This window comes from Alexandromys fortis, unplaced genomic scaffold, assembly GCF_014885135.2.
Source record: "Alexandromys fortis isolate MF-2015 unplaced genomic scaffold, M_Fortis_MF-2015_v1.1 scaffold_99, whole genome shotgun sequence".
In the NCBI taxonomy this organism is placed as follows: domain Eukaryota; kingdom Metazoa; phylum Chordata; class Mammalia; order Rodentia; family Cricetidae; genus Alexandromys; species Alexandromys fortis.
This window is the reverse complement of record NW_026067982.1, coordinates 5,226,145-5,290,387: the sequence shown is the minus strand read 5'-3', so window position 1 is coordinate 5,290,387 and position 64,243 is coordinate 5,226,145. Positions and strand designations below refer to the sequence as shown.

Genomic DNA, 64,243 nt, shown 5'->3' with positions numbered 1-64,243 from the left:
AACTGTGCAGCAAATGAGGACAATGACCTCAAGATGTAAATAATATATAAGTATCTTCATCAGAGGCAAAAATGTATAGTGCAATATGATAAATATATCTTAAAATTGTATCAATATACAAAATGTTTTAAACAGAGGTAGAAGTATGCATGCATACAATATGACAAAATAACTTTGCATAGGTGTACAAATATTGTAAACAGAAATAGGAGCATATTCAATATAACAAATATAATTGTAATTTGTATCAATATACAAGAATCTATACCAATGTAAGTTGCCTATAAACAATAGCTCACAAGTATTCACTCTATTACTCACTATTATTATTAGTGTGAGTAAGCTCACACCAATCTACCTATTATCCTATTCGATTCTCCCCTCTTTTTTTTTAAAGTGAGATCCCTGAGCCTACAAAACTTCTACCTCAACCCCAACACTATACCTGTTATAATCAACCTTTAATTGATATCCCTAACCCTGAGGACAAACTTTGTTGGTAGAGGGGATGTTGTCTTCTAGAATTACTTCCAGCTGTCATGTGGGCAATGTTTTTTTATGGGATCCTATAAAACTAAAATGATGGTTAATTTTTAAGATTACTGTCTGGTACAATTGCAAATGGTCTCTGAGTAGTCAATAGGATTTTTTTATTAATTATTATTTAGAGTTTTGCTCAGAACATTTTAAGAAGATTCACCATTTCAGCTAACCAAGTTGATCAGCTGGTACCCAAAACCAGTCTTAAAGTAGTGCTATCAACATCTTGACGTCATATCAACCACGTGGAGTTGTTGTTGTGGGGCCATGGTCAGAGCATCCAATTCTCTTGTTTCCCCATGCAAGCCTCTATATCCTCTAGCTGTGGCCTCTTCCACACCCTGGAACATCTTATTCCCCCTTCTGCCTCTGCAGACTGCCCTAATGGAACTATCACTGGGCAGCCTACATCGGAATCTTGCAACCTCCTGGCTACTCCATCCCTAATGGAAGTCAAACCCTCTGGTAAAATACCCCTCAGAAGCCTTCTCCAGAAGGTCTGTGGGGCCTTTCTTGTCGGACAGTTACCGTTTGCTCTCCCCACCACTCACGAGGATCAAGGTGATGAACTGTCAATCAAGAACATTTGGGCAACTGGCACTGAGCCCTGCCTGAGCACGTACTCATTGCACATACTCATATGCTTGCAAGTTTAGAGACATTATTGGTCAATCTTCCCACCAACCCATCAGGGAATCCTTCCATCGATGGATGATGAAGACGAGATTCGGACAGTCTGACTTGTCCAAGGCAGTATTCATAACTCAAATCCGTCAACCCTGAAAACTCGCTTCATTTTCCATGTGCCACACTGGCTGCCTGGGCACACCGAAAGCACCGCGGAGACCCACCCCTGACCAGGAAACAAGTGAGGTAACAGGACAGCTCTTCCATCTCCACCACCTTCCTCCCAGTCTGCCTCCAGTAAGGCTAATACTTCCCTGTCTGATTCAGCCAGAGAATCGGCCAGCACTGAGCCTGGGAAAGCTGACAAGAGTCGCAGGGTTATCTATCTTGTCAGCTATCTAGGTAAGGAAAGGATCTAGAGGGTGGAAAAGTACCAGACAGTAAGCAGGTGCAGAGGAGAATGGTCATCTAATCCTGAGATGTTAATCGAGGGTGCCCTACTCAAACCCTATCCCGGGGCCAGCAAAAGGTCGACATGGATGTTAGATAATAAAAAAGCCCACAGTCCATCCACTTCATAGCACATTTCAGCGACCACTGAACCAGCATCCAAGGTCACTTAGGAAATGTGGAAGGAAATCAGGTCGTGCAGCGCTGACCTGTCTGCTCACACCCTCTCACACTCTGCCACCTGATGCCACCAGCACAGAGGCAGAACATGCGGTCCCTTACAGCCAATATGGCAGGCACAACGCTCAGCCTACCAGCGAGAACGAAAGGCCTCACCGAGAGTATTTATAGACTTGCTAGACACAGAAACTCAGCCAGAACACATTCTAAGAAGTGAAATTATTACAAAGGAGTCCAACCAGTGTGTTCCTGAGAACGGGAGGCGGGGGCCGGGAGGAGGGCAACATGGATTTCTAGGGAGAGGGTTTCCTCAGTCAGGGTTATTCTAAAATATATAAAAAGCTGAAATTGCCTGTGAGAAAGTTTCCTATTTTCTCTTTATGTAAGCTTTCCATCCTGTTGAAATAGGAGTGGCGGGGCTGTGTCCCCAACACCCCGGCCGCTTGGCTAGCTCATGCCCGAAATAACAACACACAAACTGTATTCATTTAAGAACTGCTTGGCCCATGAACTCTAGCCCTTACAGGCTAATTCTCGCACCTGGACTAGCCCATTTCTAATGATGTGTGTAAGCACCCCAAGGTGCGCTTACCGGGAAGATTCTAGCCTAAGTCCATCGTGGGTTGGAGCTGCCTGGGAGAGCAGAGCATGGCGGCTGTTCAGTCCCTCTGGAAGCAGCGCAGAGTCTGACCTCACTTCCTCTTCTGCCCAGAATTCTATTCTGTTTCCTCCTCCCATCTATCTTTTAACCTATCAGGGCCAAGGAGTTCCTTTATTGCTTAACCAATGAAATCAACAGATTGATATATGACACTCCCACATCACCATCCTCAGATTTTTGTTGAAGCTGATGATAAATCGTGTATATAGGTCAGGGTGCTGCTCAGTGAGAGAGAACTCGCCAGCACGTGAGAGGTCTGCATTCCATCCCAGAATCAATCAGTAAATAAATAAACCATAAGAGAGACATACATAAATCTAATCAACTTGGGAAATAGAAAAAGACAAGATCTCCTGAGTAAATTGGGAGCATGGGGATCTTGGGAGAGGGTTGAAAGGGAGGGGAAAGGCAGAGAAGGGAGCAGAGAAATATGTAGAACTCAATAAAAATCAATAAAAAGAAAAAATAAATAAACTCTTGCATGTGCAAAATACGCTAAACAGTTAAGATGAAAACCAATTCTAGGACCTAGCATTTGCCACAGGTCTTCCTAAAAGGCAAGGGGTGATTAATAATTAAATATAGTAGTGGGTGGTAAATTTTCATCTTATTTTGAAACACCAGAAATTAAACAGGCAATTAATTAAACACATTATTTCTTGAAAAGTAAAACATACTTTGTTTTATGTATAGCAATACAACTAACACGTTAAATAAACTATAATAGAAAGATTTGCTATAGTTTTTTGGTTTGGTTGGTTTGTTTTGGGTGTTTTGTTTTGATTTGATTTGGTTTGGTTTTTTTGAGACATGGTTTCTCTGTAGAGCCCTGGCTGTTCTTGAACTCGCCCCATAGAGCAGGCTGGCCTCTAACAATTTGCTATAGTTTACAGCAGAAGAAAAGAGGGGAAATTTTCAGGTTACAAACTCCTCCTCCCAGAACAAAATAAAATTGATTCACATTGTTTTAAAACTCACTTGTGGGTGCTGGGATCAAATCCGGGTCTCTGCAACAGCCAGTTCTTAACCACTAAGCCATCTCTCCAGCCTCCTTATTTCCAGTTCTGTATGATGTTGTCAAATACTAAAAAGTCTTGATTTTTTTACATGGTACCACACAAAGCGGTTTAGAGTGTTAAAGAAAAAAAAAGTTCCTCTTCACGGAAGAACCGAAGCCTTAAACGAGGAGGAGATATCCAAGGATATGGTTAAACGCTGGCCCAGGCTTACAGGGAATGCAGGAATTAATTCCTCCAGGGAGAGGCTGGCACGAGCATTTTGGGGATGAGCTGAATTCTAAGGAGAATATCTTGCGGGGAGTCTCAAGAGAAGGCCTCGTCGGAGAAAGTCGACCGTCATCGGCACAGAGTGGTCCATTTCTCCTTTCCCAGAATCCCCTGTTGAATATTACGGGGTAGTTGCGGGGGTGGGGTGGAAATGGGACGGGACAAGGCAGTTGAAGAACAGTAAATTAAACACGTGTCAATCGTGGGCAGTGTGGGGTCCCTAGGGAACAGCAGAGAGGCTGGCGGCAGCTCCAGTGAGGGAAAATCCAGGGACACATAAAGCTCACAGTCAGCTGCCCAGCCTTGCCAACTTGCTTGGAACTAGCACATGTGACTGACCCAGTGTCAAAACATGGCTTTCCTCCATCTCAAGGCTCGACATGGCTCTGCTTCCACAAGTGAGAAGCTTGCTACGCATTCAATGAACAGTCTGAATGTGCTTCGAGCCACGGGCGCCCTTGTTCATTACGTATAAATTCCTTGAGCCACTGTTTTGCGGAGGGGGTGTTTTGGAGACAGATTTTTACCCCGGCTGGCCTAGACCTTGCTAAGGAGATCACGCTGGCTTCAAATTCACAGGCATCTCCCTCCTGCCTCCTCCTGCCTCCCGCCCAGTGTTGGGATTGAAGGCAGGCACCTCCATGTTCCAGCTCTGCTCTGTGTTTTCCTGTTCTTAGTATGTGAGCCTATGTCCCTAAGAATTCCACACTTACTCACCAGCACCGATCAGCCTCCTTGAATCCACGCCTACGTGAGGCTCCTCTCGCAAACCCACAGTGAATAGAAGATTTGGGGAGAATGAACTTTTCTTTTGTCTCATTTGTTCCTTGTGGTAAAAGGTGCTGGGGTGGCATATTTGTGTAGATATATTCTTTTAACATCACAAGTGGCTTCTCCCCATTTTCCTTTTGTATGAGGTTCTGACTTACGCTTGGAAAAAATGATTTAGCGTTCACTGCTGCTTCTGAACAGCTCTGATCTTGTTCTGTGGCTGTTGTCCTGGCTGAGCTTCACGGCTCCTCCGTGTAGTGTGTCTTTGTTCCTGGATAATGAATGTGTCGCCCATAAAGCACTTTTCTCATAAGAAAAAAAAGTATCATTAACTATGCAATAATGATAACTGTATTCATTTAAGAGTTTTGATTATGTGCATGTCTGTGTGTGGGTATGTGCATGTAGCTAACTGCAGGTACCCATGGAGTCCAGAAGAGGGCATCAGATCCTCTGGAGTTGGAGTTGCAGGTGGCTGTGAGCCACCCAGCGTGGTGATGGGAAGAGACTTGGTCCTCTGCAAGATCAGTACATTCTCTTAACCACTGAGCCATCTCTCTAGCCCCTATGTTAGCTGCCCGTAAATGTTTGCAGAGCACTAGTGAAAGACAGAAGTGTTAACAGTGATTAGAGTGCCGGGAATATGGGTGATCTTTTAAAAGTCTTTTCCAAAGTGTTTCCAATGTGCATACACCTCATTATTAGGAACAAATGGGGGAGAGGGTGGCTCCTGCTTAGACTTTGAAGGTACTACAATCTCCTGTTATCATTACACACACACACACACACACACATTTCTAGGATTCAGCATAAACCTTCTAGTAGAGTAAAGCTTCCAGGGACTCATGGGTCTGGGGTTAAAAGTCAGTGTTATCCTGTCTCGAATCGTCTTTCTGTCTTGCCCTCCTAAGGAGCCACATACCACCTGAATGACAGGATTCCATCAATATGGTTTTCAGCCTCCACTTTGACCAGTTGGTACACTATGTGGTGATGAAGGATAGAAGGTAGAAACTGTTTCCAGACAAATTCAGCAGGCTCACTGACCCCCTGGCCCACAGTGGGGCAGCCTGGGCTTCCAGCAACAGAGACTTGCTGTCCTTCCCTGGGAAGGCCTGTTCCTGAGTTGGCAGCAGGATTTGGGGAAGAGTGAATAGAGAGGACAGGACACACCCTTGAAGGGAATTGGGCAGATATCGGAATATTGGAATTCTCCAGTGCAAACTGAGATTGGATGCACAGCTGGCTCTCTTAAAGGCAGCATCAGATCCCAGCCGTTCCCACTGGAGACCAAGCTACCTTCAGACACTGACAGCTAGACAACCCGTGAATGCAAAGACTGGCTCACCACAAAGGATCCGTAAGCTCAGAGGCCTGGACATCTCGAACCCTGTTTAACAGATGTGGGTTTTGCTTTTGGAACCCTTCAGTTGCTGTCTACCTGCCAAGCTATAAGGAAACAGCCAGGATGTGTGTGGCTATGGGGTGCTGAGGAGGCCAGAAAGGCAAACCAGGTGTGAGGTCTAGGGCTGGGTCAGCATGGAGGCAGGACAAGGTATGGTCAAACTGGTAGGACTACAGGGAGTCCTCAGGAAAAGTCCCAAGTTGTCCTTTAAGCCTCGCCACCAGGGGGCCAGCCTTGCCATCTGGCTCTCCCAGCCTACCCTTCTGCAGGCACCCTGACATAGTGTTGTCCTGCTTCCTGCGAGAAGCTTTGCCCACTGAACTTCTAAGTGGCCACCCACAACCAGCGCCGAGAAGGCCACGGGGAATCTGGGTGAGGGGCACCACAGTCCAAAGTACAGGCAAGGCTTAATATTATCCAAAATGCTTGGAACCACAGACACTTCCGAATGGCCCCCCATACTCTTGATGGGACCCACCCCCCCCACACTCTCGATGGGACCCAAGCCTACTATTTCATATATGTCCTGCACATAGATACACTGAAGGCAGATGTGTATGTATGTATAGATGAACATATGTGTATATGTTTAATGTACCTATGTTTTGACTGTGATCCTTCATATGAGGTCAGTTGCAGAATTCCTCATTTGTGGTATCACGTTGATAGAACGTTTTTGAGTTAGTAGCATAGATCTGTCTGTAAGCCTAGCATCTGGGAGGCAGAGGCAGGAGGACCCTGAATTCCCGGCCAGCCTGTGTCATATAGTGAGTTCCAGCCCAGTCTAGGTTATAGAGAAACAGATTTAGATTTCGGAGTGCTTGGACTTTGAATTTTCAGATTAGAGACGCCCAACATCTATATTTCTAACAATTGTCATTACTATAATCATCCCAATAGGACTTTAATGCATAATGTTTTTCAAATAGCTGTTTCCGGTCTCCCTTATTCTCATTGGGAGTGTTAGCTTCACTTGCCACACTAAACAAAGCAGCGGGGAGTTTTACATGCACTGGCTAAGAAAATGTCCCTACCTGCTAGCGACTATGCTTGCTATTGTTTTAAATTCCAGCCCCTTCTTTCTGTAAAAGATATTTGTACTTCATGTGTTGTGGCCATTTTAACCTCAACTGTTTCTTTTACTGAGAATCTCTGGAAACAACGTCCCTTAGATATTATTCATGTGACAATGATTTATGCATTTATCTTTTCTAACACATACAGTTTTGGCCAAATATAAAATCTAGGAAAGCAGATTAATTTTCTGAACTTTTTGAAGATGCTAGTCCACTGTCTCCTGGACATGAGGAGCAAGTCCCAGGTGCCATTATCATGTGTGTTTGTTCTGGATTTTTTTTTAAAGATTTATTTATTATGTATACAACTTTCTGCCTCCACACGCCAGAGGAGGGCACCAGATCTCTTTACAGATGGTTGTGAGCCACCATGTGGTTGCTGGGAATTGAACTCAGGACCTCTGGAAGAGCAGTCAGTGCTCTAACCTCTGAGTCATCTCTCCAGCCCTGGATACTTTTCTTTTATTATACTTCACCAAAGACATGTCTGTCTTCTTTCTTTCTTTCTTTCTTTCTTTCTTTCTTTCTTTCTTTCTTTCTTCTCCTCCTCCTCCTCCTCCTCCTCCTCCTCTTCTTCCTCTCTTCTTCTTCTTCTTCTTCTTCTTCTTCTTCTTCTTCTTCTTCTTCTTCTTCTTCTTCTTCTTCTTCTTCTTCTTCTTCTTCTTCTTTTGGTTTTTCAAAACAGGGTTTCTTCTTTCTTATTTATACGTTGTTGCTATGTGTTCAGAGAAAACAGGTTTTCAAAGCATTAAGCCATTCACCATAGAGATGTGAGAAAAATTATAAATATGGCAGATAAGAATCTACCTCCATCTCTCATATAAAACTTCTAACATCCTCCATCGAACACATCACTGCATTTTTATTCAACACCATACTCCATCTCATCCTGGTCCTGGAAAATTCCGCTGGCTGCCACTGTAGGATTTGAGCTAGAGGTCATCTTATTTCACAAGCCAGTCACATCACAGTTCTCGGATGTGCCGGGTGAGAAAGGGGCTTGAAGACATTTCCCCTTTCCCGGCGCGAGGCTCTTGAGAAGCAGCTGTCTACGGCACAGTGCTAAGATCACTGACCCCAGACCCTGAGATCCACCCAGTTCTGTCTTACAGCTGCACTCCGGGCCGCCCTGGATCGACACCTCCCCTTTTCTAAATGTCCAAATGCTGGCCCTCTTCTTCAGTCTGGCTCACCACATGCTCGCCACAGAGACAAATGTCCCCACTTACTTCTTCCTGACGGGTTTGTCACAACTACAATAACTTTATTCATCCCAAGAGAAGGAAATGTTCTTACTTGGGCGCATCAATGGAGCGAGGCTCCGTCGACTCAGCGTGTGTGCCACGTGGTTGCTGTCTGAACTGCCTGGGGGGGGGGGTATGGAAATACTGCCTATAGAAGTGTGTAGCTTCCTGCCTGTGTCTTCACAAACAAAAGTTTCAAGTGCTATGTGTAGGGTCTTTTATTGTTTTTAATTTTAAAAAATCTTCTATTTTTAAAGTATGATAGAGACTTCGTTATATAAATGCAGATGCTCGAGTGTGCTAATTTGCAATGAAGCCAAAGTTGGTAGGTTAAAAAAAATATCAAGAGTAAACTGTATCAGAAGTCCTAGAAGGCAGGACATGTATATAAGACAAGATGTAACTGGAGGAAGGGACAAGAAGGACAAACTGAAGGAAGACGGAAAGAACCTAGGAAAATCCGAGACATCCGCTCAGCTGGGGAGGAAAGGTGTTGACTTCAGTGTGTGGATCATCTGACTGAAGTACAGAGCTACTGAACCAGGAGCAGAGACAGCAGCCGTTATAATGGGTGGAAGCCCTGGATGTGGTCAGCGGGATCTTCATTAGTTTTAGAAACTCTAATCAATCAGGACAACCATGAGACCTTGCAAAGAAAAATTCCCGTCTAGTGCAATTTTACCAATTACCACTAGAGGGCACGCCCGCCTAATGAAGATCAAATGGAGCACACAGTATACCTAGATGAAAAATTAATCTAGGGGAAAAAAAGTAATCTAGGAAGTGAAATTATTAATGAGTTTTATTTCTTTCTAATTTCCTACATTTTACGATGGCAGCGCAATTAACACATTACTTATATGATTACTAAAAACATCTATAAATAATGGATGAAAATGAACAGCCCACCATCATCCAATCCATAAATGGGGTGATGATCTTAATAGATACTACTCTAAAGAAGACTCAAATGACCAGCAAATACTTCAAAGTGTTTGAAACCTCAACATCCTTAGCCAGTGGGAAATACAACATCAAACTTCTTTGATATCCATCTTACCACCAGGAAAAGAGATCCGGGGGGTGGGGGGAGGCAGGACCTTATACAGAGCTTGTGGGAGTTAGCTGGAGTCATTCTAGCAGTTAATATAGATGCTACTGAAACTATTGAAAATAGAATAAAAATATGGCCCAGCGGTGTCACTCCTGGATATGTGCCTGAAAGATTCTGCGTCGTCACACCGCAGGGATATTTGGACACCCATGTTTGTTGTTGCAGCACCTACAATAGCTGAGAAATGAAACAGCCCTAGACGCCCATCCATCAGATGAGCACAGGGAGAAAAGGTGGGGTGCAGAAACAAAGGAATTTTATCAGCTGTAGGGAAAAAGTTAAACCGTGACACAGAGTGGAGCCAACAGCTGGAGATTGTTACGCAATGGAAAAAGAGCCAGACTCAGAGAGAGAAATACCATGTTTCCTCTCATACAGGGAACCTGGATTTGTGTGTGCAGAAAGCAGAAAGGGGACTGTGATCTAAGAAAAGAGGAAGTGACCTCCTGGGGAGGGAAGTGAGAGTAACAAGTCCCTGGTTCTCCACCTTCCCAGTGCTGTGACCCTTTAATACAGTTCCCCGTGTTGTGATGACACCCCACCACAAAATCAGTTTACTGCTACTTCATGATTGCAATTTTGCTGCTGTTATGAATTGTCATGCAAAGATCTGATATGCAGGATATCTGATATGAGTCCCCTGTGAAAGGGCCATTTGACACCCCCCGCCCCCCAAGGGAGTTGTGACTTAGAGGGTGAGGAGCACTGGAACAGGGGGCCATGAAAGCGGAAGAAAGAACTGCTTGGAAGCGGAGGGCAGAGCGGATGTGGGGGTGAGGCAGAGAAGGCAGATGACTAAGAATGAAGTATAACGGCATAAATGTGTGAAAATACCAGAGAAGCCCGTGACCCCAGATGTAACTTAAGCAATTAGTTTTAAAAGACTTGCCCAATAACCTCCTATCTGATGGGAAGATAAAAGGGTGTGTGTAATGCCCACATAGATGCTTGTGACAAAGTATTAATTCTTACATATCTCTGGAGAAGATGTGTACATCTCCTTGGCACTAATCCCCCAATTTCCCTGTGGATTTCAATTTTCATGATAAAAACCTGAAAAATACTTTGAATATAAAATTGAAAAAAGTTGGGGGGGGTGAATAAAATAATATTCATATCCTTTAATCCAAAGATAATTTCTACCTAGTAATAGAACAAACACCGTACTCACCCTTGGGTAGTACTGAGTAAGCATTTGGAAATTCTTATCCTCAAAATATTTGCTTAAGCATTCCATTCTGCTTGCGAAGACTTCTCCATTTCAAGGGCAGAACACAGCAGCCAAGAGTTCCGACCAGGGACTATTTTCACTTATTAACGACTTTCAATAACTTAGTAACTAAAAATAACCCCTGATTTTGCTACTCGTGGGTTAGAAATTTGAGGAAGGGCTTGGCCGGGTAATTGCTGCTTCCCACCAAGCTGCAGCTCGATGCCAGCCCAAGCTTGGGGTTTCGGAAGGCTCCACGGGACGGGAGATCGAGGACAGTTCCCTCATAGGAGCTGCAGCTGCTGCCCCCCCACCACCACCACCATCTCATCTGGCCTCACCAGTACGAGATGCTCTCAGGGAAGTGAGATTTCTTACAGCACAGCTTACAGTCCAAGACTCTAAGCAAACCAAGCAGCTTTGCTATTGTTGTAGCTGAATGTCGAATCCCCTGCGGAAGCCCTAGGGGGACAGGCTTGGTTCCCAGAGTGGTGTCTGGACAGTGATGGAGTCCGTGGGAGATCTACGGTCACTTGGAGCTGTAGGACCCAGGCTCATCTCATCTATCTGCTTCCGAGCTGGAGATGTGGCCACTCACATGGACATGCATCCTGCCAACCAGCCAACAGAATGGCCCGTATTAGACATGAACCTTCCAGACCATGAGCCAAAATAAGCCTCTACTTCATAGACCATCTGTGTCTACTATTTTCACATGATGACACAGAGGGACTAATAATGTACCTTTAATAACCTAACTGCATACACGGAGCTGGACTTCAGTTGCAGCTTCCTGCAGGATGGAGGCAGCTGTTCCCACAGTGTCTGCTAATCGGTGGTTTCCTCTGGGAAGGTATGGAGGGTCTTGGTGAGTTTTCAGGGCCTGAGTTCTTTTTTCTTAAATAGAAACCTTGAAATATAATAAAGGTATCATATCTCCATACTCACGAATACTGCCTGGCCATTAACCATCCCACCCCACCTATGCCTGCCCTAAGTAAGAGCGTTAGCTGAACACACTGTAATCAAGCGGAGACTCCATTTCCTACTCTACCTGTGACTAAGAGACCCGGGCTGGGCTAAGTTCTAACGGATGGAACATGTGTGCATGTGTGCACTGGAGGGTGATGTGGGCACTGATGTCAGCCTGTGAAGAACTGTTCGTCCTCCCTTTGCCTTGACTCCTTCCTGATGCCTAGGTCCATCTTGGATGGTGAGCCTACAGCCGTGTTGAAGATGGTTCCTTCCTCTATCTGCCTGTGCCTGTCAATCAGCACTGTAGATGGGTGTGGTCTTGAAGAATGCTACTCTTAGCTGGGTGGTGGTGGCGCACGCCTTTAATCCCAGAACTCGGGAGGAAGAGGCTGGTAGATCTCTGAGCTTGAAGTCAGCCGGGTCTACAGAGAGTTCCAGGACGGCCAGGCTACATGGAAAAAGTCTGCCTTGAAAAATAAACAAAACGGTAAGACTACTCTCGTGCAACCCTGGGCAGGCTTCACCACTATAGGAGAGTTCTCATGGAACCCTGGAAGGGTTTTAAAAAGCTTAGTTTTGCCCTTCTCCAGGTTAGGATTCTTAATGCACTTCCATAACACCATCACCCTCCCTTCCCCAGGAACCTTCTCCCGCCACGACTGGCTCTAGTCTTGCAGGCCTTACAGCACAGATGGCTTCCCACACCTCACTCCCCTTCTCCTCAGTAACAGGAATCCTAGTTTAACTAAAAACCTATTTAGCTGGCAGTTACTCTGACTGTCTCCTTTGCTGAGAGCATGTCTGTATGTTCTGTTTGTGGCCACGGACCTGTGACCAGGCACTGACTTCAGGTTCCCAGAAATGGAATGGCCCTTCTTTAGCCTGTCTTCCCTTCCTCCAGCCTAACCTGGGTGATGGCTGGAACTCTTGTAGTCAAGGAGTAACACCTAGAATGGAAGCTTCATGCTAAGGAGGGCGAGACCAACATGCATCTGAGGCTCTGATGACATCAGAAGGCACCAAGCCAGCTCTACATCACCTACCTCTCTTTAAGAATTTTTAGGGGCTGGAGAGATGGCTCAGTGGTTAAGAGCATTGTCTACTCTTCCAAAGGTCCTGAGTTCAAGTCCCAGCAACCACATGGTGGCTCACAACCATCTCTAATGAGGTCTGGCGCTCTCTTCTGGCCTCCAGGCATACAGACAGAATCTTGTATACATAATAAATAAATAAATAATTTTAAAAAATATTTTAAAAAAAGAATTTTTAGTTGCATGTCTGTGCCTGTTGTATGTCTATATACAACACGCTCCAGGAAGCATGATCTCAGATTCCGTGGAACTGGAGCTGCCAGTGGTTGTATGCTACCTGATGTATGGGCTAGGAACTGAACTTGGGTCCTATTGCATGTGCGGTATCCACTCTTTAAACTGATCAGCCATCTCGCCAGCCCCTATTGCTCATTTCTTTAGACCCAAATTTCCTGTTGTCTTCAGCTAACTCTAGTTCTGAGTCATTTGTGTTTTAGTAGAGAGAGCCAGACTTCAAATGAGCAAAGGGAGGCGGCAAGGCAAAGCACTCCGACTTCAGTACCACATGATCCTCATGTCCACAGCCTCTAAGACGGCCATTCAACTTCCTTTAGACCCATGTGAAACAAAGCAGGGGGACCAAGGTGAGCGCCGGGAAAGAAAACAAAAGATTTCCACGGGCCTGTCTTCATGTTGCTTCCAGACATTAATTCATCTTCATAACCTTCCAGAAGATACTGATCTCACAGGACGAAGTTCTGGCAGGCTCCAAGGTCTGTCTTCTCCAGAGTAAGACGTACAGATAATGGGCCTGGTGCAGGATTCGGTCAGGCCCATCACCTGCTGCAGACCCCTGGTCCCTTGACTTTCTTTGCCTGCCTCAGACCCTTTGCCTGCTGCAGTGAACTGAGCAAAACAACTTGTTTACCTGTGCCTGCAGCTGCTCTGAGCACGAGACCCTGATGGCAGGGGAGTGGGTTCTGTTGAGGCCTTCAGCTGAAAGATCCTGAGAGCTGGGTTGTGGCTATCAGCTAAGGATCCCTATATAAGCTTCCCTGGAGCACAATAAAGTTGGCACTCTTGTATCAAGGATGACCCGAGTCCCCGTGTCTCTGTCTATGTGTGTGTGTGTTTAATTCTCCAGCCTAGTTCCCGGCTCGCGTACGGGCGCTACAGATAATCTGTATCACATTTGGTCTCTGGGCCTCAGAGGCGGTAGCACTTGATCCCTGACCTAAAGGGGTCTCTAACCTCTGCTTCAAACAAACTCCTCGAGATGTGCCCAGGCCAGCCAAGTGCTGAGTAGAAAACCGGGCCAACGGCTCCTGGAGTGGCAAACCACCTGATGCTGCAAAACTCCCACCTAGAAATCTGAGACCCATATTTCTTAAAAATGAGGCTAACATTATGTTACATAAACTTATTAGTTACGTAAACTTATATAAGCTAAGTATTTGCAGAATTTTATGAATTTTTGATAAATATATGTTCTATTTGCGTGCAAAAGAAGTCTGGTAGGATCCTGCACCACAATATAAATCTGGTAGAGGCATGGATATTACTGTAATCTGTTTTGACTTCCTAAAACAAATATGGAATAAAGGGGAGATGACATTCTTAAAGTAAGATTTTCAAACCAAGTGCTGCCATTACCCTCTTACTCCCACCCTCCTGGTCTTTCCTAAGAGGTTCAGTCCTCCTGGCAACCCACCCGACAGGGACCAAATGGAAACGAGAAGGTGAAGGCTACTGAAGACTCAGAAGCCTTGCCACAGAGACTACATCCAATACATCTGTCTACAATGGGGTGACTCTCAACGTGCCCTAGAGAGGGTGAGGCCATAGGGAAGACAAAGATAGTGGTCCTGAGCCCTCAGAGTCATGAGTAAAGGGCGGGCATAAGGAATGGCAGTGGGTGGACCAAGGGGTGCTGAACAGGAACAAAAGCGGAACCACAGCAAAGCCCGGAGGCAGGTGACCTGGGACAACTGTGGAATCTCTGAACTGTAAGAGAAGACAACTCTACATTTAACACCACGGTGTTTTCCAGCTGGCGCACCCCCTTGTTGTCCACAAAAGCATCAGGGATCCTGTCAACTATGTACACATGACCCTCAAAGCAGAAAGCTAACGCTTTGGGGCACACTTCAAAAGCAAACAGAATATGAAGAGACCTCGAAAAGGGACTCATTTTGAGGAAAACCTGAGAAGCCAGGCTGTTCTTCTTAAGCCTCTGCACAGCTTTAGCAGGCTTCAAATCATCCCGTTCCTCCTCTTCCTGCTCTGTACTTCCTGGACTCACACTAACATGCCCACGATCCAGGGCAGCCTGGTATCTCAGGCTGCCGTGGGGCCAGATGAGGCTGGGGAGGGGTGAAGGCACTGAAGGATAAAATGGACCAGTTCGGTATCTCAGTTCTTTACAGCACACATTCCATTCAAATCCTGGGTCTGCCCCAGGCATCCCCGATCAAGTTCACCCCTATTGTGCTTGCTTCTCCACTGGTAAACAGCAGCCACACAATCCTGGCAGTGTTCAGAACAAAGCATTTGGCCAGAGGCTGCTAAATGCATTAAGTGCTGAGAACATGAAGTCCAAACTACTCTCCACTCAACGGTCTGAGATGATGTGTCTCCTCTCGGCCCTGCGTCTGCTGCGACAAACAATGGGCTATCTCCTTTCAAAATCAGAGTTAAATAATTCATCTCAGAGCAGCAAGGGGAGACACAAGCAATGTAAAAGTTCAAGACGAGTGAAGAGGAGTCCATCGTTTTAGCCTGCACTCCTGAGCCCAAAACCAAAGTCACTAGCTCCTCCTTCTCCCCTCCTGGACAGAGCTTACCCAGTGATCTCTACCAAAACTGGCCAGATCCAAATGTGACTGTCATTCAGTAAGATCCGGGGTTTTAAGGAATCAACTGGGGGCGGGGGAAGGGGGGGTAGCTCTCAGCTAACGAATAACTAGCTGTACAAGATGACCTGAGTTGAACTGCTAGAACCCATGTAAAAAGGCCAATTGTCGCAGCACTGAGGTAGACTGGCGGATCCCTGGGGCTCGGTGGCCACCAGCCTAGCGCAATGGGTAAGTTCTCTGCCAGTGGGAAAGTAACAGAGACAGTATTTTGAGGAGTGACATGAGGTTGACCTTTGGGCTCCATAAAAGCGCACACGTGTACCTACACATACATGAACATGCAAGCACCCATGTGTGTTCGCGCTCACACACACACACTAGCAGGGAATGAAACTTTTACGGAGGACACCCTTTTAGGAGTACACATATGGGTGAAGTCTCAGTAAACACTGGGGGTGGGACAGATGTGCTCTGGCTGTCACTGAGGCCACAATCCGGAGTCTTAAGTGCCACTGCCACTGCAGAGCCTGCCTTATATCCGCAAACCCTGGACTCATGGGCAGCTTGCTGAGGTGCCCAGTAGACACTGCCTGAGCCAAGGGCACATGCCACAAGACAGCCCTCGGAGGGTTGAGACGCCATGCTTTCTGCAGACCACTCCCAGACCCGCTTGTTAACCAACTGGAAGATTAACAGCAGGCCTGCAGCCCTGGGCCCTCCCCACAAGCCAGCCTGGCTGCCCCACCTGGTCCCCTCCTCAGCTGTCCCTTGCCCTCCCCCAGTCGCAGCTACCCCGTTGTTCTCATTTTCTGTCCTTCTAGTGTCCTCTTGCTCTCTCACCTGCCTAGCTCTTCCCGTAGACTTCCCTCCCTCCCTCTATCCCCCCTACCACCACCGTTTTTACCTCCTTTCCTAGGACATAGACAGGAAACTCAGACAATTCAGCCTTTATTTTTGAAAATAATTCTGTAGATTTAATTTTCTTCCATGAAACTAAGGTCAGGCAACAAACAAAAACACACAAATTTCTCTCCAACCTGCTACCTGCAGCTTGGCGGGGGGAGATGTGGGAATGCTTAGGAAGGCAGGACAGAAGCTGGTTTGGGGCCAGAGATGTCCTGGGATACTTTGCTCTGAGATGGCCACCAGGAGCCAGCCCTCAGGGAGGAGCCTCTACACCAAACCCCAGGGGAAAAGAGGCACAGAAGTCAGCCCACTGTCTCCCACCAGGCTGGCACCAACTCCTCCTAACGGACACAGAGAGAACTGACTTCCAGAAAGGAGGGGTGCCCAAGTACGGGGCTTTCCTGACAGCTGACCCTAGCACAGAAATTGCTCTCCCTTTCCACCTCCCATCTCCCAACCACAAGCTGCTGTGCTGCAGGAGAAGAACATTAGAGAGTCAGCAGGAAGAGAGGCCAGGAGGCAGTGGCCCCAGGCACCCCAACAACTCCAATCTGACCCTGAGAGTGAAGCCCCTTTGGTTAGTCTCATTTGGCCACAACCCCATTCTTTCTTCCATAACCTAGCCCCACACTGGGGGAAGGTGAAGAAAGGGAGAATAGGTATATAAGGTGGGTTCATGTTCCGACAGAAGCCAGGTCAGGGTCAACAGGCCTGGTCAAGAGAGCTAGAGCTGCCAAGCTCTCTGCAGATGCCCTTACCCTGGCCCCAACAAGCCCAAGCCTCCCCATACCACACAGTGGTTTCTTGTTCAGTATCACCAAATACACCACACAATAGTTCTCCTGATAACAGGAGTATAACCCTCATCATGGTTTGTGCACTAGAATGCCACTGGGGAGGGGGGCACAGAAAGAGAAAGATTATAGACCCAAGAGGGAAACACTGACAGGATGGTATAGCCCGGGACTGCAGGCCTGTCTCAGCTCATGGTGTGCCAAGGAGACCCAGCAGGGAAAGGCAGGTGCTAGTTCCAGCTAGGATCATAGCCACCCCAGGTCTGTGGGGGTGCCAGATGGACACGCCGGCCCCGGAACTGAAAAGTGACAATGCCCCGATAGCCAGCCCTGGGGACACCGGACTTGAGGTCATCCATGACACCCAGGGCCTTAGCAAAGGCCTTGAAGCTGTCTCTGCTAGTGTACTGTACCCGCACCTCCCCCAGTTCCTTCTGGTCATTGGTCCTCACTTTCTCCACCTGCAGCTGGGGGGCACCATAGACACGGGCAAGGAAATCCCGGTCATAGGCCTCCTGCTGCAGGTACGACAAGTCCAGCTGGGTGAAGGACACAAACTGCTGGTTCAGCTTGATGAACTTAAGATGCTGGTCAAAGAACTGCCCATGGCTCACACCCTTGCGGCCAAAGGTCATCGTTCTCGAAATTTCTGGCCGAATACAGGCCCGTCCCTTCCGCTGCTCAGGTCTGCGCATCCAGTCATCCCAGAAGGCCTTGGGCCACTTGGGTTCCAGCTCTGCCCACAGTTCAGCCAACAGCAGCCAGCCTAGGCCAGGAAAAAAGTCTGTTCGATAGAGCAGCTCAGGTTTGCTCGAGTCTACCATCTGCTCCTTGCCGTTGTCATTCCATGCAGACACACACCAAAGGGAGGGGTCTGTTCTCAGCAGTGGATAGGTGGCCTGGAAGTACTCAAAAAAGTCTGGTGCCACCTCCAGATCATCCTCCACGACTACAACTGCTGGGAACTTGAACTTGTTGAAGATCTGACCCAGTGCCCAGCGGTAGTGCCTGGCGATCTTGTAGTAACCCTGGAACTTGCGGTGGTCTGGCTGTACAGCAATGTTACTCAGGTCTGGCTGCCGGATGTGTGTGATAGCACTGCCATAGGAAGCAATGACCTGTGCTGTCTCCTCGTGCCCACAGTCCTGGCTGACGATGATGGGGAAACGCTCAGCTGAAGGCCGATAGTGCAACAACTTATCCAGGCAGCGCCGGACAGTGCTGCGGTCACAGGCAATGACCAGGATGGGGATCACTGTTGGTGAGGGGGTCACAGGTACACGGGGCCAGGCTGGAGGGGCCACAGTGGGCACTTTCCACCTCTGGTTCCACAAAGCATGATGATCCCTGATTTGCTGCAACAGTCCCCGCTGCCGTTCCAACTCTACCTCAGCATCCTCGGCCAGGCGGATCACCTCACGGGAGAGGCTGGCGGGGTCGTCATCAAGAGCACTGTCTGAGGGTAGCCTGCCAGGTGCTGGGCGTGTCCAGAAGAAGAGGAGCAGTAGGGCATTCCAGCCCACAAAGATAATAGCACCCCAAAGCACAAGCCCTGCAGACTGCTTCTTCAGCATCCTGGCCCCCACAGGGGAGGGCAGGCAAGGGGAGGGCTCAAGGCTGCCTTGGGCTTGCCTGGCTCACTTTCCAAATCTAAGGGTTGATTCTTCCGCGCTGAGATTAGGAAGAAGCCATGAACCTAAAGAGAAGAGAGAAAACCAACTGTTACCTCAAGTATGTATAATTCCACATGCCACAGGGGGGAGGATGGGCACAGGGAGTAACTAAGGAAAAAGGGAAGCAAGGAGGTGGACTGCATCAGGACGGCATGCTCTACTGCTTCAAAATGAGGCAGAAAATGATGGTAGTGGGATAGGACGGACGGACGGACAGACGGAAGGAAGGAAGGAAGGAAGGAAGACAGTCATTCCTGGTTCCCTACCAGCCAGATCTCATTTTCTGTCTTTCAGCCAGAGTCTAGTTCAGAAGGAGGGAGAGGTAAGACCATTTAACCCCCATTCTTCAAGTCAAACTACCCTAAAATTACTGATTTTTTTAAAAATCAAATATCACACCTGACTTAGTAAGGAAACACAACGAAGGAGAATGTTTGTCTTTCTGTGTTTGGTTATTCTGTTTAATACAATGACGTCAGAAATAACGCCAGGCTGCCGACAACACTCGTGTTTATGGAGTCACTGCCTACAATATTCAAGTTATGGAATCAGCCTCAGTGTCGGTGACAGACCAACAGACACACAAAATGTGCTATAGATATACAATGGAGCATTACCCAGCTCCTGTTGATAGTATTGTGGTAACATACCAACAACAAAACAACAACTGGAAAATAGAAGAGGGGCTGGATGTGGCAGCACATGCCTTTAACTCCAACACTTGGGAGGAAAGGGCAGGCAGATCTCTTGAGTTTGAGGCCAGCATGGTCTATAAAGCTAGTTCCAGAAACAGCCAGGGCTAAATAGAGAAACCCTGTCTGGAAAAACCAAGAAAAAAAGAAACGAAAATAGTAATTATATTAATCTTAAAGTCATGCTGCCCACAATCTCAGTGGTTGTTAGTCAGCCAATACAAGTGAAACAACTGAAGACTGAAGCAAAACTACCTGTTTGCTGATGTGCGGGTTTCTAGAAACAGCTACACAGCAGCCAATGGCAAAAACCACTAACATACTTGCTTGCAATGGCCTTCAGAGCACAAAATCTAATTAGAAGTAATGGAGATGAAAACCCTATGCAAAATCTATGAAAACAAATATTTAAAGATAAACTTAAACATTCAAAAGCCTGTATGAAACAAAATTATATTTCCTAAAAAACTTAAAATACTTCAACATCCTTTTACTTGAATTACACTGGACCATCAAAAATTCAATAAATCTGCTTTTGTATGGAGACAAACAGGAATATTTGCGCAAAAGAGTGGTGGAGGGACTTGTTCAATGAGATATCAAAATAATAATTACTAAAAGTCTGCAATTAGACTGTGTAATAAATAAGTAGACTATGCAATGGAACAGAACAAGACTATAACTATTATACAGGAATTTGGAAAAATATAGGTCTAAAATTATATCTATATATGGATAATTTCCAAGTACACCAGAAATTCAAACAAATTATAAACAAAACAAGCAAACCAACAACTGAAGTCTAGGAGGAAATATGGGAGCTGAGGAAGGCTTTCTAGGTTTGACTCTTGGTGCAACAAAAGCAAACTGATGTTTTTCCTTACTTGAAAGACTTACAAGGGTAGAAAGAGTACAAGGAAAGAGAATGGACTGAGCACTTCTGCAGCATCAATCACTGACACATTATCACACTAGGGGAAGACTTCAAATAATAGAGGAAAAAGGGGCAAACAATTCTATAGAAAATGAGCCAATAAGGGTAGCTCATAAGAAATACATATAGTCCTTACACATATCAGAAAATGTTCAACTTCAAGCATAAGCAAAATGCAAATTAAATAAATACTACTCATGAGACTGACAAAAAAAATCAAAACCTGTCTCAAGTTTCTTATTGACCTCTGAAGAACTGAAGCTCTCAATCTGGGGCTGGAGGACGTCAGTAAATTTTGGGGTGAGTGGATATTTTTATTGTCTTGATTATCATGTTGATTATGGTAATCATTTTATGGAGATATATATATATATCAAAACAAACTGTACTTTTTAAACATGTGGTTTACTGTGTGTCAATTATATGTCAATAAAACTCTTACAAAAAAGACACTAAAGGCTGAAGATGTCTCAGTGGTTGCTTTGGCACAGGACCAGGGTTCAGATACCAGCACTCACAAGGTGGCTTACAACCATCCACATCTCCAGTTCCAGGGGATTTGACACCTTTTAATCTTTGAAAGTACCATGAATGCACACGTAGAAGTAAGCAAAACACTCATTCATATAAAATACAAAAAATAAAATTTTTAAAAATTTTAAGTTACTAATCATACAAAGTAAAACTGATCTAGACAGTAAGTTAAAGTAGATATAATAACCGGTATCTATTAAGGTATGCAAGAGAGCACCCCAATTCTGAGGGAATACACACTGAAATATTTAGAGGCAAAGGGGTGCATAAGAACAGGAAGCAGCGTAGCTGCACAGGTTGAATGGGGCACTCCCTCAACAGCACATGAACGTGATTATCTGAGTGACACTCTGGAGGGCCATTTTCATACCTGAAACTTTTTTGTAAAAACTGTTTCTAAATAAAATTTCTTTAATAAATAAAATAAGGCAATGTGGGCTCCATCTGAATAAACTTCATCCATTAGCTATTGTCCCAGCTGGGCACATTCAGTAAGGGAACAAAGCTGACTGACCAGTTTTACCTTGAATCTCTCAACTGCATACCTGCTCCTGCCGGGCTTTTTAAGGGGTAAGGACACAAGAAAAGGCCCTGGTCTCACTGACCCTTCGCTGCACTCACACCTCCATTCGCTATCCTAGTTCAAAACCTTAGGTTCCAGATCTACTCTCTACAGAACCAAGCCCGGCTGCCCCCGCAGTTCCTAGAATGCCAATATTCACAGAAACCTTAGGTCATTTCCACTCAGCTGTGGCATTACATCCCTACTTCATTATACCAGTTTCTTGGGAGAGTTGAGATGTACCAGTTGCCAGGTTCTCCTTTACTCCCCTTCAAAACGTGGTCAATGTTGAAACTTTCCCTATATTCCCATGGCCAGGATTTCAGGGTACCCCTATCTTCCTGCCTTCTAAGTAGGTGTCTAAGCAGGAAAAGGCTTTAATACAAAAGGATGGGAGCAAGACAAAGAGACAGAACTTCATTAACTTAAGTGCTGTCTTCTGGAATAGAGGAGTGGACTGTCCTTGAATCGTCAATGAGACACTTTAAACCTACCTACACGTTTTCAGGCTGGTGGCAAACCTTCAAGAAATCACCTTCAAATGACTTTTCATTTTCTCTAGATGTCGAACTAGGTGCAATGCACCCACTAGCATGCAGATCAAAGCAAGTCAGGATTGCCTGTCAGCAGGATTTTTAGCAAGTCTACAAACATTTCGAGTGACTGGATGGCTCACAGGAAAACCTCTCTCAGGCTCTTGGTTCCTTCCTGCCCTCCTTTCCCAGCCCTTCCATATGAACTCTTCAACAGCACTTGCTTGTTTTGTCATGAAGAGCGCAATTCCTGTTGTGGGAATCCATTCAGGCAATAGCCTTTTAGATACTAGCCCATTAGGTTGTGGTCTGAGGTACTAGAAGCACAGGCAGAAGGCACGCTCAGCCATTTTTCCTTTTGGCCCTATTCCCATGAATGCACACTGACCACGAGTGATGCCCTCTACAGCAGCTGCCATGTTTAGAGGTGTGATCCAATTCAGACCTTGGCTGGCAGGGTGGACAAGCTCCTGATTCCTTTCAGGCACCATAAGAAGGACACAGCAGACATGCATAAAGTCAGACAAGAAGCACTGCTTGGCATCATCCTGTATTTTTCTACATCTCTAAGACTCAATTTTCTCACCTCTATGATAGAAACGATCATGGAATACCTCAGTATGCTGCTTTAAGAATGAGTGAGACAATCCATAGCGCATTTAGAACAGTACCAGCTATACAACAAAATAAATGTCAAGACATCTTTGATGTCTTCAGATCATGAGAGTCCACCTCCCTATCACTGTCCATGCCAGTGAAACCAGCAAAAGGCAACCCAAGGATTGTATCAGCTCCACGCACTGCCAAACTACAAACTTCAGCATGCAAATGTGCATGCAACCTAAGTGTCTTCAGTGTGGACACCACACATATGCACAATCCCTCCACTGCTATTTCCAATCCAAAACGCACCGACAAACAGTTTCCTAAACTCATTCGACAAGAAAATCCCACAGTTCCACATTTGGTGGCGTTGGATCTAATCTAATATTGGGCTGTTTATATTCTCCACCCCACTTGAGTGTCTACTCACATTTTTGCTACAGAAATGAACATAGTGGATTATCATGCACTGTTCTTAGAGTTTTTTGAGAATATCATACAGTAATATTTTGATCACAGTTTCTGTCACACACACACACACACACGCAACAGACAAAGACATCCAAGGTCCAAACCCCCCCTTAACTCCTCTTGTTTTGCACTCCCATTTGTGCTGCCCATAGACTCATGGTATGGAGCCATCCACTGGAACATGGATGACTTAGCAGAAGTCACACCTTTAAAGAAAACTCATTCTTTCTCCTCCCCAATCCAGTGGCTGTCAACAGCTCCTCAGTTAGGGGTGAGGGCTCATGAACAACTCCCCACTTGGTACTAGATTCTAACTTCAGAAACATGGCTAGCCCTAAAAGCTTCAGAGTTATGCCAAGGGTTGAAACAGTTCCCCATTCATCGCCATTCTTATTTCAAGCCCTCAACCCCTTTAACCTGTTAATCTGGAATCCCTGGTAGTTCCCCAGCTGAAGTGACCTACCTGTGGCTTCTCTCTAAACAACCTCTGGTAGCAGGTGATACTTGGACACAATTAAGTAAAATTAAGAGAGGCTGCCACTACCCACATGGAATAAATTCAAACTCCTTAGTTTGACAAAAATGTGTCAAGTTTATGTTGTGGATCATTTGTTTTAATGATACAAAAGTGTATTGCATTCTTTTACGTTGCATTAGTTTAAGTCTGTGAAGCTGTGTTACTTTGCCTGTCTAAAACACCTGATTGGTCTAATAAAGATTTTACAGCCAATAGCGAGGCAGGAGAAAGAATAGGTGGGGCTGGCAGGCAGAGAGAGTGGGAGAAATCTGGGAAGAAAAAGGTGGAGGAGTAAGAAAAGAAGAGGACACCAGGGGGCAGCCACCTGGCTACAGAACAAGCCATGGAGTAAGAAGAAAGGTATACAGAATAAAGATAAAAGCCCAGAGGCAAAACATAGACAGAATCGTCTAAGTTAAGAAAAGCTGGCTAGAAATAAGCCAGGCTAAGCCCAGGAATTCATAAGAAAAAAATAAGCCTCCATGTGTGATTTATTTGGGAGCTGGGTAGTGGCCCCCCAGCAACAGAAATGGGCTTCACAACTGATGTGCATCCTTCTGTAATCGCATTTCTATCATGAATGACAGGGATCCCACATGAGCCGTAGGACTGGGTCCCTCCCCAGGAACTGCTTCTGCACACCGGTGTCTTTGCTCCTCAAGTGCTGCTACCAGTGCTCCACCTAAAACATTCACATTCCCTAGGCGTGTGGAGCATCCCGGACACTACAACCAAACCTCCCTGTGACCACTCTTCCTCCGCACTCGCTCCACGTGGTACGAGAATCTGATCATCCCTTCCTTGGCTCTTATCTCACTCCTTAGGGAAAGAGGCTCCATGTCCTCTACACCTGCTACAGTGCTTGGACATGTGAAGTCTTGAGAGGCTGCATGAAGGACTACTTCTGCTATTAACGAATCCATAGAGAATGAAGGTGAAAACAGCAGCAAAAGTGAAGAACTGAACTTTCCACAGAGGACTGCCACATCTCCCCTTCTGGAAGCTCTTCATTCAAAATGATGGCTCTTCTTCCTCCATAGGGGAGGGTCCACATACCTTCCCTGTGATTCTGAGGCGACCTATGACTCCTTTAAGTTATCCCTAAAAGACAAGATGGCTGGGTATGATGGAGCACACTTGTAATCTCAGCACTCAGGCAACAGAGGCAAGAGAAATGCCGGAAGTTCAAGACTAATCTGGGCTGCATAGCAAGACAGGACATCCAAGGTGTTCCAGCTGACAAGCTCAGCTAGCATTCCCGCTCACTACTATAGCTAACCACTAAGGATGGAAAGGAACCAGCTATATCTGACTGCAACAACAAAGTCCACTAAGTTTGGGGTGATTCATTACAGCAGACTGTACTTAAATGAGAACATGGAACACAATCTCGGATAAGTAGGGCGAGTGCCCCTCTCTACCTGCTACACTCGGGTCCCAGCCCAGACTTGAAAGACTGACTGCTCTACTCTCACCCATTTCTTATCAGTGGTTTTTGTTAACTTACTTAACATATTGGCTTAAAACTGTTACAATCATTTATTCCTTCACCCAATGTCAATAGTTGAAGAATTTAGAAAACGGGGCAGAGGGAAGGACCTGTCTCTGCCATTTGTCAGGACCTTGGGCTGGAAGACTCAAATGCTGAGGGCTAGGCTCCTGTAGATGGTCATTTTCTTAACACATCAGTAGTCTGATGTTGACCTTAACTGGGACAGTGGCTGGAGAGCTGGCTGGAACACCATCATGTATGTGTTCTTTCCAAGGGCTCCAAGACAGCAGGTATAACAAGCAGAGTTCTGCTATGACAAGCTTGCACTTCCGCATCTAGCCTCTAAGGTCGATTCCATCCATGCTTGCCCCCTCTCTGCCAAAGATGTTCCTTAAGCGACAAGTGAACAGAAACGGTCAACTTCCAACCAGGATCAGGAAAGCAAATGTTATACCTAGCTTTTAAGGATCAAGATGGAAGGAATGTTACTGAACTGTCCCTCCTATTTCTTTCTGCCTTGCCCACTATTTTAAAAAGCACAGTTTAAAAAATCCAGAGCACGAAGAACACATCACAGACAACGGCTAAGTGAACTACTTTCTGGTTGTTATACTCTGTATAAGGTACCAGGCTAAATAATTTCACAGGGAAGGAAGAACTGAAAAGGAGTCAGAGTAGATATGCTAAATAATTCAAGGCTGTAGAGGGTAAGACCCGAGGGGAAAAGGTGAGAGAGAAACACAGTGCTGGTACAGCAAAAGCATGAAAGCCCCACAGCCCAGCAACAGCAAGCCCCCAGAGCCCCTGAACCAGTAACCTGATGAATCGTTGTATCAGTTCCTCATCTGTAAACAGACAAGTTGACTTTGGTCATCTCCAAGGTCCCTGATGTCTGGAAGACAATAACAATTTCCCGATGTCCTAAGTAGAAAATTAGTTTAACTTGTTGCAACTGCCACAGAGTTTGGAGACAATAACAATTTCCCGATGTCCTAAGTAGAAAATTAGTTTAACTTGTTGCAACTGCCACAGAGTTTGAACACACTGTGGTGGAACCTTCTGAGAAACAGAAGCAGGGATGCACTGCCGCCATTATTAGTGATCTCCACACTAAAAGATCAAGTATTCAGCCAGGCGGTGGTGGCCTTTAATCCCAGCACTCGGGAGGCAGAGGCAAGCGGATCTCTGTGAGTTCGAGGCCAGCTTGGTCTACAAGAGCTAGTTCCAGGACAAGCTCCAAAGCTACGGAGAAACCCTGTCTCGAAAAACAAACAAACAAACAAACAAAAAGATCAAGTAGTAGTGACTGAATATGGGAAGACTCCAGAATCAAGAATTTTCCCGTCTTGATAGTATTAAAATAGGCAGACAATAATACGGGCCAACGATGTTCTTAAGCACGAAAGCCATTACAGTAGCAAGGGTTAACGAAAATGAAGCTTCGGGCTAAGGCCACTCATCCATACAGACAATTGGGTGGGCCAGTCCCTCTGAACATTTCGTAAAATGGGGGGCTCTGCACCTCTTGGGGGCCCCCCGTTTCACACACATTAGCAAAGAGATCAGGGAAAAGTTTTCTTGCCAACTTACATATTTCAATATTGAGTCAATTTTCCTTATGGCTAGGCAAAAACAAGCCCTAGTAACTTATGAAGCCTAGACTCTGATGAGGCTTGGAGAAAGCCCACTTTCTATTCCAGTCCCCTGCTCCCTCAAGGCGACCCCACCTCTCCCCAACCCGCCGTAGCAGTGCCCTCCAGCCGAGTTTCACAACAGCCCCTCCGGGAGAAGCCGCCCCCCCCCCCACACACACACAGCTAAAGGCCGGGAAGCCTGCCTCTGAGCGCGAAGTTCTCACTTCCCCGCGCGGGGGAGACTGCGCTCTGCGCAGCCCCGGGTGGGCCCGCCACGCTCGCCGCTCCAACAGCCCGGGCTTTCGGGCATACTCGGAACTCAGACCCGACTCCCCTGGCCGCGCGGCCTCCCTCCGCCGAGCTTCCTGCCCTCCTGGGACCGTGGACGCCGGCATCCGCCGACCCAACTCACCAGATACTCCCAACTCTCCCTGCCTGGAACCAGGCTCGCTCCGGACCGGCGAGACCCAGCGGCCGCGTCCCGTCTCGCCGGTCTTCCTGCGGCGCCCGCCGGGCCCTGCCAGCGGGCAACGTGGCCCTTCCCCGGGAGGGCGGGGCGGGGCTCCCTGAGCCCCCTCGGTTGGTCCCCGCCCTACCACGGGCGAGTCTGCGCTGGCCCCTCCTTCCGGGGCCTGCCTCTTCGGCTGACTTCCCGATCACCTGTCGAGACCTAAACAGCGGGTTTCCCCCGGTCTCCCAACTTCGAAAGGCAGTGGTAGAAGAGATGTTTGTCTGGGGCCCTTTCCCTAGTCACAACTCTCAGTGTAGATGCGGATCCCACTCACACCCTCAGCCTCGTCCAGTACAGACTTTCCCCAAGAGTGTCCCTTAATCCAGCCCAGCCCAGGAGTCTGAGTCTAGAACTTTACCGACTTTGAGGGGTGCGGACTTGGTGGAGCGTTCCCAAGTAGAGAGTTCATCAAACCCAACACGAAGAACCTGGAAACTATTGCCTATATCCAAACCAGGAAAGCCGCAGAGTTTGAGCTGGAGAAAGGCGAGGGGTGAGTGCAGTGCCTGCAATCAACAAGTACTAGGTGCAAAAAGGGAAGCTGGGGGAGGAAACACCTGCTGCCCAAGGCGAGCAGAAGTCATTTCGAGTCTTTCTTGTTTTTTTTTTTTTCTTCTGTGGGCGGGGAAACCAGAGATAGGCCTGTGCATAGTGTAAACCCTAAGCCCAAGGGAGGGAAGGAATCAGAGGCTTTTGTAGTAACCCAAAAGGTGAATGGGGGTGTGTGAGCCTGGACCTGGATTCCTTGGTATTTTAAAGTAAAAGAAGCCTGGAGGGAGTTTGAGGAGGGTGGAGACAAGCATTCATCAGAACCCCGAGGGACCTACGTGCTCAGCAACGAATGCCACAGTCAGAGCCTCGAGCAGCCTGAGAAAGGGGAGGGAAAAAGCAAACCAGGAACTTCAGGGCCTGACCTAGGTGTCAGCAGTGGCCCTGGAGCAGTTTCTGAGGTCTGAGTCCTGGAAATAGGCCCTGCAGAGCAAGCCAGATTTCAAGGGCTGGGCCATTTTGGAATTCAAAGAGGTATCTGGGAATCCCTACTGTCCACTCACCTTTACCACAACCTCACCCTCCCACGTCCTGTTGTACCTGACCCTTACCTCCCACCACCCATCTCTAACCGCGCTGTCTGGGACTCTTATGGCTCCTTAAGCAGGCAAGGAGTTAAAATTCTGAGGAGTCACTAGGTATAAGAGTCACCCTTCCCTCCAAGTCTGTTCTCCTGACCTCTCCGTACACTCTCCCAGCATCACCCCCATTCTAGAGACAAGTCTGGGGCTCTGGGTTAAGTATACATTTCCTGTCAAGTCATAAGCCCTAGCCAGATTTTAGATTTAGGCATTCCAGCTTCCAAACCTAGCACCCACGTGTTCTTGAGAACTGCTGGGACAGCTCTGTGCCCACGGGACAGGAACACAGTGGGGCAGCAGAGAAATCTTGATAGCAGCAGTTGGAATCCCGCCCTGAGGTACAGGAAAGGCTGACACGTCAGTGGAGTGGACTGGGTGTGGGTGTGGTGAGCGAATGCCCACCATTTCCAGTTTAGCTGACTGCACAGACTGTGACAGGAAACTCAAGCCCATGCATGTGCCAAGAGAATGCCACTGTTTGTCTACACCTTTGGTCCTCTTCTTACTTCCCATAAAAAGGAATTAAGGTGCTTACAGCCCTCACACTTAGTGCCAAAGTGTTAAGAAGACTGAGCAGCCCAGGCCTTCTAAGGCAGTGAGACAGGAAAGAGGTGGAGAGAACACAACTAACCACCTTGTCCACCTTTGCAGTCCTTTGCTTATATTCCAAGATAGTCGCCAAACACAAGAAGGAACACGGAGTTGAGATGGGATGAGTTTTTAAACAGGAGGAATAGATAGCATTTGGTCCAAGCAACAAGAATGTATCAGTAATGAAGCCTTGGGCTCTAGAGGTTGCACTGGGGAAGAACTGAAGAAACAGGAGCTGGGTGTCGAGACTCTGGGGATGAGCATGGGATCAGATTATGTGCAAATGGAAAAACAGGAAGATCTAGTCTCAGGATAACAGAGAATTAAAAGGTAATACACTTGCCTGCCTACTCTACTAGCACACACACACACACAAAAAAAAAAAAAAAAAAACTAAACTAACAAGGAAAGTAAAAAATATTCCAGGAACTTGCCCCTTATAAACTACAGCCTAGATACCCCAAAGTGCTTGCAGTTTGGAAAGAATTCATGCTCTGAATTTGTGACAGATCTTTACTTAAAAACATAAGAGGAAGCAAAAACGGAAGTGTTAAACTCGTGTTTTAGTTTCTTTTATCATTCCTCCTAACATGTCTGCCCCATACCATACAGCAATACGGAAACTCAGCTCGTTAACAACAGACCACTAAGCAATGCCTATGAAATCTTTTCATTAGCCACCTCCAATTCCTTCTAGAATAAAGGAAGGTCTAAATAAATTCAGTGTAAAATCTCCTGGCTAACAGCCTTGTTAAACACTTGAGTGTGGTACCCTAGCAATCTGCTGGCCCTGTGAAAAAGTTTGAGAGAAATGTCTAGCAGAAGAATCAGCAGGGGACAGGAGAGCTAGTGCTCTGGCAGGTCAAAGACTCTAGCTCACACTAAGGAGGAAATGACTTACCAAGGAGGCTGTCAGGGCACCTAGTTTCTCTCTCTCCCTGGAGGCTGCTGTAAGGCAACTCAGCACTCAACTGCACAAGTGTTAAGGGGTGTGGCATAAGCATATGCCACACCCCTTAGGTGAGCTCTTCCTGCTCAGGGCTTCCATAGCTCCTCCTCAAACAAGGAAAACAATCCCCAAGCGCTTCCTTAGAGTGAGGTAAGCTGGATAACAGCCTGGACACTTTGATTGACATGAACACTGGTCAATGCAATGTAACTCCTCAGTACTTGAGGTGCTGTAGGCACTCCACGTAGGATAAGGAAAGTTCCAGAACACACCATGCCCTGCAGGTGGCTCAGGAGGCATCTTGGCATTACATAGCCATAAAGAGATCACTGTGATACCTGTGTATAAGCAAAGATTGGTAACCATGCACCTGCTCAGTAGATTCGGGGAAGATGACACATTGACACTGAGACTCATACATATACAGCAGCCTGGCCTCCACGGGGGCCATGACAAGCTTCAGACAAGACAAAGAACAGTTCAGAGCCAGAAGACCTACTCAGGCTGAAATGCCCAGCCTTCAGGCCACTGAGAAAAGACTGGGACTCCCATGGCAAGGAAGAACAGGCATTGTTTTCAGTGGATGTGAGGTCCCTCTGTAACTGACTTACAGGCTTCATGACCCTAGCCCTCGCCACCACATGCTGCTGCCTCAAATGCAGGCACTGTGCGTGCGTCCCCTGCTCTTTGCTGTTTATCATCACTAGGAAAAGCAGGCACCTCGGTGTAGGGAAATTTTCAAAGAAGGAGCAGGCAGGTACAAAGACAGCTACTAACAAACTTGCTTGGGTTATGAACAATCTGAAGATAAATAAAAGCCCAAGAGATGTCAGTTTGGAGCCACCTGGCACCTGAAAGAGCAGACAAGGATCTGAGAGAGGAAAAAAGGTTCAGCACCCACTCCAAGAAATTAGGTTAGGTCTTCTCATTGGTCCTTGAGACTTAAAACTTCCCCAAGAGGAAGTAGCTGCAAAGCTGAGTGGAGAGCCATCAGAGCCAATGCAGTATCTGTCAGGATCCCCTTGAGTTAAGCTTTCCTAAAACTGTTCACCTTTTACATAACATGATGAAACAAATGCCAGGAAGGCCTTTAAATAAGATGTCTGCTAAGGCTGGCAGTGGTGGTGCACACTTTTAATCCCAGTACTCAGGAGGCAGAGGCGGTGGGTCTCCGTGAGTTTGAGGACAGCCTGGTCCACAAAGAGAGTTCCAGGACAGTCACGGCTGTTACACAGAGAAACCCTGTCTCGAAAAACAGAGATATCTGCTTATGGCTCTGGCAAGCATGCTCATTCAATAAAAGAACAGAACTTTCATCCAGAGCTTTTCTATGTATTACAATAAACAAGAAATCAAGTAAAATTGATGTGGCTGTCTTATATGAACAAGGTCTTTCAAAAGGCAAAATTATTTCGCTTGTTCCTAGTCGCAACCTGAGTGAAGTATTGTCTGGTGTGACGAGAACAGCACAGAAGGTGATTAACGTATCTCAGGCTGCACACTGAACAGGAAAGTTGGAGCTAGACCACAAATTTTACTGCTCCCCAAACTCAAGCTGTTTCTGTTCTTTCCATGAGGGTTCAAGACCTTAGCTTCCTTACTGGGAAAAAAGGCAGAGACAATTTAGGAAGTTATCTAGCCATTTCCTGCTCCAGCTCCCTCTCTACCCCTCCCTTAGTTAATAGATTCCCAAAACTAAGCAGTCTGCCTCTGCCAGAGTGAGTAATCCATTTCGGTCAGTCCAGACTGGTCTGAAATCCTATTAGCTCACTAGTGGAAAGGCCTTGAAAGGCACCTAATCCAACAGCCCTGCAGCCCGATTGCCTTGCATGCTCTCCTTGACCTCACCTCACCTATCTGAGCTCACAATTGCAAGCACCCAAATCCTTTACCAGCTATCTGTTGTGACCTCAGTAAGGGACAGGCTAGGGTCATATCTGCCCCTTGAAAGAGAGGTAGAGGTGATGCTTCCTGTGTACCATCAGAATAAGGTTCTTTTTCATCAGGGCACAGGAGGTGCCCTGACTTCAGACATGGCTGCCTTCCCAGACTGTCCCCATTCCCATCTCCTGCACAGCAACAGCAGGGCACCAAGTGAGAAAGGAGGAAGAACCTTACCTTTCTTTTCTTCTCTCAGTGGCTCCCCTGGAGATCATCAAGCCCCCCCCCCCCACTTAATACTCCATTTTCAAACTGAATCAGATTCACCAAAGCACAGCTTCTCTCCACTTATCCAGGTCCAAAGTCCATGGCCGGGTGGACCCTGACCGGGAGGAGTCTGGGGGGGAAGGGGTGTGTCCAGGCCCCTCCCCCCCCACTGCTGATTTCCGTGGCCCTTCCATGCAGTTATGACATCCCTTCATCCAGCTGGCTTCTAAAGCTCAGAGGCTCGTGGTAGGCAGATTCCAGGTATTATGCCATCTCCTGCTCAAGCAAGAGAAACCATCCACTGGTCCACTTGTGTTCTGCTGGGGCTCAGAAGAAACTGGCTGTAACATCGACATGGCCCAGGAAGCTTTCTCTGGGAACCTGTGGAACATTTAAACATTATGACACTCTCCAATCTTTCTGAGACCTCCATGTTGACTATAGTCCTTTACCGTGTTCAGCCAACAAACGCTCTTCAACTACTCCACACAATTTGTACAAAAAGTACATACTTCATACACAAACTGTAGCCCCATCATTCTGAGCATACGTGTATGTGTGCTTGGGTCCTAACTACTCTCAGTACAGACATGCAACCAAAAGTACTGTCAGTGTGGAAAGACGGTCCTCTAAAAATACAGAAAATAAGGTCCCACGTTCTAAAACACCACTTACTAATCCTCTCTCTCTCTCAAGCTTCTTTGGGGGTTCAGTGTTTTAATCTCCTACCTCCTGTCAATGGGACTGAATCCTACCCAGACCTAGATGCTGGCACCTTCCACAGGCATCCCCTGCAACCCTCACCTCCCCCACAGCTTCCGAAACTATGCCAAGGATGTAATTCCCAATTTCTTTCAAACTCCTTCCCAGGGCCACTCCCGAGAGCACTCTCCTGGACTATCTGAGGCCTGAGTCCTGCTGGCAGAAGTCCCAATTTCTCAGTCTGGGAGCCCTCCTTGGTGCCCCTGCCCTCTGTGAGTTTTACAGACATACGGACACACAGACACACGCGCGCGCGCGCACAGGCACGCGCCCCTCTTCTTGTAGGGGCGTGGCGGACACAGGACACCCCCCGCTAAGAACTTAACTCCTCCCACCCTTCCCTTCTGAACCCCGCGCTAGGCGCTCGGCGTTCCCACGGCACAGTGACACGGAGACCCTCCCAGCACTGCGAACCCTTGCTTCCGCCGCGCCTGCGACTTGGTCCCTGGGCGCACGGGCTCCTTACCTGGACCCCGCCCATCCGATCCCGGCTGGGAGCCCCGGCTCTCCCAGCTCCAGATCCAGGCCGGGCCGGGTCCCAGCCGCCAGCAGGCCCCACCCCCTCGACCCCCTGTGGCCCGGCCCTCCCCTCGCGCTCCTCTCCCCCTCCCGCCAGGCGCCGCAGCCACTTCCGCCCGTCCTCCGGAAGTAGGTCCCGGGCAACCGCTGCCTCCTCACATCCCGCCCATTGGCCTGGTCCTCGCCGGCCCATCATCACCACCGCCGCCGCCACGGGAGCACGGGAGGTGGGTCTGCACGCTTGAGCCAGTTCTACAGTGTTGGCGAGGTGGAGGACGGGGCGTTGGAGAAGCCCCCCCCGTGAGGACGTAGCCGGGGGCTCGGGGCGAGAGCCGTACGCTGGGGGGCGGGGCGGAGGCTGAGGCCTAGAGCCGGAGCGTGCGTCACTCCGAGCGGCGCGGGAAGTAGCGCGCACGCGCCGCCGGGCTTCGGCTGGTCGCGCGAGTTGACGCTCCGACTGCCCGAGGGGGAGGGAACTTGGGCGGGAAGTGGAGGCGGAACCTGCGCAGGCTGCCCGGCCTCTATCCCACCGCCGGAAGGTCGCCTAGCAACGGCCTGGTTGAAGTGGCTTCTGAGGCCAGGGACCTTTTTAGGTCTGTTAGGCACTGTTTATGCCTGTTAGCACAAACCTGTTACCGAGCTGAGTTTCCTGTGTAGCAGTGCCAGAAAAAGTTTTATTTCATGCAACGCTATTTCCCACTGCAACGCTGACTGAGGTAGGACCTTCCCAAGAGGATGGAAAGCGCCCCGTTACCGTTTACTAAACACGCACTGCCCTGAGTTCTTCATAACTAGTAACCGAATATCCACAGGTCGGAACCCCAGCTATGGCCTCCTACAGCGACAGAAGCATAACGGAGGTTGCAGACTTGTTAGAACCTACCCCAGTCTTACAGTTGGGGTAACTGACCAAATCTGTGACACTTGGTCACATGGTTTTGCCTCTTTCAAGTGCCACCTGTTTTAAAAGAAACACTTGAGGCTGGTGATAGGGCTCAGAGGACTTGAATTCAGTTATCAGAACCCACATGGTGCCTTAAAATCGTCTGTGACTCCTGTTATAGGGGATCGCGTACCCTCTTTTGACCTTTGGGCCACCAGGCATGCATGTATGTATGTATAGTGCACTTCTCTGCGTTCAGGCAAAACATTCACACACATAAATTAAAAATCGTTTTAAATAAACTATTCTTTGAAGCACCAGACTTAAAGTTCCAGATTGTACTGCTTATTTTCCCGGATACAAAATACCCTTTAATCTCAGGAGTCTGGCTTTTGTTTTATTCCATTTTTATCAACAATCAACTGTGATATGTGGAAAAGTTACTAGAACTTTTTGTACCTCTATTTTTTCATATTTATAGTAAGAATAATGAAAGTCCTTTACCTTATTCAATTAGTGTGAGTATTAGTGTGAGAATACACCCTTTGCTTCAAGTACAACCGTACTCAACTGGGAATAGATGTGCTTCTTAAATTCTAAACTGGTTCTGATTCTCAAGTTCAAGAGCTTGATTCTGATCCTGATTCCAGTGACCTGTGCATCATGTACCCTGACCAAATCCCTTCCCTCTGCCTCTCTAAAACATCAGAACTTTGGAGAAAACAATGTCTGTAGTGATGTTTTGTTTGTGATCTAACAAATAAAGCTTGCCTGAAGATCAGAGTGCAGAGCTAAGCCTCTAGTTAACCAGAGAGGCTGGGCAGTGGTGGTGCACACCTTTAATCCCAGCACTTGGGAGACAAAGGCCGCTGGATCTCTGAGTTCAAGGTCACCCTGGGTGACAGAAGATTGAAACTGTCTAAAAGAGAAACAGCTTACACAAAGGTGATCCCAGCACTTGGGATCCCATGCCTTTAGTCCCTGCACCAGGGAGTTGGAGACGGGAGTGATATGGCTGAGTGGAGAGAGGAATATAAGGTAGGAGGAGACAGGAGTTGAGATACAGTTTGAGGTTTTGTAGAGACAGGATCGCCCCTCTTGTCTGAGCATTGGTAGAGGTCAGAACTCTCTAGTGGTTTCCTGCTCTGCTTCTCTGATCTTCAGCTTTTACTCCGATATCTGACTCCAGGTACTTATTATTAAGACCAATTAGAGTAATTCCTTTGTCTATCTTGAAGTGTTTCTTTAAAGCCAGAATAACCATTTTTACTTATTGAAAGCATTTAAGTGGTTATTGTTTGAATAATAATGTTTATTAAGCATATAGAGACATACATCTGCTCATCTTCCCCAGGGCAATCTCTGCTCTTTGCTAGATGTGTAACACATTGTTTTTATCCTTACTGTGGGACAAATATGTTAACCATATCATCCCTCTCAGACCAAACACTAAACTCCTTCAGAATAATGGGAAAATGTAAGTTAAAAGTGGCTCAGCAGTCCAGTTTGTGGGGTGAGGAGACCACAGGCTTCATAACACTTCAGTCTACCACAGTGACTGCCACTTCACAGTGTTCTCACTGATAAGTGACAGCGTGTGTGTGTGTGTGTGTGTGTGTGTGTGTGTGTAACCACTGATTTATTCCTAGGAACTGGTCAAGAGCTGACTTTTTCAGATGATTGACCCTGTTAAAGAAGTCATATCATTTGAGGTCATGATTGGGCTTAGCAAGCTTCATTGCTTGCATTCTGACATGTTTTGGGCTTTTTTGTTTTGAGTAGTTGAGAAACATCTGGGATTTCAGTAGAGAACTGGCTAATAGATAAAATGGATCGGAGCTCCTCAGCTGCAGCTGGAGAGGAATACTGGGTGGGTGGGAGAGGTTACCTTTTCTGGGATTTGTCAGTTTGGGAACAGGTCAGGCAGTTTATCTCAGGGACTCAGAGGCCAGAGACTGTTGACCTGAGGTTCCCAAAGACTTGAGACCCAGCTCCTTTCAGCCTTGGATGTCTCCTGTCTTCCATTTCATGAAGTTATCAGACTTTATTACCAACTTAAATGCCATTCTCCTTGAAGCTTCACTGTGTGGTTGACACTTTTTTCCCTTGCCTGTATTGAAATCCACCCTAAATAACGGTCCCTGATCTTATCCCTTTCTGCATTCCTCGGATCTACAATACCACAGTAACATCCAGAGAAGAGCTGAAAGAGTGAGCAGCCCTGGGTACAGAGGAGACTGGAGCAGGCATGGAAGAATCTTGGGTTCTGGTGATTCACTGTGTAGTACTTTTCTCATGAAGAGGCTGTGGAATCAAAACTGAGAAAGAGGAGGAGAAAAAAGTTATAAAATGCTAAAGATTTAACCTGGCAAGTTATGAGGGAAAAAAACTGGATTTCTAGGCCGGAATTAAAATATGAGTTTTATTGCTTCCAATGAAAGAAAAAATGCTATAAAATAGAATACAGCTAAAAAACATGTTAGAAAATCAGTTACACATTGTAGAAATCTGAACCAGGAGGGTCAAGTTTGTAGAATAATGGAAAATAGTTGTTCCTGGGACAAAACAACATACATCATCCCATTAAAAAATGAGAGAATCTGGGGACGCGGGAGTCTGTCCTGCACAGGAGGAGCTATGGCAAAGAGGATAAGAGCACACCCTAGTCCATGCAGCCTTGAGTTCAAATGCTGCCATCGAAACCTTGTACCTCCTCACTTGCTGAATAGGAAAGTATTCAAATTAAGACATGAAAGAGAGAACTTCAGGTCTTGGCAAGAAGTTAGAAGAAATGGAAGCTCAGTTAAAATGTTAATTCTAAAAGCAGATAAGATGTTAGAGAATATAGAAAGTCAGTTAAAATATTTAAAAATGAGTTCAGGCACAAAACACCTGACTAAGAGATGAGGAAACCAAGTTACAGATACTTTGTACAACTTCAACAGAGCTCCATAGCCAGGACTTACTCAGACTGCTTCAAGACCGTCTATGTGGCTGTTAGCCAGTATGCTGCCTCTCACAATTATATGTAGAACTGCAGACTGGTAGATGTGCCTGAAAGACTGGCCTGGCCTGTGGGGTTAGAAAACCGCCCCCGCCCCCCAAAAAAGGCCAAAAACATACTTCATTATTGCTTGCATTCATTTCCAAAAATTGCCACATGGTAACACTGCTGGTTAATTTTTTGTTACCTTGGCACAACTTAGAGTCATCTGGGAAAAGAGAAACCTCATTTGAGAAAATGTCCCTAGCATGCTGGCCTGTAGACAAACCAATAGGCATTTTCTTGATTAGTGATTGATGTGGGAGGACCCAGCCCACTGGGGGTGGTTCCAACCTGAACAGGTAGGTGGGTTTTTGGTTGTATTAGAAAGCAAACTGAGCAAGTCAGTAAGTTGTATTTCTCCATGGCTTCTGTTTCAGTTCCTGGATAAGATGAAATAAATCTTTTCCTCTCCAAGTTTCTTTTGGTCATGTTGTTTATCATGGCAATAAAAAGCAAGCTAGTGTTCAATCCAGGTATGGTGGCCCACACCTTTAACCCCAGCATTTAGGAGGTGGAGGCAGATGGGTCTCTGAGTTCAAAGCCAGCCTCCTCTACAGAGTGAATTCTAGGTCAGCCAGAGCTATACACAGAGAAACCCTGCCTCAAAACACAAACAAACGAAACATCTATAACTAGAACTGTACAGTGGCAGGAGGAGAAAGAATTGTAGGAAAGGGACCAGCAGGGAAGGCTGGGGGAAGGTGCTGGTCCTGATTCCTGGATAAACACAATCATTACCAATTTTCATCTTATCTCTTGAGATGATAGGCCTTTGGCAAGGCTGTCATTACATCTGCCAGGGTTGGATCTCCAACAGCAGATCAGTATCACAGGAAGCATAGTTGCCCTGCCTTTCCCCAGTGGTTTACCAGGAACAGTAACTGTCCATGTTCTGAGTTGCATGGGAGAGTAAGGTAAGGTCCCTCTAGAATGTAATTCAGGCTCTGTGGCAGAGGGAGGAACAGTTTTGATGAACCTTGAACTGCTGTGCTGAAGCATAATCCGTTGATCGTTACACAAAGGTTGTTTTTTTTTGGGTAAAACAAGTTCCTCATACTAAAGCCCCTAATCTAATCTGTGTGTTTTGGGAAGGGAAGCAACTTTACTCCTCATGCACTGTTTGCAGTATTCAGTAATGCAAGATATTGAAGTGTGCCAGGACCATCTTGTGACCAAAGTCAGGCAACTCTAGAGATAATAGAAAACAATCACTGCTCTTTGGGCTGACGAGGGAGGAGGACTTGGTTGGGGGAGGGGGAGGGAAATGGGAGGTGGTGGCGGAGAAAAGACCGAAATCTTTAATAAATAAATAAATTTTTAAAAAAAGAAAACAATCACTGTTTCCTGCAATTTCTTCAAGGTCAAACTACTTCTAGAAAACCACCATTCCAATGTTTACCCTTTACCCTAGATACAATGATTCTACTGGAATTCCACTACAAGGAACTCTGTTCAGAAGTCCCTGTGCATTAACATTCCATGACATTTGTTACACGAAAAGTCTCCTCCTTTGAGAATTTCTACTCTTCAGCTGAGCTATGAGGCCAAGGAGAGCTTGTTAGGGGACTTCATTGTAGTTTTCCCTTTTTTCTGTTTTTCCTTCTCCTCACTAGATTTCATAAGACTGTACCACTCACACTATATTAGCATATAAACTATCTGTTCCAGTCTGTTTCTAGGCAAAGGTGCTTTCCCATGGAAACATGGCAGTTACTTTCCCAACCAAACCTTAGTCATTACTCATCCCTTGTGGAAGATTTCAATTAATAATGGCTTTCTTGCATGGTGCCTATGAAATGCTCTTGAAAAACTTTTAAACCCCAATCTAATCAGACCTTTAGACTTTGTTTGAAGGGTGATACTACTTAAACATAGGACACTGGAAAGCAATAGATAAGCCAAGAATGTGCAGCCTTCAAGTTAGCTACCCAAATTCTTCAAGTCTGTGCCATATGTCAAAACCATATAGAAGGAAATGGGGAGATTTTCCAGATTAGCCTCCAGATGGAACCCTCAAACCCTGATTGCATCATAGATTAAAGTTCCATAAAAATCTTCAGGAGACAATTAGAAAATTTTAAAAGTTAATTAAAGGGCCTGGGGAGATGGCTCAGAAGGTAGGAAAGCATGTCACCATGTCTGACAATCTTGAGTTGAAGTCTTGGAACCTACATAGAGGAAAGAAAGAACGCCTTAAATCCAAGCACTCGGGAGGCTGAGGCAGGTAAATCTCTGTGAGTTCGAGGCCAGCTTGGTCTACAAGAGCTAGTTCCAGAACAGGCACCAAAGCTATAGAACTAATTTCCTCTGTTTGTCCTTAACGTGCTCACATGCACTATGGCATAAGTGTCATGCACATACACATAAATTTAGTTTTTAATGACTTGTACATTAGTTGTGATTACCAATAGAACAATTGCTAAGTTCCTTTAATGTATTAGGAGTAAATTCTATAAAAGATTGTCTTTATTAGGTGCTTTATAATGAAGGATTTTTAGCAGTCTTTGTGCTTTACCTACTATATTTTTTAGAAATACTTATATCCATGTGCTTGTGGAAAAGAAAATTCAAATTTTATAAGATGTTGGCACATTGAATGTAAGTTGAAGGCATTTATAGTTCCAGTGTGTTGATACCTAAGTGTTTAATACTTTTCATAAAGAATTAAGAGAAAACTGGGTCAAAGTTAGGATATATTCCTATTTGAAGAAATGTGTTAATCATCTTATTTTCTTCAGCCAGTTTCATGTTAGCAGCCACTATGTGATCAGAGGCTAATTCATGCACCTCAGAGTGGATATTCACACCCAAGTTGCTATGCTCTCAAGAGCTTTTTACCTTTCCTGTCTCTAGCAATTAACCAAGTAGGGGAAAAAAATCAATGTCATTTCTACTACCCAAAGTCTTGTTGGCAGAATAATCATCAAGTAGTGCAGAGAGCTGCTTCCCATAAAAAGCTGCATTCGATTTGCATAAGTTGGAGGCAGTGAAGCTCTCTAGAGAAATTATCCTTTGAGGTAGATTTCAGTTGATGATGCAGGCCTCTTAGAGACAGACAGACAGACATGAAGTAAGTAATATCTTCAAGTGCACTTATTTCCGGCTTACAATGTTAGCGCCACATTTTTACTCAATGTGAAAACTTCCCAACCTGGTTTATTAATGTTTTGTTTTGACCTAGTTTTCCATCATTTTTCTGGCCTTAATCCCCAAGATGCCTCCAGGCAAATGTGCTCCTGTTTTCTCATCGTACATTTGACTGTCCAGTCTATCCTTTTCCCAGTAAAGGTGGAAAGCATGCTTACATTACAGTTATGCAACTGGTCTGGCCACCTATGCTCTGATCTAACGGATCTTCTCCAAGTAGAGTTGCTTGCTTTGTTCTGGGAGCAGCTTCTTTCATGTTTGTAAAATACTTATGCTTCACAAATGCCTGTTCTTCCCATGTGTAATAGTAAAAGTAACCTTGCAATCAAAGGCCAAGCTCGTGGCAACCAGCACCCAAATCTTAGTGGCTGATAAAATAGTTTTCCCACTTGTCATCAAAGGCAGCACTGCTCCAGTCTATGGACCAATTTAGAGTTGTGTCCTTTGCCTCTGATGCTTTGTACTAGTGGCTACCCAACTGAAACTCAACTCATGAAGGATGGCAGAAGTGCCAGTGGGAGAAGAAACAAAATCCTTGAATGACCTCAAGATCTCAGCCCAAAACTTACACACTATCATTTCTGCTCACTCTCCATTGGCCAGAGCCCAGCCTCAGCAAAATGAGGGCATGTGCTCCATCCTGGTGAATCTTGTGAAAGGCAAGTAGAAAAAGAACTGTAGAAATATACCTTAGCTTCTCTTGAGCTTTATACATACTTGTAACTAAGTTCTGGCTAAAAGAATATGACAAAATGTGATATACCACCTCTTGCCCTTGCTGGTCTAGGACCTACCTTTCCCTGCATGCTAGCTGGGAACACGGTGGAGCTAGAGATACTGGTGGAGTGGCTGTCGGATCAATCTTGCCTCTGGCATGTTACAAGTATCCTATGCATACTTACATGTCAACCCTACCCTGGCATGCTACAAGTATTGTATGCATATTTACAGAGTTTTGCATTTCAGTTACAGTGCCTTAGAACCAACATTAGTGTATAATTCATCATTCAGCAACTATTCACTGGAGGTCTTCTTTGTGCCATGTGGATCATGCTTGGCCTTGGAGAAATGACAGTGGGCAAAACCATACTTGGCTGTTTTGTATCTTCAATGACACAGATCTTGGCAGGAATAAGTTGTGTCGAACTTATAAAGTTGTATGGAACTAAATCTGGAGTAATGCAAGAAAAACTAGACAAACAATATACAAGATCTTTGGGCTGTGACAATTTTAACTTCATAGTTGTGACAGTGTTCTATGATTTTATAAGATGTTACTAAAGAGAAATAGGTGAAAGGGTCACAGATCTCTGTAGTCTCACATCTCCCCACCTGTGAATCTATATAAGCTCAAGCTCAAGTAAAAAACAAACAACAACAAAAACCCCTCAAGTCCTTGGTTTCATGCTTATGGCCTAATTACAAGACTGAGTTACCACTAAGAAATCAAAAAGGTCATTAATGATAACTTTGACTGGTAACAACCCAACTTAACCCATCCAGTTAACAGCAATGCCCTGATATAGCAGAGAGATTGCGGCAAGAATACATAGCCTGAAGCAAGAGTGGTACAAAGTACTTCTCTCTTTAAATAAACATCCACATAATTTGTCACCCAGCCAGAAACACTTGAAAATAACCACACTGGAACGAGCTGTATAATGAATTATGCTGGTCACTCTATCTTTAATTCATTGTGGTGTTCTTTGTAATAGCAACCTCCCCTTTTCTGACTAGTAGCATGGAGGTTAGTGGATGTTTTATAAGCCAGGGTAGGATATACAAGCTTCAGCGACTTAAATCGTATTGGTCCCAAATACTAATTTCTTGCTCATGCAAAAGATAATACGGTGTTTGTGTTCCCCTCTGTCTTGTGTTCAACTCATTTTGATTGCAACCCCCTGGGTTGTTAAAAAGTAGAAGAGAAAACTGAAAGGGGACATGATTTTATGGGCCAATCCACTGGCCTCAACAAGGCAGGCCTTCATCTTGTCCTTAAGGTAACATTCACAGGTGAGCAGGTGGGTGGCCCAGAGCAGCAGTTGAAGGGCCTCTTGAGGCCATCCGGGCACCAGTGTTGGCCTTTCCTCAGCAGTCTATGGCTTCCACAACCCAGTGAGACCCATTTTTGATTTCTGATCTCCAGAACACTACGATACGAAATTTATGTTTTAAGCCACACATCTGTGGCGATTTGTTACAGTCACGAACTAGGGTATCCATCTGTGAATAGACCTTATCTTTTCATGAGAATATAAACTGAGCTAAGGCCCAGGCTGCCTGGGAAAGAGTTCAGTTTTGTGACATGGGCCTACTGGGGCAGGATAGGAAGCAAGGATTAGATGGAAACACGTAGTCTGTTCCTTCCAGAGGCAATGTCTAGGGCTAGTGTAACCATTGATTTCCTACAGTAAGTATTGAAGGACCCAGTGAAAAGGCTAGTTAAATTAACTAAACAGTAATGATAACTAACTAGGAATCCCTCAGGAAGAATGCAAAAAAATATGTGTTTTCACAAGCGAGTTGAGTCACTATGTAAATGCAAATGCGGTAATGCTAAGATCCCTTTTGTTAGAAAATCAAAACCATATGTTTGGAGAGGAAAGTACACATTTGGAGGCATGATGCTGAGTAGCAGTTAAGAATGTTGCCAAGCTGCTGATTTGACTTCCCCCACATGTTGCCCTAGTGACGCTATGGCTGTTTCAGGAACTAAGAGGTGGTTGTTTGAACAAATTCCTAGAAGTATAAATGGGAGGATTATTAGTTTAGCTCCTTTCAAAACATACATAATACTTGAGTTTACAGTGGTTGTATTCTACAAGGAAGGAATGTTCCCGCTCTGGTTGGCTCTTATCTTCTTAGGGATCTCAGACTACAGAGCAGACCTTCATTGTGATGTGCGGAATCTGTTTCTTCTCTGCCATAGCCACTATCTTCCTTTTGTTAAACCTTTCAGTCCCTGGCTAATCAAGACTGGCTAATCAAGAACTTGATCTAACCTTGCAATCAACATGTGGTCCCTTCCCTCATACCCCTAGCCTACCTACAATCTTGCAGTTCTGGGACTGGCTGAAGGAATACTGTCAGGAAGGTAAAGAGGTGAGCGAAGAGTCCCCAAGTAGGCGCCATAGTAAGGCCATAAGGCTGCTCAGTCACTGAGGCCTTGCTCTTGGAAAAGTCCGGGCACAGTATTGGGGCGCTGGCCTCTGCTCCTGACTGATGAGACACAATAGGGATGGAGTTAGTAATGAACTCCAGGGTACATCCTGGTTTCTCCTAAATGCTTCAGTCATAATGGGACAGTCAACTTCAGGTTAAATTAAAGGTTTGTGGGAACAAGAGAGACTCAAAACATGCCCTTTCAAAGGCTCACCAGTGTTAGCCAATGTATTAGTCTGTTTCTGTTGCTACAACAAGGTACTTGATGCTGTGTACATTATAATGCAGTGGGTTTTTTCTTGACAGTTGAATGGTTCTAAACAGCATTGTGCCAGAGTTCTACTGAGGATTACCTGGCTGCATCACAGCTTGGCAGAGAATCAAAAGGGGAATCAGCCATGTACAGAAAGAATAAAGTGCTTTAGAAGTGTAAGGTTGGGGCCGGGTGGTGGTAGCCCACACCTTTAATCCCAGCACTCAGAGCAGAGGTAGGCGGACCAAGGCCAGTGGTCTGCAAAGTGGGTTCTAGGACAACCAGAACTGTTACACAGAGAAACCCTGTCTTGAAAAACTTAGAGGAGGGGAGGAATAGAAATATAAGGTTGGAACTGACTTTCTAACAACCTATCTTATTTTGAGACTGGGTTTCTTGTGGAGCAATATTATACCACATACTTCTGCTTTGCATTGGTGGCCAGGCTCTCAAGCCACAGTGGCACCTGAGGTGGTCACAAAGCACTTACAGACTGGCTGCCGCCCTGGGTCAGGATGTGCTGAGTTGTTCTGCTCCCTTCTTTGTAATTATGGGGACGCCCGGAAAGAGGTGTTAATCCAAGCTAGTGAGAGAGCTGCTGACTTGACTTTAGTCCTGCTACCCTGGAAACAGAATGCTAATGAACTTTCCCCTCAGTTTACCTTTGGAGATAAGAGCTGTCTGGAGAATAAACAGCTTGTTTGGTGATCTTCAGGATTTGAATGAACCCTGAGACTCCTTTCTGATATTGCTGTGTGAACTGTCTCAATTGTTCCCACCCCGGTCCAGAGAGATAGTTTATGTTGGGGTTGGACCCTGACAGTTTCTCTGTAGCTTTCGGTCCTGTCCTGGAACTAGCTCTTGTAAGCTAGGCTAGCTTCAAATTCACAGAGATCTGCCTGTCTCTGCTTCCCAATGCTGGGATTAAAGGCATGCGCTACCACTGTCTGGCCTCTAACAACCTATTTAAAGAGCTTACTAGCTGCAGGAGACCAGCATTAGGCCCTTTCCAGCAGCAATGGCCATTACAACTTAACTGTTAGTACTAGACTCCATCCACCTCTACTACCACTCTGGGAAAGGAGATTCCAGAACTTGAAAACTTTGGGCGGGGGAGGTCGCTCAAGTTATATCCAAGTCTTCAGAGCTAGTTTGGGGGGGGGGTGCTTCCAAGGTTCTAGATGTGGGAGAAGGTAAGAGTGGAACTCAGTAAAGCTGCAACCTTTCCCATAAAAGTAGGATTTTTTTTAAAGTTCCTTTTAGTAGGAGGGAAGTGGTGATATGACAGGAAGAGAGGAAACAGTCAGTGTTACTATTGCAGTATTTCTATTATAATAACAGGCTTGGCTTCATCTTCAATTTAAAAGAAGAAGCCTCCTGATAAAGCATGAATGTAGGACACCCCATGCCTTGGCTTTGTTTTTGTTTTAATGGCATTTTCAGAAAACAGAGCCTAGGGGGAAAAAAAGAACTCGGGAAGTTATTTAAGCAATTTAGAAAATAGAAATTGAAGATACTTTTTTTTTTCTTAAAAAATACAAGGTCTCATTGTGTAGCCCCGCTATCCTGGAGCTGACTACGTAGACCAGGCTGGCCTTTAAACTCAGAGATCCACCTGCTTCTACCTGAGTGCTGGAATTTAAGGTGTGCCACCATGCCTGGCTAAGAAACTGACTTTAAATGACCTTAAGGTACCATTGTTTTGGAAAAGTGGAAGATAAAATTGCTCTGAAAGAGATAAACGGAAACAAAATGGAGAAAATGGCAATGGCACCCCCAAAACTGAGCGTTGCTATGGCCAACAGATTTTGAGCAGGGTAATTTTTGTTCAGTTGAATTCATTTTAGAATCTTGATTTTAGAACAAAACTTACTGAGCTCTTGAGCCAAGTTCCTTATTCCTGAAAAATAATAAACTATCAAGAAGAGATGTGAGCTGTGAGATAATTCTGAAGAAATGTAAGGCTCAAGTTCACAGGCTTCCAGAGTGTAGCCAATCAGATTTCAACAAGGAAAAAAACAGCCATTCTTTGTTTGGTTTGGTCTTTGTTTTTTTTCAAGGCAGGGTTTTTCAGTGTAGCCCTGGTCATCCTGGAATTTGTTCTGTAGACCAGGCTGGCCTCAAACTCAGAGATTCATCTGCCTCTGCCTCCCAACTGCGGGGATTAAAGGTGCTAAAGGTGCGTGCCCCAAAAAACCACTAAGCACTTGGACAGAGGAGATCTAATGGTGCACATCAGTGACTACTCAAAAACCAGCTCAGAGAAAGCAGAGTAACAAATGTTGAGGGAAGATGGCCCAGTCCTTAAAGGACTGGCCTTGCAAGCATGAGGCTCTGAGTTTGATCCCCAGAACCTATCCCCCAAATGCCAGGAATGGTGGGATGTGCTTGTAATCCCAGTGCTGAGTAGGCAGTCAGGCAGATAGATCCCTAGTACTTGCTGGCCAACTAGTCTAACTTACTTGATGTGTTTCAAGTGAATGGGAAACTTTGTCTTAATAGAAGATGGACAATATCTAACAATGATATGCAAGATTGCTATCTTCCTAAAAATAAACAAAAATGGGGGACACCTACTATTTTCAAGGAAAATAAAGCTAAATTTGAGAATTCTGCTTACTATGAAGCCTTCAAGTTAAACAAAAATTCATAACTTAATGCTTAATATATGTATTTAGTGGCAGATCATATAGCTGAAAAGAAACCAGTAGACTGAAAGACAAATTAGATACGGAATAAAACTTGGGGGATCTGATAGATGGGAATAAAAGGCCAATAGACACAAGCTACAATGAGAAGGAAATATATTTTTATTTAAATCATGGAAGGAAGAGAAGAATGTGTAGCTAATATCTGAGCATGTGTTTGCTGAGACATAAAGCCACAACTGTAGGAGCACAGAGAAACAAAGATAGAATCACTAAAACAATCGTCTATACTAAGATACTTAGTAACAAAACACAAGCAAACCAAAGATACTGAAGCAAACCTTAAAAGAAGTCTTAAAATATGTCTTAAACATGGACAGCATAAAATTCAAAGGCAGTGGTTTGCAGTGACAAAAAAAGAATCAGCAAGAGATGCATTCCTGACAAAACTGTCTCTTAAGTTGACATGGTGGGACAGCTTGGAATTCCAGCAGCTGAAGGCTGAGAAAGAAAGACCGCAAGTTAAAGGCTAACCTAATTTATATAGCTAAACCCTAACTCAAAAGATAGGTTTTAATTCATTCCAAGAGAATACTATTTTCATACTAGAGGAGAAAAATAGAATAATTATAATAGAATTCAAATAGAATAATTCTGATATAGTTTAAAGACATGATAGGATATAAGTGATAGCAGGTGAAATTAAAAATAGTCAATAAGCTTTAAATCTAAAGCAATCAGTAATCATGCATTAAAAGGCTAATTAATATTCCTGCTAAAATTAATTATTAGACTGGATTAAACAATGCTACATGTTATTTCCAAGTGTCACATCAAACATGTAAAAAAGCACAGAAACACTGAAAGTAAAAAAATAGAAAGAGCTAGGCTATGCAACAGTAATCAGAAAGAAGTTGGCCAATTAATGTCAGAGAAAAGAGACTAAATAAGCAAAAGGCATCACTAAAATCAAGTTTTCCTCTGTAAAGTTTCAACTTGCTAGCCTATATCCATGTGGCCTCCGCAAAACCAAATCCACAGTAAAGGGTAACTCGGCAAACTACCATTCACTCGTAACAGTGAATATGCGTGGTACATTAGAAAGTCAGCGTAATATCTTCATGGAGGTGACCACATCCAGCATCTGCAGAACACATGTTCTTTTCCAATGCTGCGAACCTTCATTAAAGGAAAAGCATGCTAGATCTAAAGAAAAGTCTCAGCACATTTTTAAGGACAGCAAATACAGAGTATGTTTTCTCAACACAGTAAAATAACAAAGCTGTAACTAGGACACCCAAATGTCAGGGAATCTAAAAATAAACTAACTTCTTATGGAATCTCCACTATGATTCCCTCCTTTTCATTTCTAACTTAGATTATTCATATTTTTCTGTTTTTTTTTCTTGTTCAATCCTGTCAAAAGCTTATCAATTTTCCTACACTTGAAGTGCCAGCCTTGACTTTGTTGATCTCTATTTTGTTGTTGTCTTTTTCATTAATGCTTATTCTCCTCTTCATAGCTTTGAACTTTTGAAAATAAGACAGAACATTATACAATCTAACAATGTCTATATAGTATCTTTTTGAAACTCCAAGACAGTATCATTAGACTTTGAAGGAAAAACAACAGGAAAGGCGAGCTGAAAGCCTTGGCAGCTGACGGGTGGGAGATGAGGAAAGGAAGAGAGCTTGCCATGCCTTTTGAGTTAGTGTCCAAGAAAGCAAGCAAGTTTAGCAATGGAGGACACCAGACAGCTAGCTGTATGGTAGATGTGGGAGAGTTTCGGAGAAAGAATAAGTCAGACCCGTGTCAGGGCAGCATGCTTAGGCTTTTGACCAGTAACCAAGAGAGAGAGAAAGACGGAAAAAGGAAAGTTACACTTGTTGACTTAGCTTGCAGGGGAGTGAGCATACAGAAACCCTGGAAGCAGCTGTCTGCGTGGTATTTTTAACAGGAAATGTAGGCTTTATTGGGAGTGGTGCTGCATACCTACAACCCCAGCACTTAGGAAGCAGAGGCAGAAGGATTGCAAGCTAGAGGCTAGTCTCATCTATAGAGCAAGTTCCAAACTAGCTAAGCAAACGAAGTGAGGGCTGTCTCAAAACAACACAAACAAAACAAGAGACAAAGTGCTAGCTGCAAAGCCTGATGAACTCAGGTCAGTTTCCAGGACATCTGGGTTTGGGTGGAAGTGTCACCCCAGCCCCTGGCATCCATATACCCCAAGAGTCTGGGATGTTTGGTTGGAAGGAAGCGTCACCTCAGCCCCTAACATTCTTACACCCACAAGAGTCTGGAATGTTTGGGTTCAGGATTCACTCCGGCTCCTGGCATCTATGTATCCAAGGAGTCTGGAATGTTTGGGTGGAAAGTTCCACCCCAAGCCCCCTCCTCTGGGAGCTGCCTCAGTCCAGACTCCACTTCTGAGAAAGCCTGCCAAACAGTGGCCCCTCCCCAGAGAGGCTCAAGACCACTCCCACAGGGTATTTAAACTGACTCCCAGAGACCGAACACAAGGTCTTCCTTTCCCCTCTCTGTGGTTTTTCTGTTTTCTTTTCCCATCTCTTTTCTGAGGTCCTAGAAGGCCACCTGGGATTGCTGGCTTCCATTAAACCTGGGCTTTTTCTAATTTAGTTTGATTTGGATTATTGCTTCGGTGGAGAGGTTTATTGGGCTGTAAAATCTTTTCATTCTACATATGTATATGTATGTGGGCACACATGTGGAAGTCAAAATACAATTTATAGTAGTTCTCTTTTTTACCATGTAGGTCAAACTTAGATTGTCAGGTATGGCAGCACGTGTCTTTACTCACTGAGCAATTTTGCTGACCCTTTTTTATTAATCCTTAAAGAATTGTGTTTTACAGATGAGAAAACTGCAGGCAGGACAGGAAATAAATTCCTAATCACTGCATTGACTGGAATATACGCCCTAAGTTTGTATCTGAGACCAGATGAACTTGGTCTGCTCTCTTCAGTGAGTCTCTAACAACCCCAGGATCTCTTATCTTTTTAGACCTTAATGGACACTTACTAAAAACAGCCATAGTTAAGATAGTGGGAGCTTGGCACTCACTAACTCTTTTTTTGCATAATCTCTAGAATATCTGAGAATAACTAAGTAAAAAATAATCACAATAGTTAACTGCAACACAAGCTAAAAGTGGGGGTAGGAGTCAAGGGAAGCAAAATGTGCATAACCTGAGTGTCTAGGTTGCCTAAGGCTGCCTAAGCCAGAAATGAAAATTCAGGCTAGTCTCAAGTTGGAGGCTCTTCTTCTGAATCCCTCTGGCAAAGATAAAGCATGCTTGCTCAGAACAATAGATGGCTTATTTTAGAGCAAATGACCACTGAGAAAATATTTTATCTGTATATGGCATGAACCTTGGGATTTTTTCTTGAGTTTCAGTTAAGAATTGCCTTCTGTTATCTTAGTGTCTTAATGTTCCACAATGCTTGGAAAAGAGCTACTATTTGGCCAGCCATACTTGACACATCCTCGTTTACACTACTCACTTCAGGCACTCTTCCTGGGTCTGCAAATACACTGACTTTTCTAATCTCTTGTCTTAATGGTGAATCCAATTGGACAGTGTCAGGTACCTGGCTAGGGGATCATTCACCTCCTGGAAGGTGGGTTCACCTTAAAAATAAGGTTCTTCTTTCCAGAATTCCTAATCCCCTAGTGCAGTCCCAGGCAAGCATCATGAGATTCAACAATGTCTGCATGCTTTTCTGAGGCCTATTTATTTTTCTTTTCTTCTGAGGATAGACTCAGAGATACACTTTCTTCTGCCCCAAGTGTAGTGAAATTCAATTCTTATAAATTATCCACTTTATAATCTTGGGCCTTTTTATCTGCAGATTTCAATTCTGGTAAATTCCCAGCTCAGTTCCCCTTCTCAACTATGATTATATGTTAAAAATGTCTCTCTTCATTGAAAAACAAATGTCAATGGAACTTCACCATACAACTACATTTTCCCATTTTGAAGCTACATCCTAGGCAACTTCATACGTCTTTCAGTTGAAAAAAAAAAAAAACCTGTTTTCTCATGTGTCCTGTTCTGTTGCCAAGTGCTCCTTTAAGTATTATAATCTTCTTTAAGTATTTTTATGAATACACTTTTAATTCAGTATGGCAAGCCTTCTAGGTATGCTTCTTTCTGCTGGACTTTATTATATTGTTTTCCCAATATATCTGATTACATTTGCTTGCAGATTACTGTTGTAAAAATTAATTATGGAAACTGGGTGTGGAGGCACACACCTGTAACCTCAAAACTTCAGAAGGCAGGAGCAGGGTTGTGATTTTGAGGGTAACCTGGGATACAATGACTTTGCCACAAAAGGAAAAAAGAAGGGGTGGGTAGTTTAAATGTTAACTTGAGATTAAATTGAGCTAGTGTTCTCATGTGTCTGCCATGTCTCCTAAACTTGAGTAGAACCAGGAATGTTTTCACTCTTTCTTCTACCACTCTCTTATTATTTTGTTTTTTTGAGAAAGGGTTTGTGTAACAGTTCTAGCTGTCCTGGGATAGTACTGTAGACCAGGCTGGCCTCAAACTCACAAATTCGCCTGCCTCTGCCTCCCAAGTACTGGTATTAAAGGCATGTACCACCACTGCCCAGCCACTCTGCCTATTATTAAGAAGGTCATTGTCTCTACACTTAGGACAGGGGTTAGTACTGGCTTATTTTGCTATACTCTGTAGGGTATAGCAGTTTTGAGAATCCAGTGTAGATTTTCAAAGGTCTCCCATTCATTACTATTTGGGATTGTGTGGTAGTTTGAAGAAAAATGGTGCCCGAAGGGAGTAATACTATTTATTATGTGGTGTGGCCTTGTTGGAGTGGGTATGGTCTTGTTGGAGGAAGCATGGAATTGGGCTTTTAAGGTCATACATGCTGAAGATACTGCTCAGTGTCTCTTCTCCAGCACCATGTCTTCCTGTACACCACTACATCCCACCACACTAATGGACCGAACCTCTGAACTGTAAGCGAGCAACCCCAATTAAATATTTTCATTTATAAGTTGCTGTGGTCATGGTGTCTCTTCACAGCAATAGAAACCTTGTTGGCACTGATTTTCTCTCATCCAGAGAGCATCAACAGTCTACAGTATAGTCTCCATTTTATCTTACCTATATGATCCCACTTTAAAGCTATATTATTTTTCAAGTGTGTGTGCATGTGCACGCACAAAAGACCAGAAGCACTGAAAATCCCTGACGCTAGAGTTATAGAAGGTTGTAAGCCTCCCAAGTGGGTGCTGAGAACCAAACATGGCATGGGTTCTCTTCAAGAGTAGTAAGCCCTAACTGCTGATCCATCTCTCCAGTCCCAGAATCCTATCTGTCTTGGGTTGCCCACTGTCTTTTGAGCTTCTGTGCTCTCTCGAGGTATCTTCACGTTAACTGCCCCCTACTCCTGTATTTTTATGTGGAAACTTAATCACCAATATATTGTATGGTTGGGCCTTTGGGAAGTGATTTTTAGTGGAAAATTGACACAAATAGCTTAGCCCATCTTTACCAGAAACTGAGTGTTCATTTTTCATATTGAGGATCTTCATCATAGATTTTTTTTTTATATTTTTTGTGGTTTATTTAACTTTTTTATTTTATGTGCATTGGTGTGAAGGTGTCAGATCCCCTACAACTGGATCTTCAGACAGTTGTGAGCTGCCATGTGGGTGCTGGGAATTGAACCCGGGTCCTCTGGAAGAACAGTCGGTGCTCTTAACCACTGAGCCATATCTCCAGCCCTTCATCATAGATTTTTAAACTTTATCCTGTTAACACTTGTCGATGACACCTTCCATACATATTTAACTTTATAAACTCTAAACATCTTGAACCTGTTCCTAGATATAGCACTTTAGGCTTCTGGTCTTCCAGATTCCAATTTACTTTTAACCATGCCAATTCTCTCTTAACTTTTCAAACTTTAAAAATATATTTTGGTTCACTTACAAGACAATATTTTTGCTTTTTGTTTTCTCCTTGCATATCATTTACTAGAAAAGGCAAGGATGATCACGGATCTCACATCCATGGACTGGTACAAACAAGCTTATCCACAAGAAACACATTGAATCTGGAACATGATATCCCTATGGGACTAGCAACCAGGAGACCCATTCACACCTGAGTCCATCTGAGTATCATTTATCTGGCCCTAGATATCATACCCAAGACCAAGTCAAGAGGCCACTAGCCTTTTTATTTCCCACCTCTGAATAGATGGGGGCTGCAGTAGTTGTCCCCAGCATTCAGTCCATTGGGGTAATCAGGATGCCAATCTAAAAGGCTTCTAGAGATGCTTCAGTACTTGAGGGTTTGAATTGCTCTCCAAGAGGACCCAAATTTGGTCCCTAGCCTCCGTATCAGGTAGCTTACAAGTATTTCAAACTCCAGTTCCAGTGGGATCTGATGCCTCCAGCTTGCTCAGACACATACATTCACAAGCACATAGCCCCATACATACATAAAATTAAGAGGAAATATCAAAACTTTTTAAGGGTGACCAGAGCCAGGGATATACCTCAGTGGTAAAACCCATGTATAGCAGGCATAAATGTACTTAGTTTGATCCACAGCACCACAAAATTCACAATCTCTCCTGAAAGGGGGTGGCCAACTTCAACATTTTTACTTAACCAGTGTCATCCCTGAAACTAGGAAATACCTTATGTCGAGTTGGAGTTCACGTCGGGGGGTAGGAGTGTGAGGGGTGGGACTGAAGCCACCGGCTACTTGGCCATGAGGTACATGGAAAGTGGTCTTTTCTTTAGCAAATGAAGTCCAACCCCTTTGTTCACCAGCTACTGGGAGTAGATAATCTGGTCTACCTGCCCCAGAAGTCATTCTGGTGGATTCCTGAACACTTGTTCTGCTATCTTAATCAGGATGTTCTATTTCTCACTCCTCAGGAAAAAACCCAATATGCACACCTTTCTTCCTTGTTGGCTATGGTCAATTTTCTCTGAACACGTTTATAAGTTAGCCCCAGCACGTGTGCATGTATGTGTATGTCTATCAGAGTGATTTGCTGATAGTCTTAACTAATTCCTGCTCCCACTTTCCCCTACTTAGTACCAGGACAGTGTGTTGTACCCAGCAGATTCTCAAAAGTCTCTTGCAGAAAACAATGCAAATATGGGCATTATACCGAAGCACCGAGTGGTAACAATGTATTTTCCCTTTCTTCACCCTAACTTCAAAATCCACTGGTGGGGATTTTGAGGCAGAGACAAAGTACTCTGTTGTACTCCCAGAGAGAGACATGGAGATTATTTTGTGAGAAAGGAATCCTTAGAGAAATTTAGGTCTGGCTGGAGACTGTCTTTTGTAATGACTGTAGATTCTGACGTCTGAGAACAAATTGAGACTTCACCTGGTATTAATAATTTGTCCAAATACTATGACTGGAGCTCAACTCAGGAAAAGTCTACTTTTACTGTTGAGATACCTAATCCTGCTACAATAACTAATATTTTGTATTAAATTCTGTTCATGATGAATTGTATAGTGTTAGATCACTCATAGAGCCTACCTACTATAATAAATTACAATCCAGCCTCAATATCAGGATCAGACTGCTTATTCATGCTCTCTTCAAATACCATGTTTTCCCTGAGATAAGCACGGTCTAACTTCTGGTGAAACCTCAGAAATTAGCTTGGTGGATGAGTCTTCACAGATGAGACGGAAACTTTTCTGGCTTAGGTCCTGTACTACTTACAAGGAAAGCTACGACACACAAATGGCTTTCTATATTATTCCATCTAATTCAGTCTTTATACTTGAGGCATTCCTTTATTGGGGTTTTGTCTTACCTTACCATAACTATCTGCCTTTTATGGCAAAGCGAGTTCTGAACATATTCATATTTTACAATAGACAATATACACATGTAGTACATGAACTCTTTACAACACTTTCGAAACAAACAATATTGAAAAACATGAATTTCCTCTTCCTAATTACTGATACATACTTTGCTCTTGTAATAATAGCCTTTCTTTGAAATATCTTTTTCATAGGATTCCCTGAATTTTTTCTGTAAGGTGCAAACTCATGTTGAAGATGTGTTCCGTTTCCTTACTTATGGAAGATACTGAAATCCTTTCCATTCTTAGTATGTGTGAATGCCACCTTCCAGCTTTTCATTTATCATATATTTTACTTATTAAGGGAGCTCACTTGAAACTCTAAAAGTCTTATCAGTCTAATATAATAGTATATTCTAACAATTCTGCATTTTAATGACTATTTCAGATTTGACTATGCCATTCCTTCTCCTAGAACATCTTGTTTCAAAAGTTGTCATTTCCCTATCGCAAACCATTTTTAAGTCTCTAATTCATGACCACTAATAAACTGATATTCCCTGAAGCTAGTCTCTCCCTGAATTTGCCTGTTAGTGGCCCTTGGATTTTTTTTTCCCCACTGATCAAAGTATAAAGTTCAAAATTATGTCAGACTTTCTACATTCTTATTTATTTATCCAAATAGCATCTTTGTAATAGTGAATATGATTTCTAACTGAAGTCCTTTGCCTTCATGTTTATGTCCAGAAATGTATGCCTACTTGGGAGGATTTTTATTAAATGTTCCATCATTTTGAAAGGTTTTATATCTAGTGGTATTTTATATTCCTAAAGGGCTCAACTATTTTGACACTAGAACTGCCCTTGCTATAACTGAATCATGTAGAATTGCTCATCATTTATAATTTTTTCACTTACACTATAAAAATTATAAGAATTTCAGAAATTCTTACATCCATAAAGTTTTTCTTCTATTTGATTTCTTTGAGACTTGGTAGGCTGTGCCTCCCATATAGGCATAGGCATCCGCATCCTGGTCCCTTCCAGAGCACGACCTCCCTCATAGTAGATTATCTTCGGGAATGTGCCACTACGACTTTCCATATGTGACATAGTTAAAGATTCTTCTCCAGCATGGATTCTTTTATGTTTTGTAAGATTTGATCTGATATTAAATGCCTTCCCACAATCATTACATCGGTATGGCTTCTTTCCAGTGTGGATCCTTTTGTGTTGGTCAAGGACAGATCTGTAATTGAAAGATTTCCCACACTCACAAATATAGGGCTGCTTTCCACGGTGGACACTTTTATGATTGATAAGACTTGAGTGTGAAATGTACGCCTTTCCACATTCATCACATCCATAGGGCTTTTCACCTGTATGGATCCTTTTATGCACTGTGAGGCCTGAGCTGTTCCTGAATGCCTTCCCACACCAATCACATACGTAAGGTTTTTCCCCTGTGTGGATCCTCTTGTGTTGGGAAAGAAGTGAGCTGTAGCTAAATGATTTCCCACATTCAACACACTTGAACGGTTTTTCCCCAAGATGAACTCTCTTATGGCTTATAAGAGTTCTGCTGGAGAAAAATGCTTTTCCGCATTCATCGCATGTAAAAGGTGTCTTGCCAGGGTGCGTACTTTTATGGTTAATAAGGCTTGAGTGTGAGATGTAGGCTTTTCCACACACATCACACTCATAGGGCTTCTCCCCAGTGTGTATTCTTTTATGAACTTTAAGGCTTGAGTTGTTTCTGAAGACCTTCTCACACCTGTCACATTCAAAGGGTTTCTCTCTAGTATGAACTCTTTTGTGCTGAGAAAGGAGTGAGGTGTAGTTAAAAGACTTCTCACACACATCACATTTGTAGGGCTTTTCTCCAAGATGAATCTTTTTGTGGTTTAAAAGGGTTCGGTATGTGACAAAGGCTTTCTCACACTCGTCACACTTAAAGGGCTTTTCCCCAGGGTGTACACTTTTATGATTTATAAGGCTTGAGAGTGAGATATAAGCTTTCCCACATTCTTCACATTTATAAGGTCTCTCCCCTGTGTGAATTCGTTTATGTACTTTAAGGCCTGAATTGTTTCTGAAGGCTTTTCCACACTCATCACACCTAAAGGGTTTCTCCCTTGTATGAATCCTTTTATGCTGTTCAAGAGCAGAGCTGTAGTTGAAAGATTTCTCGCAATAGCTACATTTATAGGGCTTCTCCCCCATGTGGATTCCTTTGTGATTTTTAAGGCTTGAGCGTGAGATATAAGCCTTCCCGCACACATCACACTTGTATGGTTTTTCCCCAGTATGGAGCCTCCGATGGACTTTGAGGCCTGAATTGTTCCTGAATGTTTTGCCACACACATCACATACATAAGGTCTCTCTCCGGTATGAATGGTTTTATGCTGAAGGAGAAGTGAGTTATAACTGAAGGATTTGCCACACTCCTTACACTCATGGGCTTTCTTTCCAGGATGAATGCTTTTATGGACTGCAAGGCCTGAGCTATAGCTGAATGCTTTGCCACAGATGTCACACTTGTAAGGTTTCTCTCCTGTGTGGATTCTTTTATGCACTATAAGGCCTGAACTGTTCCGGAAGGCCTTTCCACACTCATCACATTCGTAAGGTTTCTCACCAGTGTGGATGACTTTATGTTGAATGAGGAGAGAGCTATAATTAAAAGATTTCTCACACTCATCACATTTATAAGGTTTATCCCCAAAGTGGATGCTTTTATGATTTAGAAGTGTTCTGCAAGTAATGAAGGCTTTCCCACACTCATCACATTCATAGGGCTTCTCCCCTGTGTGGATCCTTTTGTGGACCCTCAGGCCAGAACTATTACTGAAGGTTTTCCCACAGATGTCACATTCATAGGGCTTCTCCCCCGTGTGGATCCTCTTATGGACTCTCAGACCAGAACTGTTCCTGAAGGCCTTTCCACACTCCCCACACTCATAGGGCTTCTCTCCAGTGTGGATCCTTTTGTGCTGGTCCAGAACGGAACTGTAGTTGAAGGACTTCCCACACTCATCACACTTACAGTTCTTCTCCCCAGAGTGGGTGCTCTTGTGGTTTATAAGGCTAGAGTAGGACATGTAGGCTTTCCCACACTCATCACACTTATAGGGCTTCTCCCCAGTGTGGATGCGCTTATGGACCCGAAGGCTGGAGCTGCTACGAAACGTTCCCCTGCAGTCTTCACACTCATAGCGCTTTTCTCCAGTGTGCATAATTTTATGTTGAACAAGGCGAGAATTGTATTTAAAGGATTTTCCACATTCATCACACTTATGTGATTTCTCAACAGCAGTAGAATTCTGCTGTGGACTAGGGTGTATGTTTCCATTAATGTTCTCCAAGTGCTCACCTTGTTCACTAATTTTTGGTTCAATAGGGATAATCTGGTATATGGTTTTTGCACTTGGGTACAGACTTTTTTCAGATGCCTCATCATCCTGTTCTATTTTTATATTTTCTGTGTTCTTAGATTTGTCAATCTTTTCTCTGATGCTACTTTTGTTTTCCTTCATTATTTTCCATTCAGGCCTTTCCAGTTGCTTCTCTACCCAATCACAAGTGTCACCGATCTGAAATTTCTGCATATGAGCCTTGTGAAGAATTTTCACATTTGTGTACTGAGACTCTGCATTTGAATTACTTTCACTCTTTTTAGCTGATTCCGCATCCTCCATGCTTGTCTTCAAATGTGACACTAGACCAAGAAAATGAAAATGATATGTTTAGAAAAAAACTGAAAGCATAACAATAGCAAATAACAAAATCAACTTATCCATTTGACAGGTATTTGCTTGTTATGTGATAGGTACCATTTTAAAAATAATCTTTAAAATTTTAAGTGTAAGAGTGTTTTGCTTGCATGTAGGATTGTGCACCATGTATTTGCCTGGTGCCCAATGAGTTCAGAAAACGTAGCTGGATCCTCTGGAACTGGAGTTGTGAGCCAACATTGAGTGCTAGGAACTGAACTCAGGTTCTCTGCAAGATCATTAAGTGTTCTTAAGTTTTGAGTCATCTCTCCAGTCCCATAAGCACCATTTTATTTAACTGTTGGGGATATATAATGGGGAACATTAATAAGATTTCAAAACTTTCAGAACTACTGTTAAACTAGAGCCCAGATTCTTAATGATCCGAAGAGCTTTTTCATTCCTGCATTAATGACCTAGCATGAATAAAAGTTAGAAATGGGTTAGACTAATGTACAGAACCACGGCCAATACCAATCAGTTTCAGTGTCCCCTCACAGAAAAACAACAAAAAGTTTCTGAAAAGCAAATAACAGAAAAAAAAATTGGAAAAACAAAGGCAAGGTTAATTCTTCTTTGGAAATTAGACATAAATCAAGACAGAGTATGTAAAACTAATGAAGTTTTAGGTGAAACTAGATCAGTATCCTAGAAGAGAGATCAGACAGGTGTTATGAGATTATGAGGACAGTGACCAAGAAATGAGAAAGAAAGAAATGTGCAACTATTGGAAACTGATCTGGCCTTCTGGACTTTTCTATGTATGGAAAACACTGTCCTTGGAAAGTAGCTAATTGTGGAAGAACTTATATGGTAGAACATGTTCCAGCCTGCCAAAGAATAAAGTTTTCTTTACTATTTATGAATAATTTAGTCATATAGCATGTCAAAGATTATAAGCAGCAAAGTGTGATGGCTCAATGTTATAATTCCAGCACTTTGGAGGCTTAGGTAGGAAGGTGGCTTATTGTAAAATCCTAGAAAACGAAGCATTAGTAATAATATAAATTGTGATCTTTCTCTCCTGCCCTGGGTAACATTTCGGAACATTATTGTGAAATTCTGTTAATCTTACAAAACTCTATATGTAAGCATCTGAGGGAAAAATGGGCAATAAAAGATACATAATTTGGAGTGAACATGTTAAAGAGTCATATTACCCAACTCATTTCCATAGAAATAATGATGTCCTTTAGGAATAGAAATAGCTAGAAATTTAGACGACCATTTAGAAGATAAAGAATCACCCAGAAGACATTAAAACAAAAGCTGGTTCAGCTGAAAGAAATATATAATGTTAAGTCCTATGTATGAGGTCACTGAAGAATGGTAGCCCAGCCTAGTTCCATGACTTCCTGTAATACTTTGGGTAGAGCACACAACACTTCAAAAGTGGAACTCATGGGTGGGTTAGTGTAGTTCCGGAAGCTTCAACAGCAGCATATTTTTTTTTCTAAGCCAATAGAAAGTCTTTATTAGGCAGCTGCGACACACTGGGTGTTTGGGATTCCAGTATAGCCCTGAGCCCTTCTCAGGGTGAGCTTTTAAGCGCAAAAACCATATCCTGGCCTGACTTACTTCAGTTAACAAGAACAGTTAGCCAGAAGCAGAGCTATAGAAGTCAAAAAAAGCGCCAGGCAGTGGTAGCGCATGCCTTTAATCCCAGCACTCGGGAGGCAGAGGCAGGTGGATCTTTGTGAGTTAGAGACCAGCCTGGTCTACAAGAGCAAGTTCCAGGACAGGCTCCAAAGCTACAGAGAAACCCTGTCTCAAAAAACCAAATTAAAAAAAAAAAAAGTCAAAAAGCAATGGTAGTACATTTAGAGACTTTCCCAGACGTTTGGACTTTGATGGATTAAGTTTTTGTTTTCATTTTGGCAGGTGTTGTCTACATGCTGAGCTTAATGGCCTGAATTATTTCCATCATGGAAGTCAGTTGTTCTAAGATCTGGGGTCCCTAGGGAGCTGGGAACCAGATCTTTCCTTCACTGAGCCTGCAACAAGGAAGTAGTCAGCTTGGGCCTCCTTAACCGTCCCCCTGTAGAAAAGACCTGCTCCATGCAGAGAACACAGTAGTCTACAAGCATAAGCAAATGCAAAGATGTTTAGAACAATGACATTTTGCACAACACTGGCACAATCCATAGAGCACACATTATTTATACTCTATTTCCACATACAACAGAAGACATCCTATCCATTTCCTTTTCAATTTTAGCCACTCCATCTTAATTTCTTCAGAAGAGAAAAATGTGAAGGTTCTCACAGCCATATAAAACAATTTCCTAAAATAAAAGTTGCTAGGGAAGAAAAAGAGATGTAAGTGACTACTAGCCATACTGGCTATTAACATGAGCTATAATTAAAAATGTGCTTCTATAATTTAAATGTGTTACTGGCATATAAATAGACATAGCCAGAAATTATCTCAACAGCACACAGAAATTGATGATGAGGATGGCATTACTGGAGAAAAGACAGTTTTTTAAAATAGTTTTGTAACAAATAAAAAGCCATCTGGGGAATAACAAAGATAAAATTAGATCTTTTATACCACACAAAGAAACAAACTCCAAATGGAACAGAGCTCTAAATATACAGAAGCTAGAAATAATGTAACAGACACTAGAATAACAAATGCTAGAAAAATAACACAAGTTCATGACCCTATAACCTGGGTATAAAGAAAGTTTCCTAATCATAAACAAGATGCAGAAGACTGATGTAAAAATAGCATATCCACAAATTCTAACCCTTACTCTCAAAAGAGTAGTAAGGTAAGGGGAAAGGCTATACTCTCTCAAGAACTCTATTTCAGGACCTAAGGTTGCACGACAAGGTGTCTGGGTCTGTCCAAAGCCTGTTTTGCTCATCAATAGTTACTGGTACTCTAAGCTAAGTGAGCAAAATGAAATCTTCCTGGAACAGAGTGGCTGCTTCAGTACTAGAACTGCTGTCAAGGCATAACGATGTGCTGGAGCTTTCTGTTGCTGGAATACTACAGGATGAACAAAGTACAGATGATGTGCAATTGGTAAATGCTGATTCATTTGTATGAACCATTACAATGCCTCTGAAGACCGGAGATGCAGCTATATAAATGGGTAGATGACATCTATCAGCTTAAAGAGACACTTCAGTAGCAGAATAGGCCGTTCTAATGGTTTTTGGGACAAAACATTTGTCTTTAATTGGTATACACTCAAATAGAAATCCAGCCAATCAACTATCTATGTGCTTGGAAAGACTGGGCAATTTGGCCATTAAGCCTAGAGATCCCACTTGTCCTGATCTTTAAAGCTGATACAACCGCTCTGAACCAGGCCATTACATTTGAGTCCCTCGAGACAATTCTGATTCCCAAGCACCTGATACCTCATGCTAGTTTATCAAAGATTAGCCCTTACAGAAAGTAAGTTATATCCCAAGGGCTAGACTGAAGTCAAAATCCAGCAGTATAGCTGTTCTTAGTGAGTGGCTTCTTGGAAGCAAACCTGGCTCTGGTCTTCATGCTCATTATATATACTCAGCACCCCCCCCCTCTGCCACCCAGGACAAAAGAAACTGTAGAATGCTCAGATTTCTTTCTGCCAGACTTTGTAGACTCCACTGTAATATCTGAGTCAACCTACCTAAAGGGCCTAGAAAAGTGACTCCTTTAAGAATCTGTAACAAGAAGTTCCTGGAAAAACAGGGTCTCCGGGGTGTTAAGAGAAATTTAACTTCATTCCAGGTATGTGACAAGCCCTACAGTGTCAAGCCCAATTCTTGTACCAATTCTAGCATAACCAGTCCAACAATGTAGAAAGTTGGAAATCTAAAAAATCTGAAGTGCTTGAATGACAACCTTGGAAGCCATGAAACCACTGGCCATTCCCAGCATCATCAGGATTGCTTGTCTAGAAGCCATCAGGACCCATCTGGAATATACTGAGCCTTGTATGAACTTTCAGAAGGGAAGGAGGAGCAGGAGAGGGAAGGAAGGGAACGTGAGAAGGAGAAGGAGTGAAAGGAAGACAGGAGGGGGTGTTGAAAAGCTAGCTTTGTGTAGAACGGCTTCTGAAGAAAGAAGAAAAGGATAAAGTGGAACCCAAACCTAAGCCGGAGAAAAAGAGTCCCTAAATATGTGGTTCTACTTTTCCAGAAGAGCTAACGGGACAAGCTAAAGCACCAAACTGCAGTGGCTCATATTAGAATTGCTTATCTCTTCCAAGTCATAGATCAGTTCCTTTTCAGAGTGACTTACTAGGTCCCCACTGTAAAATCACAAAGAAATGCCTGCTACTGGGGACAAAGTTGGCAAAGAAAAGCTGAGAAGCCCAATGGCTACTTCCTGTTGTACTTTTTAACACTGTTCATCTGGGGATTACAAAAAAAAGGAGGAAAGAAACCTCAGTTAGGTTCTGTTCTAGAGAAGGTTAGTGACTACTCTGAGAGAAAGCATAGAAATAATATAAGACACTAGAGTAAAATACTAGGAAAAGAAACACAAGGTAATGACCCTATAACCTGGGTATAGAGAAAGTTTCCTAATCATAACCAAGACACAATACAGGACTGATGATTAACTACATACATATACTTCTATGGTAAAAATGGCTAGAAACATAAATATGGCTCAGTTTTTTTTTTGTTTTTGTTTTTTTTTTGGTAAATTTTATCCCCCCGACTAGAAAACAGCTTCTTGGAGCACAGGCTTCAATAACGAAACTCTAGTTTGAAAAGTGGACTATTTCTATGACCAAAATAATCTTACAAACCGGACTGTGGGGGCGCACATCTTCAATCCCAGCACTCTGGAGGCAGAGGCAGGCAGATCTCTGTGAGTTTGAAGCCAGCCTGGTCTATAAGAGCTAGTTCCAGGACAGGCTCCCTAACCACAGAGAAACCCTGTCTCGAAAAAAAAAAAAAAATCTTACAATGCTTTAAAGCTAGTCACTAGTCGACTTCCTCAACCTTTTGATCACCCTTTAGATTTTTCTCTTGCCTTCTTATTGTAGTCTAAAAAATTATAAGAGAAATATATATTAATATATATATATTAAAACTTCAGTAAGATAGTTTCTCACACATTATGTGTTTGGAGCCTGGCCATATGCCCTGTCGATACGACAATGATGAAAACAATTATTCGCACAGATTGCTTGGGATGCAAAGTTACATAAAGCTGTGGTGGGAAAATCTGTGCTAATACATGCATTTCCCCTAAATCTACAATTAACAAATACTTCTAATACTAAAAAAGTGTGTATATGTAAGCATGTGTGCACTCATAGGGACATGTGTACAGGTAACAAATTTTATGGCACAATTTTAACTGAAAACAGCTACATAAAACATAAAATACACAGGAAGGAGTACTAGGAAAGGAGAACGTCTCATTGAAAGGTAGTAAATCCCAGGATCTATTGTATTGTCAAAAACTGAGAAAGTACAGATCAAAAAAAGGAAAAAAAAAGTATTTTAGCTGCTTATCTTTATGGTAATACGAAGAAATACTGATATTTGCACAGGTGGGGTCGGAGACTAGGGCATAAAGGGGAGGGGAGGTGCAGAGACACGGACTATAGCACAGTAGTCTTCACTTATGGTAGCATAGTTCTGCATAACCAAAGAATAAAATGAAATCTGTGAATATGAGGGAGGGGAAGTAAACAGAAACAGTGACCTCATCTGTGTTCCACAGGGATAATAAAACCATGGGAAGAGAATAAACAGAAGCAAAATAGTCTAATCTATGTAACTTAGGAACACAATATTTGATTACATACTTGTTTACATTAAATCTTCTGAAAATTTGATGGGGAGGTGCAGGGGACAATTTCAAACAAGTAAACTATTGCTAATAGTATGGACAACGTAATTCTAAAACAATTCTTGATGTGCTGTGAAACTTATATGTGACTTGTTAGGAGCCAAGATTCTCATGGAAGAAAGAAAAGACATAAAAATAAGGGATAGGAAAAAGCAAAAACAAAAAACAAAAGCCAAAAGCCAAAACAAAAAACCACCACTACAATCATCATCAACAACAAAACAAAAAAAAATTTGGATAAATTACAAGTATTGTTTAAACTCAACATTTTAAAACAACATATATGTATGTA

The 64,243-nt window shown here is 44.0% G+C and overlaps 2 protein-coding genes across 6 annotated transcripts in view; both read right to left on the bottom strand.

Annotated features, from left to right (window-relative positions):
- Window positions 1-16,357: 16,357 nt before the first annotated feature.
- Window positions 16,358-33,444, bottom strand: Mgat1 (alpha-1,3-mannosyl-glycoprotein 2-beta-N-acetylglucosaminyltransferase). Of its 4 annotated transcripts, none has more exons than XM_050158541.1 (3): window positions 33,328-33,444; window positions 32,070-32,480; window positions 16,358-18,821 (listed from the first exon to the last, which is right to left on the bottom strand). In XM_050158541.1, exon 3 carries the CDS (start codon window positions 18,697-18,699, stop codon window positions 17,356-17,358), a length of 1,344 nt encoding a protein of 447 aa, XP_050014498.1. In that variant the 5' UTR covers window positions 18,700-18,821; window positions 32,070-32,480; window positions 33,328-33,444; the 3' UTR covers window positions 16,358-17,355. The 4 variants fall into 4 exon arrangements, with proteins under 4 accessions (XP_050014498.1, XP_050014500.1, XP_050014502.1 ...); XM_050158543.1 differs by lacking the exons at window positions 32,070-32,480; window positions 33,328-33,444 and adding exons at window positions 25,954-26,028; window positions 27,183-29,837; XM_050158545.1 differs by lacking the exons at window positions 32,070-32,480; window positions 33,328-33,444 and adding an exon at window positions 29,904-32,048.
- A 17,822-nt stretch (window positions 33,445-51,266) lies between these two features.
- Zfp62 (ZFP62 zinc finger protein) overlaps window positions 51,267-64,243 on the bottom strand; it is a 19,682-nt gene continuing 6,705 nt past the window's right edge. Inside the window, exon 2 of one of the 2 annotated variants that reach the window (XM_050158523.1) lies at window positions 51,267-58,081. In XM_050158523.1, coding sequence (XP_050014480.1) covers window positions 55,302-58,061 — 2,760 coding nt within the window. In that variant the 5' untranslated portion in view covers window positions 58,062-58,081 and the 3' untranslated portion in view covers window positions 51,267-55,301. The remainder of the gene's footprint in view (window positions 58,082-64,243) is intronic. The other variant, XM_050158522.1, reaches the window with a different exon arrangement.

Coding starts and splice junctions, on each gene's coding strand:
- Mgat1 (XM_050158541.1), bottom strand. CDS start 18,699: ATGCTGAAGAAGCAGTCTGCAGGGCTTGTGCTTTGGGGTGCTATTATC.